Source organism: Ovis canadensis, chromosome 1, assembly GCF_042477335.2.
Source record: "Ovis canadensis isolate MfBH-ARS-UI-01 breed Bighorn chromosome 1, ARS-UI_OviCan_v2, whole genome shotgun sequence".
NCBI classification, from domain to species: Eukaryota; Metazoa; Chordata; class Mammalia; order Artiodactyla; family Bovidae; genus Ovis; species Ovis canadensis.
Genome location: NC_091245.1, coordinates 281103862 through 281175950, shown reverse-complemented (window position 1 = coordinate 281175950; position 72089 = coordinate 281103862). Strand labels below are relative to the sequence as shown.

The 72089-nt window shown below is 46.4% G+C and overlaps 1 protein-coding gene across 1 annotated transcript; it reads left to right on the top strand.

Annotated features, from left to right (window-relative positions):
- The first annotated feature begins 22663 nt into the window (after positions 1-22663).
- Positions 22664-36021, top strand: LOC138436687 (histone-lysine N-methyltransferase PRDM9-like). Its single transcript, XM_069582639.1, has 11 exons — positions 22664-22738; positions 23145-23268; positions 23575-23682; positions 27873-27922; positions 29711-29867; positions 30684-30785; positions 31002-31273; positions 31854-31921; positions 33047-33240; positions 34910-35453; positions 35532-36021. The coding sequence occupies exons 1-11, from the start codon at positions 22664-22666 to the stop codon at positions 36019-36021; spliced, it is 2184 nt and encodes a 727-aa protein (XP_069438740.1).
- Positions 36022-72089: the final 36068 nt, after the last annotated feature.

Here is a 72089-nt window from a genome sequence, read left to right as displayed (position 1 = left end):
GCACCAATCACATTAAAGGTCAAATCATAATATGCCATAGTTTCACCAATCACGTTAAAGGTCAAGTCGTCATGCGCCTTCATTGTAACAGGAGTCTATGGTGATCACGCACTGTCCACATGCACGGAAATCAAGAGAGCCAATCAAAAGTTTTAACAAACAACTTAGGCCGTGCCCTCATCTCTGCCGCCAGGCGCCATCTTAGCTCTAAACTGGAAAGCTAGCCCTTCTTTTTCAAGGTTTCCCATTTAGGGGCCCACAGGGAACCTGTTGGGCAAACTAGAGAGCTATCAGAGGGGTTTTAACTGAAACATCCCTTTCAAATGCAGAAGCCTAAAGCCCTGATTTGACTTTTTCCAGAGAATATTAGAAGAGCGGAAAAGCAGGAAGATTCTTATTTTTGGGGGGGTGGATGCTCAGGAAATTCCAGGGGGAAAACCTGAGGTCTGATTAGCCTTGCCATCAGAGCTCTGCCGCATGACCTTGTCACATGTGGAATTCCTCACGCTGGCTCCCGGCAGGGAAAAACAATGTAGTATTGATACATGTTACAAAATGAATAAACATAAAAAACATCTTTAGTGAAAAAATACATATAGAAAAGACCACCCAGATCCCATATTCACCATGTCTGCTTTACATCCACCAAGTTTGTCCAAATGTCTGAAAATCTCAGTAATGGTCTAAAAAAAAATTGGATGAGGATGGGAAAAAAGATATGTTCATACAACTGGACAATTGCTGAAAGTGGAAGTGGGGCTGTGGATTACATTATAATATAGAAACCATATGATTTCCTGATTTTGGAGAATATGTGCTGGCTCCACAGGAGAATGCACCCATTTTGGATAAAACTCATGGAGTATTTTAGGTGATGTGCCAAATGTGAGTATTTTCTAACCATTATTAAGAGTTTCCTGCACATTTTAAGTTACTGAAAAGTAAATTATTTTTCAAAACAACTATGTCAATACCACAAAAGAAAATCAGATCAGACAGGCTTGAAACTTTCTTATAGAGGCCAAGACTTACCCAGACGAAGTTCAAGGGAAGTTGTGATGCTCATTGCCCAGCTCCCTGCTGGCAGGCACTGAGGCAACCGCGCTCCTCTCAGCCTGGACGCAGCCCCGTTACCCAGGAGCCAGAGCGCCGACGGCCCTGAGGAGACAAAGCTCCCGCCAGCTGCTCACCGAGTGGAGTCTGAAGGCAAAGGTCAGAGGTGGGGTTGGCGCCCCCTGCGGGCCGCCAGAGAAGAGCAGGCAGCCCCGCGCTCACAGACCCCAGAGGGCTCACCCAGAAGCAGCTCTGCTGTGAGGGCTCAGACTGGAAGCCCAAACTGAAACGGAGCCAAAAATCTCCATGACACTGCTCAACACACGGCCAGGGAACAATTGATTAAAAACCATATGAAAGAATGAAAAGAACATAAACACAAACTTTGCAACTGACACCACATTTCAATTAAAAACTATAAACATTTTAGAAAACAACTAAAGATCTACATGGCCTTGAGTCTGGTGATGAGTTCTAAAACACAACAAAAAAGCCAATATACAAAATGTTTTAAATTAAATTAAAACACGGACTTTTAAAAATTTATACATTCACTCCCTTGCTCAAGAAAACCAAAGGACAAAGTGTTAGGGGAACCATTAACCAAAATCACCCACCCATCCTTGCCAGGCACCAGAGAAACCACTTGCAGGAGTCATCTTACAACAGGAGGTCCTGGGTAAGGAACAAGGAACTAACAAGCTACCACCAACCAGAAGAATTCAGGAAAAGTCAAAGGAGATAGGAGACTCCAATCCATAGGTCTTACCAACCTCCCAGGATCCTCCTTGCCAGAAAACACCTTGAATGAGTGATGCATATGCCACCAGGAAGGACCCCAATTCAGAAAGACTGGCCAGAGACAAACCAGAAACTAATCCAATGCCCATAAAACCTGAGACTGTGAGCCACGTGGCAGAGCAGTTCTCTCAGCTTCCCTCACCCTCCCGCCCTCCACCCAGGCAGCCCTTCCCAAAAAAATCTCTTGCTCTGACAGCACACGTCTCCTCGGACAATTCATTTCCAAGTGTCAGACAAGAGCCTGCTCTCAGGCCATGGAAGGGGTCCCCCCTTCCTGCATCAAAACCACAAACCAGGAGAAAATATCTTCCAAATGTGTATCTGTGCAGAAGGAAATGGCACCCACTCCAGTATTCTTGTCTGGGCAATCACATGGACAGAGGAGCCTGGCAGACTACAGTCCAACAGCAGGGCATTTTTGAAGAGAGGAAACAGTCCCAGGAAAGTTGAGGTGCTCACCAAAGGCCCCAAAGCTTTCAACTGCACAGCCAGAACTGTGGCTGAGCACCCCCAGCTCCCAGACCTCTTGATACAGGCCTCTCTCACCAGAGAGGGGTATGGCAAACTAGAATCTAAAACATGGCTGAGGGCTTCCCTGGTGGCTGAGTATTAAAGAATCTTCATGTCAATGCAGGAGACGCAGGTTGGATCCCTGTCCATGCTGTGGGGCAGCTAAGCCCACACACTGCAACTACTGAGCCTGTGTTCTAGATCCCAGAAGTTGCAACTACTGAGCCCATGAGCCCCAGAGCCTGTGACCCACAACAGGAGCCACCCGTGAGAAGCCCACACCACAACTAGCGCAGCCCCTGCTCAACACAACTAGACAAAAGCCACACAATGAAGACCCAGCACAGCCAAACATTAATAATTTTTATAACAACGCATATCTGATAAAGAATTTGTATTCAAATTATACCAAGAACTCTAGAGCAAACAAACCTGTCAATAATTAGTAAAGACTGAAACAGACACCTGGCCACAGAGGGTACACTGAGAGGAAACAACCATGAGAAATATACTCAAGATCCTGGTGGGATGCGTGCACGGCCACCTTTGGAAGACAGTCTGACAGTTTTTTCCAAAGCTAAACAGACTCATCTAGGATGCAATACTACACTTCTTGTATTTAGACAACAGCTTTGAAAAACTGTGTTCAAACAAAAACTAGCATAAAATAATGCACAGTAGCTTTATTCTGGGTTAAAAATTGGTTAAAAACTGAAAGACATCAGAATGTTCTTCTGTAAATGAATTAATAAGCAAATTATGGCACATATACATCAAGGGGAGCAGAATATGCCACCCCAAGTTGTGTCTTTTTGACATCAGCATAATTCTGGACTGACATTTAAAAAAACAGCAGATCCAGAAGAATGTTTGAAAGTGACCTTTTAGGAATTAAATTTACATTTATTAGGGAAATCTCCACTTGTAAGGCTGTCTCCACCTGTGTACCAGAAATGGAAGGATAACTAAGTCTTCAGAGAAGCTAGTCCATGGAGATGGCCTGGATGTAATTCTGCATAATATCCAGACCCTTGTTTACTGTGCTTTGCCTCCAAACCTCCAAAATCATTCCACCCCCCCGCCCCCCCCCCCACCATATCTTTCTTTTGTTCTTAGCTAAAGATAGCACATAAGTTACAGGCTTGGGCCATTTCAGGTTTTCCTAGGTACCTTACAAGCATATAGGGGGTATGAATGGTAATAAGCTTCTGTTTTCCTCCAGTTCATCTGCCTTTCATTGCAGGGGAAAGTCTCAATGAGGAAAACAGAAATATAAAGAGAACATTGTTTTTCCTCCAATACACATGCAATGGAATAGTATTCAGAAATATAACGGAATGAACCATCAAACCAAGCAAAAACCATGGATGAATCTTACATGTATATTGCTAAGTGAAAGAATCCAGTCTACACACTAGTGACCCCATTTATACGACATTCTGAAAAAGGCAAAACAGACTTAGAAAAAGATTATGAGGTAGGAGGTTCAATATTCCATCTGATACATTACAGATGAAATGGTTGGATGGCATCACCGACTCGACGGACGTGAGTTTGAGTAAGCTCCGGGAGTTGGTGATGGACAGGGAAGCTTGGCGGGCTGCAGTCCATGGGGTCACACAGAGTCAGACACAACTGAGGGACTGAACTGACATTACAGATGAATATCTACCACTGTGCATTTGAATAAACCCACAGATCTTTAGACCTCACTTAGTAAATCATAATCTATTCAAATGAAGTTATTTAGGACATGAGAGTGTTACAGAATGAAACAGAATGCGGCAGAGTCTAAATGACTTAGAAATGCATGGGAAAAAAAAACTCACTCTTTGTTGGTGGCAGGGACGGCATAGGCTGACGAGAGCTGAAGCACCAGCAGGTCCTGAGGATCTTAGCGCAAAGAAAGCCAGAGCAGGGAAGATAAAGGGCGCAGCAGGGCCCCCACCCTGCTCCAGTCCTCTTGCTTCCCAGCCCGCTCTCTGGGCCTGGAGGAGGGTCCTCTCCGACTGGTCTGGTGTGGACCCATGGGCAGCGTCACTGCGCGGTGACAGCCGGGCACACGAGGCCCCTGGCCACATGCAGCCGCCCGGGGCTTCCAGGAGCCCATGTGCAAGCGCAGGGACAGACATCTGACAGACAGACTCACCACCTAAAGTGGAAACACCTGGTTCCTGGGAAGCTGGAACTTAGCTTTTTTAAGGCCCTTTCCTTGGCCCTCGTCCTTCCGGGCTGTTGTGTCTCCTGACTCCTCCCCCTGAGACGTGTGGCTCACAGGAGCCTCCCCAGGACCTGAGCTGCTCAGCAGCTCCCACCAAGGTCCAGCCTCTCAGAGGGGCTGCTCCACCGCCCGTTGTAAACAGGGGAACTGGCCGTGGAAAGGCCCCCTGCGCGACGGTCAGGAGACAGCTGCGCGGGGACGGCCACGGACTCTGGTCTCCTAGTAAGGGCCTCGGAGATCCCCTCGGTCCTTCTGGAAGTGTTCTGGAACGCGAGTGCAGGAAGCTAGCACACACTTTCCGTATTCCGGTCCTGCAATGCCGCTCAAGCCTTTCCCCTTCACGACCGCACTGTCAATGTCGGGAGTCACTTAGATCGTTTTTCCGTTTTGTTGCTCTGAATAACTCCAAGGACCACATGCCTACACGCGTCTCTAACTGGAGCCTGCATGGCCCCAGTTCCAGGCACGGGGACGCAAAACAGAGTGCCTGTGATACAGCTTCCTGGGGCATCATGTTTATTCCGGGTGCTTTAGAAGGACACCCATTCAGCCTGAAGTAACCCCACAATGTCCCAAAGCCGAAACACCAATGGGTCCTGAGGAGGTCCATCTCCTGTCAGCCTGAAGTGAACCCCACAACGTCCCAAGGCCAAAACCTGAGCAGGTCCTGAGGAGACCAGACTCCCTGTCTTCCTGAACTGAGTCCCACAACGTCCCAAAGCTGAAGCCCCAACGGGTCCTGAGGAGACCAGACTCCCTTCAGCCTGAACTGAACCCCACAACGTCCCAAAGCTGAAGCCCCAAAGGGTCCTGAGGAGACCAGACTCCCGGCAGCAGCCGCAGGCAGCCAGGCGCTCCGGCGGAGCAGGAATTCCGCGTGGGGTGGGGGTGGGTCGGGGAGGCGGGCTCTCGCTCCCTGCCAGCCAATGGGAACTGCAGCTCAAGCCTCCCTCACTGGCGCAGGCACAGCTCAGTGGAGACTCCGCCCCTCAGGGCAGTTCTGCTAGGTCCATTAAACTATGGAAATTCAAACTGAAATATTGCCAATATCCAAAACTTCTCCAAAATAGTTAAGGAATAATTAACTTGAAACTGTATAGAATGAAATGTAGTCACCCAATACACTCAAATTTATTAACAGACATTTAAATTTTGAAACTATCAAAATTGTGGACGTAAACATAGGAAATCTACATGACCCTGGGTTTGGCCTGTATATCATGCGCTCTGAGTTTTAACATACAATCTGTCAGTCCACAAAAGAAAAATACTGTGGACTTTATAGAAATAAAGATGTCTATTCTGAAAGACCTCATTCAGAAAATAAAAATACAAGCCACAAACTGGGAGAAAATATTTGCAAAATTCATATTTGATACAGGATTTGGACACAAAATAGACAAAGACCACTTGAACAACCCTATAAACAATAAGTAAAGATCTGAACAGACACCCAGCCAAAAAAAGTTACACAGATAATACAAAACAGAAACACAGTCAACATCATACACCATTAGGGAATTACACATTAAAGTCACAAGCTACCACACTACACATATTAGGGCTGCTAAGCCCTAAATATATGACAATACCAACTGCTGGAGGCTGAGGAATAGCAGGGACGCTCCCTCACTGCTCGTGGGACACACACACAGCCACCTTGTAACACAGTTGGGCAGTTTTCTCCAAAGCTAAACACACCCCACCTTGGAATCCAACAATCGTACTTCCAGTATTTAGGAAACTGCTTTGAAAAATCCATGCCCAAAGGCAAACAAAGATGAACGTAGGCACAGCAGCACTATCCACAATAGTTAAAAGCTTGAAGTAATCAGGGTATCCTTCAATGGTAAGTCGCTTCAGTCGTGTCCGACTCTGTGCGACCCCATAGACGGCAGCCCAACAGGCTCCCCCGTCCCTGGGATTCTCCAGGCAAGAACACTGGAGTGGGTTGCCATTTCCCTCAATAGATGAATGCATAATCAAATTGGGGTATATCCATGTCAAAGCAAGTAGAACATGTCCCCCCAAAATATGCCTCTCTGCTGTGAGGATTGCTTAAGTCCACTTACATGAAAAAAAAAAAAAAGGACTCTCAGTAAACTAAGTAGCAATTGCCATTTTGTGATGGACATTTACAACAGAGAAATCTCTGCATTTAAGGGTTGTCCCTGTTTGCACCAGAAATAAAAGGATAATTAAAAACTCAAGTAACTTATCAATGGAGAGGTCCCGACTTAAATCTATAAACAATCATATCCTTCTTTACCCTGTTTTGTTTAATTACCTTCCATAATGGGCTTCTCCCATTCTTCAGGGTCTTGCTTTTAGCTGAAGACAGCATTTAAGGTGATGACTTTGGGCATTTCAGGGAGTGACTCAGGTTTCTTTGGTAGTTCCCCTGTATACAGAAGCTGTTTGTTGTTTCAGTCACTAAGTCATGTTCGCCTCTTTGTGATCCCATGGACTGTAGCCAGCCAGGTTCCTCTGTCCATGGGATTCCTCAGGCAAGAATACTGGAGTGGGTTGCCATTTCCTTCTCCAGGGGATCTTCCCAACCCAGGGATCCAACCCAAGTCTCCTGTATTACAGGCAGATTCTTTACCACAAAGCCACTAGGGAAGCATAAAGAATGTATGCTTCTGTTTTTTCTCCTGGTGATTTGTCTCTTATTATGGAAGAGCAGAGTGAAAATTGTTTTTCCTCCCATACACATGCAATGGAGTATTACTCATCAGTAGTAAGGAATGAACCACCAAACCTCGAAAAGCACGGTTGACTCTCATGTGCATATCACTCAGTGAAAGAATACAGTCTGGAGTATGACCTCATCTATGACATTCTAGGAAAAGCAAAGCTACATAGATGATAAGCAGGTCATCTGCTGAAGGGGGTTGAAGTGTTCCCTGTGATGCCTCAGGATGGACACCTGTCACTAGGCATTTGTCTATACTCATCAATTTGTACAGCCCAAGGGATCAAACAATCTATTCAAGTATAGTTATTTAGAGTGTAGGAGAGCCGCAGGACAGAATACACAATGCAACAAAACCTAACCACGTTAGAAATGCACTGAAAGGATATCTCACTGTAGGAGATGGGGCAAAATGTGTTGACTTTGGAAATGAGTGAATAGATACACAAAAGGCAAATGGCCTGCACATAAACACTGGGCTTCATTTTACAGAGATCTTTCCAGAGCACAGTAGCTAGCAATTCTGAGACCGCTGTACACGTAATCTGAAGAGTAGAAAAGAGCTGACAGATGCAGATGGTGGGGGCCCAGCTCCTCGCTTCAGGAGTGGGAAGTCACAGATAAGCAGAGAAAAAGAGGACGGAGCTGGGCCCCTGACCACCACTCCTTACGGCTCTGAGCTGTGTCCAACAGGACCACCATCTCCTACATGTAGGTGCTATAACCCACCTGCCCACTTCTGGTCTTTCCCCTTCCTCCCTGCGATGATTCCAGTGACATTTCCAGCCTGCAGCCCTCTCCCAGGCCAGGTGTATCTGTCCATCCATGGCCTCCCCATCTCATCCTGGGGACTAACAGGCCCCTGGAGGACTGCGGTCCTGCTGTTCCCCACGCCCAGGAGGCAGCCCCGACTTCTCCAGCTGCTGAGCCCAGACACCTGGTGAAACTGAGCAGGAGCCTAGGGGCCTCCCAGGAGAGACCCCGTCCCGTATCCCCTGCCGTAGCCCCTCTCTGAAGTATGGAGATGACAGTAGCTGAGGCACACTCAGGGAGGTGTTTTGCCACTGCTGAAAGCCCCACTGAGTGGAAGAAGTTAACTACTTGATGAGCATGAACCTGTCTCCCCCAGAGTGCCCAGTGCCTGAGGATTTGTGAGGTTAGCCGCCTGTTACCTCACCAGCCAGAGAACCGTGCACCAGTGAATCACATACTCTGTGACCCTCCCTCCCTCATGTGGCCCGTAAAACTGCTTTCCTGAAGCCCTTCAGGGATCTCAGGGTGTAGAGCATGAGCTCCCTGTCTCCACGCACTGGTGCCTTTACAATTAATGCTGCCCTTTCCTTTACTGCACCCGGTGTCAGGCGACTGGCTTTACTGCACTCAGGCGTGTGGACTTGGTTCAGTAACACAGACGCCTCCCAGGTTCCCAGCTCCTTGTGCCCCAGGGACTGTCCGCTCCTTCTCCAGGGCATATGGCCAACCCCCACACTCATTCCCCTCTACACCCACGGCCCTGGCCCAAGCCTAAACCCTCCATCAAAGCTCCCTGCCCTCACAGTGTGTCTCACATCCCACACAACATGGTCTTTTTGACCATGCCCGGCTCCTCCCTGTGATTCCCCTCACCCGATGAAGCCAGGCCTGATCCGTTCCAGGTGACTCCAGGATCCTCATTCTCCAGACCCCACGTGTGTGGCCGCTGTCTGTGACCGTCCATATAGGCCTGTGGTGATCTCCTAAAATAAAAGTTATTTTATATACAGATAATGTGGTGAATGGTGGCCCCCAAAGATGTGTCTGCCCAGAACACAGGAACAGGGCCGCCTCTGGGAAAAGGGTCTTTGCAGATGGAGTTAGGGTCTCAAGGTCAGGGCATCCGGGGTGGGGGTGACCTTCAGTCCAACTGACAGAGCCTTATAGGAGACGGACGAGGACGCGGATGAGAAGCCCCGTGGAGATGGAGGCAGAGGTGGGAGGGAGGGAGCCCCAAGCCCCAGGACCCCTGGAGCCCCAAGGCTGGAATCCTTGTAAGAGATGGAAGGGGATGCAGATGAGAAGCCCCATGAAGATGGAGGCAGAGGTGGGAGGGAGGGGCCCCAAGCCCCGGGACCCTGGAGCCCCAAGGCTGGAGAAGGCAGGAAGGACCCCATCCTGGAACCTCTGGAGGGACCTCAGCCCTGTGCCACCTTGGTCTTAGGTGTCTGGTCTCCAGGACTGGGGGAGGATGAACTCCTGTTGTTTTAAATCACCCAACATGTGGTCGTTTGTTAGAGAAGCCCCAGAGAACTCACACAGGCCATGCTCTGTAAGATCCTGGAAGTGCGGGTCTCACTAAAGGAGGCTGGAGGCTGGATTACAGAGCCCTTAGAGTTAGCACTGGGCCCTCAGAAATGCTAAAGCAGTGGCTGGACCCCTAAATGTTGAGGGGTCAAGTCTGAACCCTGTCCCTAGGGGTACTGGCTACACATGCCTCCCCAGGTTCTTACACCTTTTCACGTGGTGTAGTAAGTATCTAGTCCTGACTGAGGACATTTAATGTCACTGTTCACATTGCTCATTAATAACCCACCAGTTACACAGGTGAAAACCCAATTAGGATGCTTGCTACACCAATGAGCAATTCTGAAGATGGTCGGGGGTGGGGACTTAAGTGCAGACAGCAGCCCTTCCACTTCCCCACGCCTCCTCCACACTCCTGACCCCCTCCTCCACACTTCCAACCCCCTCCTCTACCCTCCTAACCCCCCACCCCCACTCCCACAAGGAGGGTCCTCAGTGGGAAGCTGGGGGACCACGCAGAGGCATCTTGAAGTAAATGCTGCCTGATACCTAGGCTAGCTGCTCCTGAACATTCTCCACCTATCCCAGTTAAAATACTCGAATATGTGTAAAGAATTAGAGATACATTCTAACATTTCACGCAAAGATGGGCTCAATAAAGGAAAGAAATGGTATGGACCTAATGGAAGCAGAAGATATTAAGAAGAGGTGGCAAGAATACACAGAACTATATAAAAAAGATCTTAATGACCCAGATAACCATGATGATTTGATCACTCGCCTACAGCCAGACAGCCTAGAGTGTGAAGTCAACTGGGCCTTAGGAAGCATCTCTATGAACAAAGCTAGTGAAGGTGATGGAATTCCAGTTGAGCTATTGGAAATCCTGAAAGATGATGCTGTTAAAGTGCTGCACTCAATATTCCAGGAAATTTGGAAAACTCAGCAGTGGCCACAGGACTGGAAAAGGTCAGTTTTCATTCCAATCCCAAACAAGGGCAATGCCAAAGGATGTTCAAACTACCACACAGCTGCACTGATTTCACATGCTAGCAAAGTAATGCTCGAAATTCTCCAAGCGAGGCTTCAACAGTCCATGAACCAAGAACTTCCAGATATTCAAGCTGGATTTAGAAAAGGCAGAGGTACCAGAGATCAAATTGCCAACATCCACTGGATTATAAAAAAGCAAAAGAATTCCAGAAAAACGTCTACTTCTGCTTCATTGACTATGCTAAAGCCTTTGACTGTGTGAATCACAACAAACTGTGGGAAATTCTTAAGCAGATGGGAATATGAGACCATCTTATCTGCCTCCTGCAAAACTTTATCCCACTCAAGAAGCAACATTTAGAACCGGACATGGATCACTGGACTGATTCCAAATTTGGAAAGAAGTATATCAAGACTGTTTAGTGCCACCCTGCTTATCTACCTTACATTCAGAGTACATTGCAAGAAATGCTGGGCTGGATGAAGCACAAGCTGGAATCAAGATTGCTGGGAGAAATATCAATAAACAGAGAGGCAGATGACACCACCCTTATAGCAGAAAGTGAAGAGGAACTGAAGAGCCTCTTGATGAAAGTGAAAAAGGAGAGTGAAAAAGTAGGCTTAAAAGTCAACATTCAAAAAACTAAGATCATGGCATCCAGTCCCATCACTTCATGGCAAATAGATGGGGAAACAATGGAAACAGTGAGAGACTTTATTTTCTTGGGCTCCAAAATCACTGCAGATGGTGACTGCAGCCATGAAATTAAAAGACGTTTGTTCCTTGGGAGAAAAGCTATGACCAACATAGACAGTATATTAAAAAGCAGAGACATTACTTTGCCAACAAAGCTCCATGTAGTCAAAGCTATAGTTTTTCCAGTAGTCATGTACGGATGTGAGAGCTGGGCCATAAAGAAAGCTGACTGCCCAAGAATTGATGCTTTTGAACTGTGGTGTTGGAGATGACTCTTGAGAGTCCCTTGGACTGCAAGGAGATCCAACCAGTCATTCCTAAAGGATATCAGTCCTGAATAGTCATTGGAAGGATTGATGCTGAAGCTGAAGCTCCAAATCTTTGGCCTCCTGATGTGAAGAGCTGACTCATTTGAAAAGACCCTGATGTTGGGAAAGATTGAAGGCGGGAGGAGAAGGGGGCGACAGAGGATGAGATGATTGGATGGCATCACTGACTCGATGGACATGAGTTGAGCATGCTCTGGGAGTTGGTGATGGAAAGGGAATCCTGGCCTGCTGCAGTGCATGGGGTCACAAAGAGTCAGACATGACTGAGCAACTGAACTGAACTGAACTGAACTGAACTAGGGAACACTGAGTGAAAATCATGAAGTATCACACCACACTTCTTAGGACTACTAAACTCCATATACATGACAATATCCACTGCTGGGAGATGAGGAACAAGAAATCTCCCTCACTGCTGGTGGGGTGTATGGACGGCCACTTTATAACACAGCCGGGCAGCATTTTCCAAAGCCAAAACACCGGACCCAATAATCATGTGTTCAGTGTTGTCAACTGCTTTGAAAATTTATCCCAAATTCAAACAAGGATGCAATTATGCACAGCAGCACTATTCATAATAGCTAAAAAATTGAAAAGAAAATCAGGATATCCTTCAATACATGAAAGCATAAGCAAAGTGGGGTACACCCATGATAAGATGAGTAGAATATGCCACCCCAAAATATGCCTCTCTGGTATAAGGATTATTTCAGTCTAACTTTTAAAAAAGAAAAAACAGAAATCTCATAAAACTAAGTAGCAATTGCCTTTTTGTGAAGAACATTTACAACAGAGAACTCTACATATTTAAGGGCTATCCCTCTCTGCACTAGAAGTAGATAATGAGTAACTCTCAAGTAATTCTCATCAGTGGAGAGGTCCTGACTTAAATCTGCAACAATCATACATTTCTTTACTATGTTTGCATGATAACCTGTCACAACAGGCTTCCCCCTTTCCCCAAGGTCTTTCTTTTATTTTTCTCTAAAGATCGTACTTGAGGTGATGGCTTTGGACATTTCAGGGAGTGACTCAGGTTTCCTGGAGTACCCCTATATACAGGAGGTATGCTGCTGCTGCTGCTGCTGCTGCTGCTGCTGCTGCTGCTGCTGCTGCTGCTGCTGCTGCTGCTAAGTTGCTTCAGTCGTGTCCAACTCTGTACGACCCCATAGACGGCAGCCCATTAGTCTCCCCCGTCCCTGGGATTCTCCAGGCAAGAACACTGGAGTGGGTTGCCATTTCCTTCTCCAATGCATGAAAGTGAAAAGTGAAAGTGAAGTTGCTCAGTTGTGTCCGACTCTGTGCGACCCCATGGACTGCAGCCTACCAGACTCCTTCACCCATGGGATTTTCCAGGCAAGAGTGCTGGAGTGGGGTGACATTGCCTTCTCCATGCAAGAGGTATACAAGTTATTAAATGTCTGCTTTTCTCCTGGTGATGTCTCAAACTCACTGCTTTTATACAGGAACTGGAGAATGAGGCTGGGCTCCTGAAGGCCACCCCTTCTCATCTAAGTTGCTTCTATCAGTGTTGCAGTGAAAAAGAAAAGAGAGAAATGGTTTTCTTTTCTTTCCTGAAGACAAAGAAGATAAAGAGAACAGTGAGCAGGCCGGCTCCCTCCTAGCTTTTCCTTCACTGCCCCTAATCTTTACCCGGTAACTAAGTCTGCTTTTCTGCCCCCAACTCTGTGTGAGCTACATCCTGCACCCATTCTCTGCTAACCCCATACTACTCACACCCTGGTGCTTGCCTTTCCCACAGTCCACCCCTTGCAGTTTTCCTTCTTTTTGCATTTCAGAAAGAAAGCAGCAGTGCAATGAACCAGAGATGAACAGACCTAATTACCCACTACCTGATACCAGCTCTGATTTTTGTGTGGTGTATTGCTGTTGTTATTTTATAATTTTATTTATTTATTTATTGTCTATTTTTGGCTGCACTGGGTCTTTGCTGCTGCGTGGACTTTCCTTTAGTTGAGGAGAATGTGGGCTTCTCCTGGTTGCAGTGTGAGGGCTTGTTGGTCAACTACTGAGCCTGTGCTTGAAAGCCTGGGAGCCACCACTGCTGAGCCCATGTGCTGCAACCACAGAAGCCCATGTGCCCTGAGGCCTGTGCTCCACAACAAGAGAAGACACTGCAAGGAGAAGCCCCCCCCAGCACAAGGAAGAGTAGCCCCACTCACTGCAACCAGAGGAAACCCACGCACAGCAAGACAGTTCAGCCAAAACCAGATACATAAAATAAACAGGGAAAATCAACATTTTTAAAAATTAAGGTACAGTAGATAATCAACACGGACCCACTGTATAGCACAGGCACCTACACTCAGCATGCTGTGATGACTTATAAGGGGAAAGACGGCTGAGTAGAAGGACATGTGGTCATCTTCTCCTGCAAGAACTCCAAGACTGCAGCTCTCTGTGAAACGACCATCTACAGGAGAGTGTGGGAACCCACCAAAAAAGATACCCCACGTCCAAGGGCAAAGGAGAGGCCCCAACAAGATGGCAGGAGGGGCAAAATTGCATTTAGAATCAAACCCCATGCCCGCCAGAGACCCTTGGAGGGCTCAAACAAACCTTGTGTGCACCAGGACACAGAGGCCCCACAGAGACTGACCAGACCTGCCTTTGAGTGTTTGAGTGTCTCCTGTGGAAGCAAGGGTCAGCAGTGGGCTGCCACATGGACAAGGGCTGTGGCTGCAGCAGACCTGGGTCACACAGCATGTGGCATAAGCCCTCTTGGAGGAAGTTGCCATTAGACCCATCACAGAGACACCAAGCAGATGACCCACAAACTGCAGAACAATTATACCAAAGAAATTCTCGCACTGTTAAGAAAGTTCTAGCACCCATAATAGATTCCCCAACCTAGGGATCTGACAAAGGGACTGAGAACCTCCAGGAAATTAGATGTTGGAGGCCAGTGGTATTTCATTACAAAACTTCCACAGGACTTGAGAAACAGACTCTTGGCTGTTGGCTCTTGGCTTTTGTGCACACACAAAACCTGTGTGCACCAGGAGCCAGGAAAAAGGAGCAGTCTCCCCGCAAGTGGCTGAGTTAGACTTCCCTGTGAGAGTCCAGGAGTCTCTGGTGGAAGTGTAGGTCAACACTTTGGCCTCAGGCAAAACAACAGGGAGGGAACACAGCCTCCCCCATCAGTAGAAAATTAAAGATTACTGAGCATGGCCCCACCCATCAGAACAAGACCCAGTTTTCCCCACAGTCATTGTCTCCCATCAGGAAGCTTCCATAACTCTCTTACCCTTATTCATAAGAGGGCAGACAGAATGAAAACCACAATCACAGAAAACTAACCAAACTGATCACATGGACTACAGCCTTGTTGAACTCAATGAAACAATGAGCCATGCTGTGTAGGGCCTCCTAAGATGAACGGCTCATGGTGGAGAATTCTGACAACACATGGTCCACTGGAGAAGGGACCACTTCAGTATTGGAAAAACACTTCAGTATTCTTGCCTTGAGAACCCCATGAACAGTATGAAAAGCCAAAAAGATATGACACTGAGAGATGAACTCCCCAGGTCAGTCAGTGACCAATTATGCTACTGGAGAAGAGTGGAGAAATAACTCCAGAAAGAATGAAGAGACGGAGCAAAAGCGAAAATAGTACCCAGTTGTGGATGTGACTGGTGATGGAAGTAAAGTCTGTTGCAGTAAAGAACAATATTTCATAGGAACCTGGAATGTTAGGGATATTGGATGTGGTCCAATAGGACATGGCAAGAGTGAACATTGACATTTTAGGAATCAGTGAACTAAAATGGACTGGAGTGGGAGAATTTAATTCAGATGATCATTACATCTACTGCTATGGGCAAGAATCCCTTAGAAAAAATGGAGTAGCCTTCATAGTCAACAACAGTCCAAAATGCAATATTTGGGTGCAGTGTCAAAAATGACAGAATGATCTCTCTTTGTCTCCAAGGCAAACCATTCAATATCACAGTAATCCAAGTCTATGCCCCAACCACTAATCCCAAAGAAGCTGAAGTTGAATGGTTCTATGAGGACATACAAGACCTTCTAGAACTAATACCAAAAAAAAAGATGTGCTTTTCATCATAGGGAACTGGAATGCAAAAGCAGAAGTCAATCAGACTATACTACAAAGCTACAGGCATCAGGACAGTATGGTACTGGCACAAAGACAAATATAGATCAACAGAACAAAGTAAAAAGCCCAGAGATGAATCCACGCACCTATGGACACCTTATCTTTGACAAAGGAGGCAAAAATATACAATGGAGAAAAGACAATCTCTTTAACAAGTGGTGCTGGGAAAACTGGTCAACTACCTGTAAAAGAATGAAACTAGAACACTTTCTAAGACCATACACAAAAGTAAACTCAAAATGGATTAAAGATCTAAATTTAAGACCAGAAATTATAAAACTCCTAGAGGAAAACAGGCAGAACACTCTCTGATATAAATCACAGCAAGATCCTCTATGACCCACCTCCCAGAGTAATGGAAATAAAAGCAAAAATAAACAAACAGGACCTAATTAAACTTAAAAGCTTTTGCACAATGAAGTAAACTATAAGCAAGGTGAAAAGACAGAATGGGAGAAAATAATAGCAAATGAAACAACTGACAAAGAATCAATCTCTAAAATATACAAGCAGCTCATGCAGCTCAATACCAGAAAAATAAATGATCCAATCAAAAAATGGGCCAAAGAACTAAACAGACATTTTCCCAAAGAAAACATACAGATAGCTAACAAACACATGAAAAGATGCTCAACATGACTCATTATCAGAGAAATGCAAATCAAAACCACCATGACGTACCATCTCATGCCAGTCAGAATGGCTGCCATCTAAAAGTCTACAAACAATAAATGCTGGAGATGGTGTGGAGTAAAGGGAACTCTCTTATACTGTTGGTGGGAATGTAAACTAGTATAGCCACTATGGAGAACAGTGTGGAAATTCCTTAAAAAACTGGAAATAGAACTGCCATATGACCCAGCAATCTCATTGCTGGGCATACACAACAAGGAAACCAGAATTGAAAGAGACACCCTTACCCCAGTGTTCATTACAACACTGTTTACAATGCATAGGACATGGAAGCAACCTAGATGTCCATAGGCAGATGAATGGATAAGAAAGTTGTAATACATATACACAATGGAATATTACTCAGCTATGAAAAAGAACACATTTGAGTCAGTTCCAATGAGGTGGATGAAACTGGAGCCTGTCATTCAGAGTGAAGTAAGTCAGAAAGAAAAACACCAATACACATTAACACATATATATGGAATTTAGAAACATAGTAACGATGACCCTATAGACAAGAGCAAAAGAGACACAGATGTAAACAACAGACTTTTGGACTCTGTGGGAGAAGACGAGGGTGGGATGACATGACAGAATAGCATTGAAACATGTATATTACCATATGTGAAACAGATGAGCAGTCCAAGTTAGACGCATAAAACAGGGCACTCAAAGCTGATGTACTGGGACAACCCAGAGGGATGGGATGGGGAGGGAAGTGGGAGGGGGCTTTGGGACAGGGGGACACATGTATACCCATGGCTGACTCATGTCAAAGTATGGCAAAAAACACCACAATATTGTAAAGTAATCCACCTTCAGTTAAAATAAATTTTTTTTTTTAAGTAGGAAGTCAAGAGATACCTGGAGTAACTGGCAAGTTTGGCCTTGGAGTACAAAATGAAGCAGGGCAAAGGTTAACAGAGTTTTGCAAAGAAAATGCACTAGTCATAGCAAACACAATCTCCCAACAACCCAAAAGAAAACTCTACACATGGATATCACAAGAAGGTCAATACCAAAATCAGATGATTATGTTCTTCGTAGCCAAAGATGAAGCTGTATACAGCCAGCAGAAACAAGACCAGGAGCTGACTGTGGCTCATATCACGATGTCCTTATTGCAAAATTCAGATTTCAGTTGAAGAAAGTATGTCATACCTGCCATTCAGGTATGACATAAATCAAATCCCTTATGATTATGCAGTGGAAATGACAAATAGATTCAAGGGATTAGATCTGATACACAAAGTGCCTGAAGAACTATGGATGGAGGTTCCTAACATTGTACAGGAGGCCATGATCAAAACCATCCACCAAAATGAAATACAGAAAGGCAAAAGGGTTGTCTGAGGAGGCCTTACAAACAGCTGAGAAAAGAAGAGAAGCTAAATGCAAATGAGAAAAGGAAAAAGATATACCCATCTGAATGCAAGGTTCCAAAAAATAGCAAGGAGATATAAGAAAAACCTCTGAAGTGAACAATGAGAAAAAAAAATAGAGGGAAAAAAAGAATGAGAAAGAATAGAGATCTCTTTAAGAAAATTAGAGATACCAATGGAACATTTCATGCAAAGATGGGCAGAGTAAAGGACAGAAAAGGTATGGACCATTTCAGAAGCAAGAGATATTAAGAGGTGGCAAGAATACACTGAACTATACAAAAGAGATCTTAATGACCCAGATAACCACGATGGTGTTTTCACTCACCTAGAGCCAGACATCCTGGAATGTGACATCAAATGGGCCTTAGGAAGCATTACTACGAACAAAGCAAGTGGAGGTGATGGAATTCCAACTGAGCTATTTCAAGTCCTAAAAGATGATGCTCTTAAAATGCTGCACTCAATATGCCAGCAAATTTGGAAAACTCAGCAGTGGCTACAGGACTGGAAAAGGTCAGTTTTCATTCCAATCCCAAAGAAAAGCACTGCCAAAGAATGTTCAAACTATTGCACAATTGTGCTCATCTCACATGCTAGCAAAGTAATGTTCAAAATTCTCCAAGTGAGGTTTCAACATACATGAACCAAGAACTTCCAGATGTTCAAGCTGGATTTAGAAAAGGCAGAGGAACCAGAGATCAAATTGCCAACATTGACTGGGTCATACATAGAATAAGCAAGAAAGCCCAGAAAAACATCTACTTCTGCTTTATTGACCACGCCAAAGCCTTTGGCTGTGTGAATCACAACAAACTGTTGGAAAATTCCCAAAAGATGGGAATAACAGACCACCTAACCTGCCTCCTGAGAAATCTGTATGAAGGTCAAGAAGCAACAGTTATAACTAGACATGGAACAACAGACTGGTTCTAAATTGAGAAAGGAGTACATCAAGGCTGTATATTGTCACCATGTTTACATAACTTATGTGCAGAGTACATCATGGGAAATGCCAGGCTGAATGAAGCACAAGCTGGAATCAAGATTGCCAGGAGAAATATCAATAACCTCAGATATGCAGATGACACCACCTTTATGGCAGAAAGTGAAGCAGACCTAAGAGACTCTCGATGAAAATGAAAGAGGAGAGTTAAAAAGCTGACTTAAAGCTCAACATTCAGAAAACAAAAATCATGGCATTCGGTTCCCTCACTTCATGGATGGGGAAACAATTGAAACAGTAACAGACTTTATTTTCTTGGGCTCCAAAATCACTGCAGATGGTGACTGCAGCCATGAAATTCAAAGATGTTTGCTCCTTGGAAGGAAAGTTATGACCAACCTAGACAGCATATTTAAAAAGCAGAGACGTTACTTTGCCAACAAAGCTCCATCTAGTCAAAGCTGTGGTTTTTCCAGTAGTCATGCATGGTTGTGAGAGTTGGGCCATGAAAGAAGCTGAGCACTGAAGAACTGATGCGTTTGGACTGTGGTGTTGGAGAAGACTCTTGAGAGTCCCTTGGACTGCAAGGAGATCCAACCAGTCAGTCCTAGAGGAAATCAGTCCTGAATATTCATTGGAAGGACTGATGCTGAAGCTGAAGCTCCAATACTTTGGCCACCTGATGTGAAGAACTGACTCATTTGAAAAGACCCTGATGCTGGGAAACACTGAAGGCGGGAGAAGAAGGGGATGACAGAAAATGAGATGGTTGATGGCATCACTGATTCAATGGACACAAGTTGAGCAAGCTCTGGGAGTTAGTGATGGACAGAGAAGGCTGGCATATTGCAGTCCATGGGATCACAGAGTCAGACAAGACTGAGCGACTGAACTGAACTGATGAGCGGAAAGAATGTGACCAGCTGGAATGTAAGGGATGCTGATGGTGACTGGTTCTGACTCTAAACACTTCAATCAATGGAAGCTTGGAGTCTGCCACAGCCCAAGACCCTTAATGAACATGCCTGTAAAGTTAATCTGTTAGTCACTCACTCATGTCTGATGTCTGACTCTTTGCAACCCCATGGACTACCAGGCTCCTCTGTCCGTGGGATTCTCCAGGCAAGAAAACTGGAGTGGGCTTCCATGTCCTCCTGTGAGGATCTTCCTCACTTAGGGATTGAACCCAGGTCTTCTGCTATGGGCAGATTGTTTACCATCTGAGCCTCCATGAGAGCCTGAACATGTCTGCACCCAGAGATTAAAGCTTCCCCAACTTTGTGGTTTAGAGAGCTACTGCTCTGGAAAGCTCCATGGTGTTCTCCATAGTTCTGCAAGTAATACGCTTTTTCTTCCCATGAGCTTTGGCTGGGTTGTATCTTCTGGCTCAACACCCACCAAGAGGTAAACTCTCTTTCCTGGTACCATTTCTCCACCCAGACTCCCAACCACCACTTGATACTAATTCTACAGTCAGTTGTCTTGCTTCCAGTACATGGAAATCACGTTATTTTTCTGTGAACACATCTAGCTAAGGGCCAGAAACAGTGTCCCTGTTTTATCTTGTGAAGCCAGTAGGTGTCAAGTAAACTCAGCTCTGTGGCTCCTTTGTCCTCCAGTTCGATGCCTCATTTTACAGAAAATACTTGCAAGGCTTTGAGGTTTCATTCATGCCTCATTTCTGAAGGCTTTTAATCCCTACATTAGATATACAGATGACTCATCAGTGCCACTGCTACTTTGAGGTTTAAAGTCGTCCAAGTTTTTTCTAACATACTTAGTCCATGCCTTGCATTTAAATCTTTGACCATATGTTGTTTATCCTGTGTCTCATCAGAATTTAATGACACCGTTTTCCCCTGAATAATGCAGTACTCATCATATAGAGTTCTTGCCAAAACTGGATTTGACAAGGTAGGGCACAGGTGGGCCTAGGAGAAAGTCCAGGAGCATGACTAGTCTGGTGGAGCCGAGATTCCAGTTGAGGGCACTGGAAGGAAACATCGAGCCTGAGGACAACCTGCCCACTTGAGGATCCAGGCCTAAGAGGCCATTCCTGAAAACAAGCAAAGAAAACGGCCAAGATGCATCTGCGCGCTGGAGGCTTCCTGACAGACACGCCCCCAGAGCAGCCAATCCCTGAGCAGTAGGGCGGGGCCTCCATCACGCTCTGCACCCTCCCGGCACCTATTGGCCAGACTGCCTCGGTCGCAACGCCGATTGGTCGCTCGTGCCTGACAGGGTACAGGCCGGCTGCTTGCCCTTCACTTCACCTCAGCGCAAGAGGACTGGACGTCGCTGTGGTGCTAGCGGGCCCCAGGCCGGGTTGGGCAGCGCCGCAGGACAGCGGGGAGACTGATGGGAACGCACCCTGCACAACCCTCATAAACCCTTAGCCTGACGGCTTCAAATTCCAAGGTGGGAAGCCCGAAATCCCGTCAGCTTTGAGGAACCTGAGTCCTAATCTGAAGGAAGCTTGCGTCTCGTCAGCTTCAGGGACTACAAGTCCCTTCACCCGCAGAAACACTGGATCCCCTAGTGCTGTGATTTTCAAATACCAGAGTAACCCCAGTTCCCCTCAGCCTGAGGCACCCTAAAAATAGCACCCGCAGGGAGACCAAGTTTCCTTAACCTCAGAGACCCTGAATACCTCAGCCTGGGAGCTCTTAAAACTCTTCATCCTCAAGACCCCAACTGTCCTGCCTGTCTCAGACCTAAAGCGCCTTAATAAGAAACCCCTAATTTCCTGAGCCTCAAAGATCCCAAGTTCTCTCACCCTGCGCATTCTACATCAGCCAAAAGATCCCTTTTTTTTTTTTTTTTTTTGCAAAAGCACAAAGGGGTTTTATTGCTAGCTCGAGCTAGGGCTCATGTCTCATCCAGCGCAGTGGAGTTTTGACAAGAGCTCCAACCTCTGAATCTACTTTTATACAGACAGTTCTTTGTTCCTGTAACAGCATAGCTGATTGGCTAAACGGTACCTGTGTGCAGGACTTTTATTTATTTATTTTTCTTTATTTTTTTTTAATTTCAAAATCTTTAATTCTTACATGCGTTCCCAAACATGAACCCCCCTCCCACCTCCCTCCCCACAACATCTCTCTGGGTCATCCCCATGCACCAGCCCCAAGCATGCTGTGTCCTGCGTCAGACATAGACTGGCGATTCGATTCTTACATGATAGTATACATGTTAGAATGCCATTCTCCCAAATCATCCAACCCTCTCCCTCTCCCTCTGAGTCCAAAAGTCCATTATACACAACTGTGTCTTTTTTGCTGTCTTGCATACAGGGTCGTCATTGCCATCTTTCTAAATTCCATATATATGTGTTAGTATACTGTATTGGTGTTTTTCTTTCTGGCTTACTTCACTCTGTATAATTTGGCTCTCACCCTGCGCATTCTACATCAGCCAAAAGATCCCCAGTCCCCTTTGTCTGAAGACCCCAGTTCCTTCAGCCCGTGTGACCCAGATCTCCTCAAGCCAAGTGACCTATCCTTTAGACGTAGAACCACGTTATGCCCAGATTTTTCTGAGTCCCCAGGCAGAGATCTTCAAAATCCTTCTTGGAGAAATATTCCCTCTCCTGCACTGGAACAGAGTCCTGATTTCAGCCTGACCCCAGTCCAGCAGTTAGGGGCTTCCAGGTCTCCTCAGGAATCGCTCCGTCACCCACAGACATGTCCTTCCCAGTGCCTTTCCTCACGGGGGCTGAATTGTAGGGGAACCAAAGAAACCAAATCTAGTTCACATTAGGCTTGTCTGTCATAGCTAGTTTGGATCTGTCCATCCCACCAATACCCTCACCCCGACTTTCCCCTCACCTTCCTGCCCTGGACACTCCACCCAAGGAAGACAGACCAGGCTCTGGCCAGTGGTCTGGGCTATCTCAGTACCTTCTTCTTCCACAGGTACCTTGGCCTTGAGCGCTCCAATGGCCACGAGGCCGAACAGGTCTCCAGAGGAGAGCACTGAGGGAGATGCTGGGAGAACAGAGTGGAAGCCCACGGTGAGAGGCAGAGGCAGCAAAGCTGGGCTCTAAACCAGCTCTATAGGAAGGACATGGCGCTGGTCCCCGAAGGACCACAGACTACTTGCCTGGTTAGCTGAGTGAACTTCTCTGTGACCATACACAGGATGGGAATGCCTGGTCCTGTCTGAGATGGTGGGGTGGAGTGGGACAAAACGGGACACTAGCATTGTCAACTGCTTTGTGTCCAGGGAGAGTTAGGAAAATGCTCAGTGTTTGTTTAGTTAAGCAGGACACAGTCGGGAAGGAAAGTCTTCATCCCTGCCTCACAGAGACCATCCAGTAGCTTCAGGCTACTCCCTGCACAAAAGGTGGAGGAGAAGACCCAGCTCTAAGGTCTGACTTATATTAGTAAATCACTGATGAAATCTATTATTTTCCTTAGGCAAAAGATGCTTTCAAAGACATCTCTGTATACTTCTCCAAGGAAGAATGGGAAGAGATGGGAGAATGGGAAAAAATTCGATATAGGAATGTGAAAAGGAACTACGAAGCGCTGATTGCTATAGGTAACAGGAAGTGCTGGGTGCCTGTGAGCCTGGGAAACATGAAACAGGTCTTCACCCTCAGTGTTCACTTAGCCCCCTCACAGGTGGCTTCATTTGCTTACAGTTCCCTTTTGTGTGGAGACTAACCTGGAGGAAATGTTTATTGTTTTGTACCAAAGGGAGGTTGACCCTGCAGTGCAGAGCTCACCTCTTGCCTTGTTTAGATTCTCCCAGCCCATCCTACTGATTTCCCTGACTTTGTGACACTTTCCTTTGCTTCTGTGCTTTGTTCCTCCTTCTTAGAACAAATATTTAGCTTCTTTCCAGGTTTCAGAGCCACTCAACCAGCTTTCATGCATCACCGCAGGCAGGTCATCAAACTCCAGGTAGATGACACTGAGGATTCTGATGAAGAATGGACACCAAGGCAGCAAGGTGAGGGGCCAGCAGGATTTAGAGGTGTCTTCCTGAAACCAGTCTGGGCTTAGGTCTCAATTATATCTCAGCCATTAGCAAATAAAACATAATTTTCAGCATTCCAAAGTGGTTGTGGCTGAATATTGACATAAGCCTGAATGAAGATGAATGTATAGGTTTTCCAGTGTAATTCTCAAAAGTTTTATGTTTAAAATTTATCATTCTTTTTAAAAAGAATTATTTTTGCTAAACATTCTTAATGAAAGGCAGTTAAAGAAACCTTAGAAATAAATTCACCAAAGAGATTTAATACTAATCTCATAATTGGTTGTTGGATTAAATCTCTTAGAAGAGGAAATGATTAACATATTATGTCAAGATACATTATTTATGTAGGTATATAAAACAACAATACATGATCTTCTTACCCTAAGGTGAAATTAATTCTTTGTTTTAATTCTGGGAAAGGGTTTGAGAGAACTATTTATTCTCCCTGATCTTTCCCACATTTCACTGACCAGAGACAGCATCAGGTGAATAAAATGAAGTACACTCATTATAAAATAGAAGTGAGCAGCTCACTTCCTCTTCTGCTGCTCAGATAGTTTAGAACAGTTAATCTTCCTAGACTGGAGCAAACAATTTAGATAGTTCTATGATTCTCCATCTATGGATTTCTGTTCTCTGAGATTTTTTAAAATTATTTATTTAGTTTTGGCTGCACTGGGTCTTCGTGGCTACACATGGGCTTTCTCTGGTTGCAGTGAGTGGCTTCTCATTGCAGAGCACATGCAGGCTCAGTAGTTTGTGACACACAGGCTTAGTGGCCCCACAGAAAGTGGGATCTTCCTGGAACAGTGATCGAACCTGTGTCCTCTGCATCAGCAGGCAGATTCTCATCCACTGTGCCACCAGGGAAGTCCCTCTGTTCCCTTAGGTTATTAAAACTAGTGAAAGGGACATGAAAATCAAACATTTGGTTGTCTGCAAAGGTTTTGACAAGAAGAGAGATTCTTCATAGGGAATACATCTGCCACAGTCCACCATGCCTCTGCACATCTTTACTTACCTTAAGAATTTCTGAGTGTGTGGAACTCTCTTGCTAACTATGTACACATTAGTGGCCATAGTGTTAATTGCTCCATCGTGTCTGACTCTTGGCGACCCCATGGACTGTAGCCCACCAGGCTCCTCTGTCCAGGGGATTCTCCAGGCAAGAATACTGGAGTGGGTTGCCATTTCCTGCTTCAGGTGGTCTTCCCAACCCAGGGATCGAACCTGCGTCTGTTGCATCTCCTGCATTGCAGGCGGAATCTTTACCGCTGAGCCACCGGGGATATATATACACATTGCTGTATAACAGATCTGTAGAACTTTTCCATCTTGCGTGATTGAAGCCCTAACCCACTGAGGAACGATTCTCCAATCCTTCCTCCTCATAGCCCTTGGCAACCACGATTATATTTTCTGCTTCCATGGGTTTGATTAATTTAGATAACTCATAGAAGTGGAATCAGGCAATATTTGTCTTTTTTGGATTGGTTCATTTCACTCAGCATATCATCAAGGCCCATCCCTGATGTAGCATATGACAGAATTCTTTTTTAAGGCTTAAAAACATTCCAGTGTGTGCCTGTGTACATAACAGATATAAGATATTTCTTATATATAATCTTTATCTGTTTATCCACCAATGAACATTTAGATTGCTTCCACATCTCGCCAAGTGGGAATAATGCTGCAATGGCCATAGATGTGCGCACTATTTATTCAAGATCTTCCTTTCAGTTTTTAATGGAAATAGACTCTTGGGTTGGATTGCTAGATCATACAGCAGTTCTAATTTTCTGAAGAAACTCCATACTGTTTTCTATGAAGTTTGCGACATTTTACATTTCCAACAATCATGTATAAGGGTTCCAATTTCTCCATATCCTTACCAAACCTGCTATTGTCTTCTTATTCATATTGCCCATCACAGAAGGTTTCAGTTTGTATTTCCTTATTGATTAGTAATGTTGAGCATCTTTTCATATATTTGTTGGCCATTTGTGTGTCTTTGGAGAAATGTCTATTGAATTCCTTCTCCCGCTGTGTTAGTCAGCTCAGACTGCCGTAACAAAACAGAGCACATGCCTTAAACCACAGAAATTTGTTTTCTTACAATGCTGAAGCATGGAAGTTTGATATCAGGGTGCCATCGTGGTCAATCAGGTTCTCTTCCTGGCTTATACATAAGCTTCATATTGGTGTATGCTTATTAACCCCTTATCGGATACATATTTTACAAATGTTTTCTACAGTCCCATAGGTGGCCTTTTCACTCCATTCACTGTGTCCTTTGCTGCACAGAGACTTTAAGATTAATGTAATCTCATTTGTGTATTTTCACTTTGTTACTAATACTTGTGCACTTGGTACCAGATCTAAGAAATCATTGCTGATTCAGTGTCATGAAGCTTCACCCTTGTTTTCCTCTAAGAGTCTTGTCAAGTCTTGCATTTAGGTCTTGAATCCATTCTGAGTTGGTTTTTCTTCATGTTGTTAGATCTTCGTTATTTTGCATATGGATATCTTCTTTCCCCAGCACCATTCGTTATAGGGATTAAACTTTCCCCATTGTCTTGACACCCTTGATGGAGATCATTAGACCGTGTATCCAAGAATGTATTTCTGTTAATTTCTGGTTGTCTGGTCTGTTCCATTGATTGACATGTCTGTCTTTATGCCAACGGGCTTCCTCAGTGGCTCAGCAAGTGAAGAATCTGCCTTCAGTGCAGGAGACACAGGAGATGCAGGTTCAATCCACGGGTTAAGAAGAGCCCCTGGAGAAGAAAATGGCAACCCCATCCAGTATTCTTGCCTGAGAAATCCCCTGGACAGAGAAGCCTGGTGGGCTACAGTCCAAAAGGTCACAAAGAGTCGGTACAGCTGAGCAACTAAGCACACACTTTATGCCAAAACTATACTCTTTTGGTTCCTGTAGCTTTGTAATATGTTCTGAAATCAGAGGCCTCCAGCTTTGCTGTTCTTTCTAAGATTGTTTTGACTATTTGGGGTCCCCTGAGATTCGGTATTAACTGTAGGATGGATTTTCTATATCAGAAAAAAATTCCATTGGGATTTTAATAGGAATTGCATTGAATCTTTAAATTACTTTGGGTAGTATGAACAGCTTAATAATATTAAGTCTCCAGATCCATAAACATAAGACACCTTTCTATTTACTTTTATCAGAGTCCTTTCAGCAATACTTTGTAGTTTTCAATGTATAAGTCTTTCATCTCTTTAAGTTTACTCCCAATTATTTCGTTCTTTTTGATGCTATTACAAATAACATTATTGGGACTTCTCTGGTGGTCCAGATGCTAAGCCTCCACACTCCCAATGCAGACAACTTGGGTTCAGTCCCTGGTCAGGTAACTAGATCCCACATGCTGCAACAAAGACCTGGCACAAATAAAAAATAAAAATAAATATTTTTTAACTTAAATTTAGATCTTGACTATAGTTTTTAAAAAATGAAAAATAGGATTGTTTTCTTTTTTCTTTTTGGAATGGTCATCGTTCATGCATGGAAAGATATTTGAATGTTGATTTTGTACCATGCAACTTTCTGTGTAGGTGTGTGTGTGTGTGTGTGTAATTTTAAAGAGTTTTCTGTACATAAAATAATGTCCTCTGTGAACAGACATAATTTTACTTCTTTCTTTCCAAATAGAAGCCTTATGTTTCCTTTTCTAACCTAATGCCCTGGCTAGGACTTCTAACATTATGGTGAATAGAAATGTTGAAAATGGGTATCCTTGCCTTTTTTTCTAGATCTTAGAGAAGTTTTCAGCTTTTCACTGATGACTATGACGTTAGAGGTAGACTTTTCATATATGACCTTTATTATATTGCAGTCACTTCCTTCTACTCTACTTTTTTGAGTATTTCTACCATGAAAGGCTAGTAAATTTATTAGATACTTTATGGACATCAGATGAGGCACAGATGAAGTTTCATATTTTTTTTTAATTTTAAGAAAATTATGTAATGCTCCCAGTGGAAGCATAGGAGTTGATGATACAGAAATCATTTTCCATTCCTCCTTTGGTAATCCTTGTCCTAGTCACTCTCTGGCTCAGAATTATGTGTCTTTAATTGGAATGCCCAGAGTTTGGAAACATTTACCAACCAAAACACTGATTCCCATCATTTTTTAGGTAAACCTTCTTCGATGGCCTTCAGAGTGGAGCACAATAAACACCAAAAGGTGAGTATTTCCCAAATCCTGTTGCCAAAATATCCTTCTCATGGATCCAGTCACAGGTGAGAATAGGAGAAAACACAGAGGTCCTGGAGACTGCTGCCTTCCTGTCCTGAATCTTTAGCACAATGTCTGATATCATCACCATCTTTATACTCAGTAAGAACAGCAACAATAGTAGGCTGTTCTGTTGTTACATTATTTTCACAATATCTCAGAATTTAAGCATTTTATGTGAATAAACTTACTTAAACCTTAAAACAATCCTACCGTACCTATCAGTAGGTATATAGCTATCACCATTATAGATCACAAAACTGAGGTAAAAAAATGATTAATTATACGCCTGAGATCACAGTATCACTGGTAGTGCAATCTAATCCAAAGCTCTTTTTCTAAACTCCTTACAAAATGACTAAAATTCCCATAGTTCCATGAAGTTTATTCATACATCTTTATATCATTCATCTGAGATGTTTTCAACCTCAATTCTTTTGTGCTGTGCTAGGGAGGGATATGCTAAGTTATCTGACTAAGGGAAGCTTAAGGACATGCTGAGCAGTTTGTAGAGTGGACGGTCAAAGAGGAAGAAGCTGAAGGACATGTTGGACACTTTGTAGAGTGGACGGTCCAGGATGATGAAGGTGACAGGATCCCTACTTCAGAGCCTCCCAGTCCAATAAGAGGAAGCAACTTGCAACCCTGACAAGCCTCGGGTTTATGACTGAAAAGCAACAAATGAGAAAATAACTGAAGGACTTCACATTGATTACCCGCTTTTGAGTAGAAACTCATCTGGGCATCATTTCAAATGCTCATTCTTGCAGGAGGAAGTAACAAGTCCTTCCCCTGAGCTCTGATTAGGCAGCTCTCATGTTTGGATTCATTTGTTTAGCCTGCCCTGTGTTGTGAGCTTTGAGAGCCTAGCCCATACCCATTAATTCTCAGAAGTCCAGGCCCAGCTTAAAGCCCCTGAGTGCCCCCTGAATGTTTTGTGAATGAGTGACTCCACATTTAAACATTCATCTAGGAGTAAGAAGGTCAAAGAATGCTGAACAGTATCTGTGAGCTAGACTTCAAATATAGAGACAGTTGAAAGGATTAATTGATGGCAGGGATATATACTCATGTTCATACTGTATTAAATAGCTCACACCACGATTTGTTGAAATGTTATTAAATTTCATGTCCACTGTAACATTAAGAATGAGCATGTATACCAATTTATGGATCAGAAAACTGAGGAGAACCAGCTAGTCATACAGCCTTGTTCAAGCACAATTGATGAGGCCAGCTACTTTAATTCTAAACATTGTCTCTAAGAGGACATGGCAACCTGCAACTTTCAGCTCACTTTCTTTACTGTCTAAATGTGTTTCTCCGATCATCTTTTCTCTTCTCGATCTCACTGCTTTGTCACCTTATCTTCCAGATGTGTTTTGTCCCCTCTGTAATTTTCCATACGTCCTCGTCCATCAAAGGGCCACTAATTAATAGAAAACCTCCCGGATTTTTCTATGAGCCCTTACCCTCTTCTTTCCCTGACCTCCAGCTATTCTTCTTGCCTTGCTCTCCCTTTTATGCAGAAAGTTGAAGGGAAAGAACCTTAAGATATGAATTCTAGTTTTGATTCACTACCCACTTAGGTCCTTATTTTACACTCCAGTGTTCAGACGCCTCCTCCACCAGATGTTTCCAATTGTCAAAGTATTAGCTAAAGTCGTGCATGTGAAAACACTTCATAAAGTCCTAAAGAACTAAAGAAATGCATGTTGTCTTTTACTCGTGTGGAAGGCAATGTCCAGGGCACCATTAAGTATGGAATCTAGTTTGAAGGAATTGCCGGGAGCAGCAAAATTGCTGAAGACAAGTGGCTCCAAGCAGGCTCAGAAACCGGTGCCCCCTCCCAGAAAAGCAAGGATCCCTGGACAGCACCCCAGGCAAAAAGTCGGTAAGAGAAAATTTGGGGAGTTCCTCTAATTAGTTCCCCTAATCCTTGTAGAAAAGCTAGTAAGTATGGACTAGGTGTGTGGTGTGAATTTTGGGTAGGCTTGGGTTTAAGATGGACTGATCTGAAACATGAAGTTAGCAATGGGGCCTTGGGAAAATCTTATACATTTTCTGAGGTCTTGATTGCTCATCTGTAAAGTGAAGATAAGGATACATAACTCATACAGTGTTTGAAAGCTTTACATTAAATGCAAAAGTGCTGACACCGTTTTGAGCTATAAGTAGTTCAGTAAATCCAGCTGTGACGACAGGGACCATGCCTTGTTAGTGTTTATGCCCAGACCTCTGCTCAGTGCCTTACATGTCATGTGCCTTCAACGTATGTTTTCTGAGTACATGTGTCAGTGAACTATTTCCTAAGTAAGAAGGTGGGAAGTTAAACCTGCTAACGAGAAGTGCGGGAAGCTAACACTGGACTGGGCATCTGTGGTCAGTGAGGAGCCTCAGTCTCCTGAACCAGGAGTTAAAGGGGGAAGAAACAAAGCATAGAAAAGGGACTTCCAGTGGTTAAGTGGTTAAGACTCCTGCTTCCACTGCAGGGGGTGCAGGTTCCATTCCTGATCAGAGAACTAAGATGCATAAATATGTAACATTAAAACATAAAATTACAAAAGTAAAAGTTTAAAAAATACATGTAAACAACTTTTAACAAAGTGTATAAATGAACAGGTAGGACATCTCACACTTTCCGATAAAACAGGGACTACTAACTCTCCAAACCCCACCAGCCTTGTTTAGCTTCTGTTCTCCATCTTAGAACGCAAAAGAACGGAGACTGGAGTGAAGAGGTACAGTCTACGAGAAAGAAAGGGCCATGTGTACCAAGAGGTCAGCGAGCCCCAGGATGACGAGTACCTCTGTGAGTGCCCCCGCTGGCCCACTCATGGAGAAGGGGCTACGAGGCCTTTGTCCAATAACCTCACCTCACCATTTGGTCCCCCAATCATCCCCTTCCTCTGTGACTTGGGGTGCAGGATAGAGGCCACATGCCGTGAGTGCCCCAGTTCTTTCTGAAGGTCTTTACGACCAGCAACATCACTATACCTCCCCTCATCCCTGTTGCTCTCGCCTCCAGATTGTGAGGAGTGTCAGAACTTCTTCATCGACAGCTGTGCTGCCCACGGGCCCCCAACCTTTGTAAAGGACTGTGCAGTGGAAAAGGGGCATGCCAACCGCTCAGCCCTCACTCTGCCCCCTGGGTTAAGTATCAGACTGTCGGGCATCCCTGAGGCTGGGCTTGGAGTGTGGAATGAGGCATCCGATCTGCCACTGGGCCTGCACTTTGGCCCCTATGAGGGCCAGATCACAGACGATGAAGAGGCCGCCAACAGTGGATACTCCTGGCTGGTGAGAAACACCCCTGTTTCCCTGTTCTCTGGCCTCGAATTGCTTGTGTGTAGTGGGGGGTACTTCATGTCTACATGCAAGGATGCAGGTGGTGATGACACGGTCAGCAATGACACAGGCAGTCCTGTGTACCGTGTGCACTGGGCATGAACGTGGGACTTCCATCTAAAGGTCAGAGGAGAGGTGGGAGACACTGGTCCAGGCACACAGGACCTCTCTCTAAAGCTCAGAGGAGGGGTGGGACCACAGTGTACAGACATACAGGACTTCTATCTAAAGCTCAGAGGAGAGGTGGAAGACACTGGTCCAGGCACGCAGGACCTCTCTCTAAAGCTCAGAGGAGAGGTGGGAGACAGGTACAGACACAGAGGTGACTCCTCCTTTGTGGAGCCCTTCCCTTCAGTGAACCAGGAGACTCAGACTTGGAATGATGATTAAGCAGCTTACCATTTGGTCCGACTGGCAGTTGAATCCATGCAGGCTGAAGAGCGCCAATGACTGCAAAGGGAAATAGTTCTTCTATTACTTCCTACCAAAAAAAAATAGAGAGGAAAGCTTGTATCTCTTTTCTGACACTCAGATCACCAAAGGGAGAAACTGCTACGAGTATGTGGATGGAAAGGACACGTCCTTGGCCAACTGGATGAGGTGTGCACAGTGAGTCTGCAGTTTGTAGATGCCGCTCTTCCCTCAAGCCCCCACCCCTTTCCTTCTCAACCTGTCTCCCTCAATAGCTTTCACATCTTCTTTCCTCTTTTCCCTCCATATCATGGTCTTTCATTTCAAAAGACATTTGAAGGGAATAAAAATATAGCATATATAGTGCCCTCAAAATACAAGTCTAGATGCTGAACAAAACTGGGGGACTTGAAAACAACTTGAGGAGTCTAGATTCACCAGGGACACTCTAACTCACTTAACTGACACTTGCCAAGCATTTTATGTTCCAGTTTAGACAGTGAACTTCATTACTGAAGCAGATCACACATCCCATGTCCTTTTGGAGAACAACTGCAGACAGACAGTAGCCAATTGATTTTAGGAACAGTAACCTTAATTTCTCTATCTTTGAGAAACTGCACAGCGCCAGGATAACCTAACACGGGAGACCTTGAGTCCATGTGGGCAACAACCTCCCCAGGCTCGGTTCCAGTGAGAAGTGGGTCCTGAGGCCTTGGAAGGAATGGGGGGCAGGATGGCCGTGAGCAGGGCCACGGCACGAGGGCCGTGCCTTTCATCAGGGCAGGAAGAAAGTGAATAAACTATCACTCTTCTGGGTCTTAAGCTATGTCAGAGCACTCTCCAAGTTTCCATGCGAGGGGGAGGGCAAGTGAATATGACCCTGGATACACGTGGGGAGATTGGAGGGAAGCCTCAGGAGAGAAGGCAGGCTGGGGTGAGTGCTGAGGGCTGCATGCTAGCAGAGGAGCACCCTGTCCTGTGGAATGAAAGAGAACTTAATTCAGAGTTTAGAGGAGCTGGAGGTCACCAGCCCCACAGACAGTCCAGGTGGAGACGAGTCTGGAACTGGGCTCTATAAAGTGGCTAATTAGGAAAGCAGAAAAAAGCATTCCAGCCAGGAAGAGGACTGGAAACAGGATCTGGAAATGGGAATTCACATGGCCTGGTCGAAGGTGTGAACAGAAGGTCCCCATGAGGGGCGGTGGAAGCCATGGCGGCCTCAGGGCCTGAAGGCAAGGAGCTGGGCGTGGCCCGACAGTGGAGGGCACTCATCACCTGAGGTTTCTTTCCCTTTCCTGGCCTCAACCCCAGGTATGTGAACTGTGCCCGGGACGAAGAGGAGCAGAACCTGGTGGCCTTGCAGTATCAAGGGCAGATCTTCTACCGAACCTGCCAGGTGGTCAGGCCGGGCTGTGAGCTGCTGGTCTGGTACGGGGACGAGTATGGCCAGGACCTCGGCATCAAGCGGGACAGCAGCGGGAAGAGCGAGCTCGCGGCCGGGAGAGGTGAGCGCCACCCCTCTTCCAGCACCCCACCCCATCCTGGGGAGCCTCCCTGGTCCGACTCCGAGGCAGAGTACAATCCAGTCCAAAGTCAGTCGGGTCGCAATTAAAATGCCTCAGACTTTGATTCATTTCATATGACTGTTAGGAAAAGTTTTTTATATTATAAATGTTTGTTCTAATTTTTAATATTTCATGCAGAAAACATGTAACATCACCTTCTGCTGAAAGGCTTAGAAGCAAACAGCAAGTTTTCTAGTGCCTACCAGCTCTCTCCCCGTACCTGTTTCTTCCTCATTTCCTCCCATTTCTGAGCGACACGTGTGCAGCGATTTGCATTCAGTTACTGTTCCAGTGTGTTGCCGTGTGAGTTCACACTCTGTGCCAGGCAGGGCTCCATGCACCGAAACAGACGGACCCACTGCCCCGGGGCAGCATGGGCTTCACACCAGACGGGGGCTGGTGCTCTGAGAAGAACCAGTGCAGGGAAAGCACCTCCAATCAGCGTGAGCAGAGGGTGGGGTGCGGCGCAGGGTGGTGGGCAGGGTCTCTGCAGCGATAACACCTGTGGGAAAGGATTCCAGGCAGGGGAGCAGCCAGTGCCGCAGTCCCAGGCCCGGGAAGAGAGGCCATGCCCGTGGTCACAGGAGGAAGCACAGAGGGAGAGGAAGGAGGCTGGACGGGACAGGGACGCCTCAGGGCCCGTGTCCATGTGCAGGCCCCAGGGGTCTTCCTGGATGACACAGAACAACCATGCGGCTTTCAGCTGCAAGCGGCATGTTCTCTGTGCTAAGACGATGCTTTGGTTCATTTTTGGGAAGAGACAGCAGTGGGGAGTCCCCTCAGAGGTCAGTTCACTGCCAGACATGAGGGGAGAGTGGGCTGGCTGAAGATGCTCGGGAGTGAGGGTGTGAGGCGTCTGGCTGGAGATGTATTTTTAAACAGGGCTTCCTAGTGCATGTTAAATGGACTGAGACTGAGTGAAATAAGGGAGGTATGAATACTGGTGAGGCTTGAGAAAGGACATGCCTCTATTTATGATTCATGGGAAACAGAGAGGAGCAATCTGTGAGCCAGTGGGGGCAGCAGGAGCCAGAGGCCGGCAGTCGGTGGGCCCGGGGCCGCCTGGCCTCGTCCAGCCTGCGCCCACCTCCCGCAGAGACCGGCACGGAGCCCGCTCTGTGAGCCAGGAGCCACAGAGTCAGCTTCACTCGCGCCTGCTCTAACCACCCCCTGTGCTGCCGCCCACATGCAGAGAGCTCCGGGCCAGGTGCCCCTGACTTAATAGACCCTTTCCCTCCCAGGGAGCCACTCAGGAGGATTCCCCCTGAGTCGTCAAGTCTTATCTCTCAGTAGGGTAACACTCCTGTGGCCACTGTGACATGACCTTCCAGACACTTACACACAGGGAAAGGCTCCTGCAGAGCCACCTCTATCAGGAGAGACGCTGCCTCTGCGGCTGCTGGAAGGTCCCTAGTCTGGGTAGAAAAGGCCCTTGACACAAGCCTCCTGGATTTCTGTAGATGCAGAGAATAAGAATGGAATGGAAAGTGGACTGTAGAGACGCACCTGATGGGAGACAAACCGTGCACTGCCCACACTAAGATGATTAGTGGGGCGGGCCTCACCACGGCAAACCAGCCACCTGACCAAAAGCTTCCTCTCTCAGCAGAACCAAAGCCCGAGATCCACCCATGTGCCTCCTGCTCTCTGGCCTTCTCCAGTCAGAAATTCCTCAGCCAACACGTCCAACGCAATCACCCCTCTCAGACCCTCCTGAGACCATCTGCAAGAGACCACCTCCAACCAGAGGATCCCTGCCCAGGCAATCAAAATCAGCAGCAGCGATATTCCGATCCACACAGCCCAAGTGACAAACCTGAGGGTCGCGAGGCCAAGGACAGGCCCCAACCTTTGCTGAAAAGCATAAGGCTGAAGAGGATTTCAAGGGCCTCCTCCTATTCACCCAGAGGACAAATGAGGGCTTCTTGGGTGCATGAGAGAATCACAGAAGAGCCCAGCACAAGCCAGAAACTGAATCCAGAGGACACGGGCAAATTACTCATGGGGGCAGGGGTCTCAGGGATTATAAAAGTCAAGTACGGAGAGTGTGGGCAAGGATCCAAGGATAGGTCAAGTCTCATCACAAACCAGAGGACACACACAGGGGAGAAGCCCTATGTTTGCAGGGAGTGTGGGCAAAGCTTCAGTCGGAAGTCCCATCTCATCAGACACCAAAGGACACACACAGGGGAGAAGCCCTATGTTTGCAGGGAGTGTGGGCGAAGCTTCAGTCGGAAGTCAGTCCTCATCACACACCAGAGGACACACACAGGGGAGAAGCCCTATGTTTGCAGGGAGTGTGGGCAAAGCTTCAGTTGGAAGTCAGTCCTCATCACACACCAGAGGACACACACAGGGGAGAAGCCCTATGTTTGCAGGGAGTGTGGGCGAAGCTTCAGTGATAAGTCAGTCCTCATCAGACACCAGAGGACACACACAGGGGAGAAGCCCTATGTTTGCAGGGAGTGTGGGCGAAGCTTCAGTCGGAAGTCAGTCCTCATCACGCACCAGAGGACACACACAGGGGAGAAGCCCTATGTTTGCAGGGAGTGTGGGCGAAGCTTCAGTTGGAAGTCAGTCCTCATCAGACACCAGAGGACACACACAGGGGAGAAGCCCTATGTTTGCAGGGAGTGTGGGCAAAGCTTCAGTGTTAAGTCAAATCTTATCACACACCAGAGGACACACACGGGAGAAGCCCTATGTGTGCAGGGAGTGTGAGTGAATCATGACCAACAAACCACATTTTAGCCACAGGAGGATTACTGCAGCCACCCCATGCCTCAGCTCTAAGGGGGCCTGAGAGGAGGCCTGTGACCCATTACAGTCCCCAAGAGTATGAGGAGAGACTTCCCAGGTGGTCCAGGGGCCAAGACTCCAATGCAGAGACCCATGTTCAGTACCTGATTGGGGAACTAGCTCCCACATGCTGCAACTAAGACACAGCGCAGCTGACTAAATAAATACATAAATAAATATTTTAAAGAAAGAGTGTTATCAGCACAGAATTACTTGATTAGATAGACCTTCCACTTTCATGACAGGAGAGGAGGTAGGAAAACAGCAGAGGGTTTCTTAAGTGTTCTGGAGATAGTCTTGCCAACTGCCCTCGTGGTTATTTGTACTCCTAATAAACTTTGTCTCCAAACAAATCTGAAGCCCAGACTATGTACTCATTTCCCCCTTATTACTGACAGCAGTGGGGTCCAGTGGTAGCTGAAGCCCTGGGAAGGCATAATTCTGGAGCCAACTCAGTTAGGTCACTGGACAGTCTGTTCCTGGGTCCAGGGAGAGGAATCTAGGGTTTGAGACAGACTCACCAGGGAGGAGAATCCCCAGCCTCCTGGAAAGTGTGGCCTCTCCTCCTCACAGACCTCGACTCTCCTCTGGCCCCCCCTGGCTGCCCTCTGACTTCCTCTGACGTCTGTCGCCTCAGAGTGAAGGCCTCGTGCACACGAGTGTGTGTGCGAGTGCGTGCCTGGCTCAGCGTGGGCCGTCTGGTCTTTGCCGCTCCCTCAGGGTCATCACAGCATCTGGACTCCAGATTCGACCACAGGGGTCCAGTTCTCAGCCCTGCACTCAGCAGCTGTGTGACCTGGGGCAAGATGCTCAACCTGTCTGTGTCTCGATTCTCATCTGTGATACAGGGTGGGAGCACCAGCATCTTGGTCTGACGCGTAAGCACAGGCAGAATTCGGCAGAGGCTGGCTGAGAATGCAAGCCCCGCCTTTGCTGGTCTCTGTGTTTTTTTCTTTGATCTTTTTTTATTTTTTAATAGAAGGATAATTGCTTTACAGAATTTTGTTTCCTGTGTGTCCTTCAGCCCCCACACCGTCCAGGTCTTCAGAGCTAGACAGGGAAGGGGCCGTTTAGGCACTCGGCTGCCCTGATGAGGGGGTGTGAGGTCAGGGGTGCTAAGGGAGGGCGACCTCCTTTCCCACCACTGTCATTCCTGCTGAGCTGGGCAGCTCCAGAGCCCCTCCACAGACAGACAGGGTCGACAGTCGTCCACCCTGCCGAGAATAGAGCCTGGAGCCATGTGTGCAGGAAATCCTTGTCCGGCCCCCATCCCACCCCCACATGGAGGGTCCTCGAAGCCCACGCCACAGCTTCTCTATGCACGGGCCTCATGCCTGTGCCCACGTGCTCTGCTCAATGCTGCTGTGACCTTGAAATTCTTAACTAGGGAATACTTCATCCATACACTGCCGGCGACGGAATGAAACACCAACAGTGCAGAGTGGTTTAAATCTTTATATTTTAACACTTGCTTCTTACAGCTGCTTTATTTTATATCCCTTGCACAACAACCTACAGGGCAAGCTGCCAAGCACTACGATTCAGAGACTATACAGTGCGCAGGCGCAGGGCGAGATAACCTTTACCTTGGCTTATTTACTGCAGCTAAGACTTTGTTTTGGGGAACTTCCTTATCAACTTAGAATCCGTTTTGTCCCTGGGCCTGTTCCTTTTGAGGAATCATAGAAACATCCTTGTGTGCAAGATATGTTCTTTTCCCACGGGAACAAATAGGATTCTTAGCTGAACATCTCGTTTGCAAGAATGTTCAGCCCTGGTTGAGAGTCTCGTTTGCAAGCACTTCTCAACCTTCCTTATACCTAGTTCCCTACAGCCCAAATAATGTAAATATCTACATATAAGGGTGCATACTATGAAATGCTTGCGTAAAATATAGGAAGGGCATGCTATGACATGAATCATAGGAAGACCTTTTGGATCCACCTCTTAGAATAAGGACAAATAAAAATAAACAAGTGGGACCTAACTCAACTTAAAAGCATTGGCACAGCAGAGGAAACCATAAAAATAACGAAAAGAGAAACCCCAGAATGAAACTAATATTTGTGAACAGAAACACCCCTGAGGAATTCATTTCTGAAACATGCAAACAGCCCATACACCTTGAAACAAACAAACAACCCAATCAAATAGGGTTGAAACATTTAAAGGAACATTTCCCCAAAGAAGACATAGAGATGGGCAGGAAGGACATGAAAAGATGCTCACCAGCTTAATTATTGTTGTTGCTGTTAACAGTAAATTTTATTTATTTTTAAAACTTCAATTAAAAATAAATTAAAAAATAATAATAAAAGACAGCTGCACCCCAATGTTTAGGGCAACACGCTGCACAGTAGCCAGGGCATGGAAGCAGGCTAAGTGGACGAGGGCAGATGAAGGGGCAACCAAGGCGGGGCACATACGCGCAGAGGGCATCACTCAGCCGCCAGAGGACGCCACGCGCCACGCCCAGCAACAAGAAGGGAATAGAGGTGATCATGCTGAGTGAAGTCAAGTGAGGCAAGGAAAGACAAACATCATAGGACATCACTTAGAGGTAAATTCTAAAAAAGGATACAGGCAAACTTCTTTAGCAAACAGAAATGGTTTCACAGGAAAAGCACTTTACGGTCACTAAAAGGGAAAGATCGTAGGTGGATCTTAGAAATAAGCAGGTGGATATGAACATATACACACTACTCTTTAGGAAATAACCAACAAGAACCCACTGTACGATGAGGACCCCGACTCAATGCTGTATAATAAATTACATGGGAAGATAACCTGGAAAAGAGCACATATACTGGTGCAATGGACATGAACTTGAGCAAACTTTGGGAGATGGTGAGGGACAGGGAGGCCTGGCATGCTTCAGTCACTGGGGTTGCAAAGAGTCAGACACAACCAGGTGACTGAACAACATACGTTTATGCATAAGTGAATCACGTTGCTATACACTCTTAAACAGAAAAACAAACACACGTGCCAGACCACGCTGTAAGTCACCTCTGTGCTGTGCTGTGCTTAATTGCTCAGTCGTGTCCAACTCTTTGTGACCCAGGGACTGTAGGCCCCAAGGCCCCTCTGTCCATGGGGTTCTCCAGGCAAAAATACTGGAGTGGGCTGCCATGCCCTCCTCCAGGGAATGTTCCCAACCCAGGGATTGAACCCATATCTCCTGCATTGCAGGCAGATTCTTTACCAGCTGAGCTACCAGGGAAATCCAAGTCATCTCTACACCAATATAAAATAAAAAATTTTTAAAAAGGAAATCCTGACTCTATTTCCCTCAGGCCATTGTGACCTGGAGCCTGGGCAAGCCTGGGTCCCACAGATGGACTGTCTTGGCCTGATGGAGCTGGGGAGGATGCACTAGCCAACAAAACCTCCTTTGGGACCTGAAATGCCCATTCCCCTCTGCACGGACCCACAGCCTCCAGATGCAAGTGGGTCCTTCTGAAGTAAAAAAGTGCAAGCCTATTGCACCCAAAGGACAAGCTAAGAGATTTGAAAAGTCCCCTGGTCTCCATGTGCTCTGTGCTGGGTTCCCACCTCCAGCCTCCTTCTTTGGGTCACCACACCTACATATGACACCAGCCTCTGCAGAGTGCTTTTGCAAGAACTGAGATTTGTCCAGGGCATAGGGGCAAGGAAGGAGTAAGGAATGGGACACAAACCCTGGGCATTTCTTCTGGCACTTTCCACTCTAGTTGACAATCCAGGAACAGGACTTTCCCTATGGATCTGGTTGCTCCTGTACACATGGACATCACCAGATGGTCAAGACCAAAATCAGATTGATTGTAATTTTTGCAGCCAAAATTGGAGAAGCTGTATACAGTAAGCAAAAACATGACAGGAAGCTGACTGTGGCTCAGCTCACGAACTCCTTATTGCAAGACAGACTAAAAATGAAGAAAGTATGGAAAACCACAGTGAAACGCAAGGCCTTCCCTGTTTGCTCAACTTACCCTAAGGCTCTGGTTGACCCAAGGAACCAAAGGTGGGCATGAAAAAGTGCTGCCGCCTGTGGACGTTTCCTGTAACTACAACTTGACCACCACAGCTTACTGAAGTGAAGTGAAGTTGCTCAGACGCTCCTACTCTTTGAGACCCCATGGACTGAAGCCTACCAGGTTCCTCCGTCCATGGGATTTTCAAAGCAAGAGTACTGGAGTGGGTAGCCATTTCTTTCTCCAGGGGATCTTCCCTACCCAGGGATCGAACCCAGGTCTCCCTTATTGTTCAGTTCAGTTCAGTAGAGTCGCTCAGTCGTGTCCGACTCTTTGCGACCAATGAATTGCAGCACACCAGGCCTCCCTGTCCATCACCACCTCCCGGAGTTCACTCAGACTCGCGTCCCTTGAGTCCGTGATGCCATCCAGCCATCTCACGCTCTGTCGTCCCCTTCACCTCCTGCCCCCAATCCCTCCCAGCATCAGAGTCTTTTCCAATGAGCCAACTCTTCGCATGAGGTGGCCAAAGTACTGGAGTTTCAGCTTTAGCATCATTCCTTCCAAAGAAATCCCAGGGCTGATCTCCTTCACAATGGACTGGTTGGATCTCCTTGCAGTCCAAGGGACTCTCAAGAGTCTTCTCCAACACCACAGTTCAAAAGCATCAATTCTTCGGCACTCAACCTTCTTCACAGTCCAACTCTCACATCCATACATGACCACAGGAAAAACTATAGCCTTGACTAGACGGACCTTAGTCGGCAAAGTTATGTTTCTGCTTTTGAATATACTATCTAGGTTGGTTATAACTTTTCTTCCAAGGAGAAAGCGTCTTTTAATTTCATGGCCGCAGTCACCATCCGCAGTGATTTTGGAGCCAAAAAAATTATAGTCTGACACTGTTTCCACGGTTTCCCCATCTATTTCCCATGAAGTGATGGGACCAGATGCCCTGATCTTCGTTTTCTGAATGTTGAGCTTTAAACCAACTTTTTCGCTCTCCTCTTTCACTTTCATCAAGAGGCTTTTTAGTTCCTCTTCACTTTCTGCCATAAGGGTGGTATCATCTGCATATCTGAGGTTATTGATATTTCTCCCAGCAATCTTGATTCCAGCTTGTGTTTCTTCCAGTCCAGCGTTTCTCATGATGTACTCTGCATAGAAGTTAAATAAGCAGGGACACAATATACAGCCTTGATGTACTCCTTTTCCTATTTGGAACCAGTCTGTTGTTCCATGTCCAGTTCAAACTGTTGCCTCCTGACCTGCATACAGATTTCTCAAGAGGCAGGTTAGGTGGTCTGGTATTCCCATCTCTTCAAGAATTTTCCATAGCTTATTCTGATCCACATAGTCAAAGGCTTTGGCATAGTCAATAAAGCAGAAATAGATGTTTTTCTGGAACTCTCTTGCTTTTTCCATGATCCAGCAGATGTTGGCAATTGAATCTCTGGTTCCTCTGCTTTTTCTAAAACCAGCTTGATCAGGGAGTTCATGGTTCACGTATTGCTGAAGCCTGGCTTGGAGAATTTTGAGCATTACTTTACTAGCATGTGAGATGAGTGCAATTGTGTAGTAGTTTGAGCATTCTTTGGCATTGCCTCTCTTTGCGAGTGGAATGAAAACTGACCTTTTTCAGTCTTGTGGCCACTGCTGAGTTTTCCAGATTTGCTGGCATATTGAGTGCAGCACTTTCACAGCATCATCTTTCAGGATTTGAAACAGCTCAACTGGAATGCCATCACCTCCACTAGCTTTGTTCATAGTGATGCTTTCCAAGGTCCACTTGACTTCACTTTCCAAGATGTCTGGCTCTAGATTAGTGATCATATCATCATGATTATCCGGGTCGTGAAGATCTTTTTTGCACAGTTCTTGTGTGTATTCTCACCACCTCTTCTTAATATCTTCTGCTTCTGTTAGGTCCAGACCATTTCTGTCCTTGATTGAGCCCATCTTTGCATAAAATGTTCCCTTGGTATCTCTAATTTTCTTGAAGAGATCTCTAGTCTTTCCCATTCTGTTGTTTTCCTCTATTTCTTTGCATTGATCGCTGAAGAAGGCTTTCTTATCTCTTCTTGCTATTCTTTGGAACTCTGCATTCAGATGCTTATATCTTTCCTTTTCTCCTTTGCTTTTTGCCTCTCTTCTTTTCACAGCTATTTTTAAGGCCTCCCCAGACAGCCATTTTGCTTTTTTGCATTTCTTTTCCATGGGGATGGTCTATGTCACGAACCTCATTCCATAGTTCATCAGGCACTCTATCTATCAGATCTAGGCCCTTAAATCTATTTCTCACTTCCACTGTATAATCATAAAGGATTTTATTTAAGTCGTATCTGAATGGTCTAGCGGTTTTCCCTACTTTCTTCAGTTTAAGTCTGAATCTGGTAATAAGGAGTTCATGATCTGAGCCACAGTCAGCTCCAGGTCTCGTTTTTGTTGACTGTATAGAGCTTCTCCATCTTTGGCTGCAAAGAATATAATCAGTCTGATTTCGGCATTGACCATCTGGTGATATCCATGTGTAGAGTCTTCTCTTGTGTTGTTGGAAGAGGGTGTTTGCTATGACCAGTGCGTTCTCTTGGCAAAACTCTATTAGCCTTTCTCCTGCATCATTCCGTATTCCAAGGCCAAATTTTCCTGTTACTCCAGGTGTTTCTTGACTTCCTACTTTAGCATTCCAGTCCCCTATAATGAAAAGGACATCTTTTGGGGGTGTTAGTTCTATAAAGTCTTGTAGGTCTTGATAAAATCGTTCAACTTCAGCTTCTACAGCATTACTGGTTGAGGTATAGACTTGATTACTGTGATATTGAATGGTTTGCCTTGGAGATGAACAGAGATCATTCTGTCATTTTTGAGATTGCATCCAAGTACTGCATTTCAGACTCTTTTGTTGACCATGATGGCTACTCCATTTCTCCTAAGGGATTTCTGCCCACAGTAGTAGATATAATGGTCATCTGAGTTAAATTCACCCATTCCAGTCCATTTTAGTTCGCTGATTCATAGAATGTCGACTTTCACTCTTTCCATCTCCTGTTTGACCACTTTCAATTTGCCTTGATTCATGGACCTGACATTCCAGGTTCCTATGCAATATAGCTCTTTACAGCATTGGACCTTGCTTCTATCACCAATCACATCCACGACTGGGTATTGTTTTTGCTTTGGCTCCATCCCTTCATTCTTTCTGGAGTTATTTCTCCATTGATCTCCAGAAGCATATTGGGCACCTACGGACCTGGGGAGTTTCTCTTTCAGTGTCCTGTCTTTTTGCCTTTTCATACTGTTCATGGGGTTCTCAAGGCAAGAATACTGAAGTGGTTTGCCATTCTCTTCTCCAGTGGACCACATTCTGTCTGACCTCTCTACCATGACCCACCCATCTTGGGTGGCCCCACAGGGCATGGCTTAGTTTCACTGAGTTAGACAAGGCTATGGTCCGTGTGATTAGATTGACTAGTTATCTGGGATTATGGTTTCAGTATGGCTGCCCTCTGATGCCCTCTCGCAACACCTACCATCTCACTTGGATTTCTCTTACCTTGGACGTGGGGTATCTCTTCATGACTGCCCCAGCAAAGTGCAACCACTGCTCCTTACCCTGGATGAAAGATATCTCCTCACCGCCACCCCTCCTGACCTTGAACATGGAGTAGCTCCTCTCAGCCTAATCATGTGTTACCCTTTGCCTGTATTAATCACACCAAAAAGCTTAAACCACTTTTAATACCAGATACCAGTTTGCTGTGAATATTTTTCAGCTAACATGAGGCTGAAATTCATTCTGGCCTAATTATTTTATATTTTTTAGTATTTATATGAGTATTTAATCTCCTTTAAGTCAAATAGAGCTCTTTTATGAATTATTTTTGGCAATATCATACATATATAACACACATATAGACACATACAAGCACACACACACAGAGGCCTCAGTTTCTGTTCCAGAATTTCAGCCATGATCTTGGGAACCCAAACCATTTTCCCAAAATAATTCCTAAATCTGGAAGAGGTTCATTATCATTTTGTATATACTGAGGTAAACTGAAAGGTGGGGTTATCTTTTTAATCAAGTTATTTGTTACTCCTAACACCTTTCCTTTCCAAATGGGAAAAGTCTTCACCCATCCAGTGAATGTGTCTTCCTTTACCAATAAATATTTGTATCCTCTAGTCTTGGGCATCTGAGTAAAACCGATTGGCCAGTTCTCCATGCCATTTCCTCAGCATTGAATGGGTCTGAATCATGGAGGAGGGGATGGCACTGTTCTAGGATCATTTTGTAAACATGTGGCACATGATTTGGTAATCTGGGCCACCACCACTTCCACTCCTTTACCCACAATCTTCATAGTAATTTCCAAAGAGCTTCACATCCATAGTGGGTAGTCTCATATAAACCCTTGATTACTTTCCATTGCTGAGCTTGTGGAGTCATAATCTTTGCATCTAATATATACCATCCACTTTGGTCAACACTGAAATCAGATTGATTATATTCTTTGCAGCCAAAGATGGAGAAGCTCTATACAGTCAACAAAAACAAGACCAGGAGCTGACTGTGGCTCAGATCATGAACTCCTTATTGCCAAATTCAGACTTAAATTGAAGAAAGTAGGGAAAACCTCATTCAGGTATGACCTAAATCAAATCCCTTATGATTATACAGTGGAGGTGAGAAATAGATTTAAGGGCCTAGATCTGATAGATAGAGTGCCTCATGAACTATGGAATGAGGTTCATGACATTTTACAAGAGACAGGGATCAAGACCATCCCCATGGAAAAGAAATGAAAAAAAGCAAAATGGCTGTCTGGGGAGGCCTTAAAAATAGCTGTGAAAAGAAGAGAGGCAAAAAGCAAAGGAGAAAAGGAAAGATATAAGCATCTGAATGCAGAGTTCCAAAGAATAGCAAGAAGAGATAAGAAAGCCTTCTTCAGCGATCAATGCAAAGAAATAGAGGAAAACAGAATGGGAAAGACTAGAGAGCTCTTCAAGAAAATTAGAGATACCAAGGGAACATTTCATGCAAAGATGGGCTCGATCAAGGACAGAAATGGTATGGACCTAACGGAAGCAGAAGATATTAAGAAGAGGTGGTGAGAATACACACAAGAACTGTACAAAAAAGATCTTCACGACCCAGATAATGATGATGGTATGATCACTCATCTAGAGCCAGACATCCTGGAATGTGAAGTCAAGTGGGCCTTGGAAAGCATCACTACGAACAAAGCTAGTGGAGGTGATGGCATTCCAGTTGAGCTGTTTCAAATCCTGAAAGATGATGCTGTGAAAGTACTGCACTCAATATGCCAGCAAATTTGGAAAACTCAGCAGTGGCCACAGGACTGGAAAAGGTCAGTTTTCATTCCAATCCCAAAGAAAGGCAATGCAAAAGAATGCTCAAACTACTACACAATTGCACTCATCTCACATGCTAGTAAAGTAATGCTCAAAATTCTCCAAGCCAGGCTTCAGCAATACCTGAACCACGAACTTCCTGATGTTCAAGCTGGTTTTAAAAAAGGCAGAGGAACCAGAGCTCAAATTGCCAACATCTGCTGGATCATGGAAAAAGCAAGAGAGTTCCAGAAAAACATCTATTTCTGCTTTATTGACTATGCCAAAGCCTTTGACTGTGTGGATCACAATCAACTGGAAAATTCTGAAAGAGATGGGAATACCAGACCACCTAACCTGCCTCTTGAGAAATCTGTATGCAGGTCAGGAAGCAACAGTTAGAACTGGACATGGAACAACAGACTGGTTCCAAATAGGAAAAGGAGTAAGTCAAGGCTGTATCTTGTCACCCTGCTTATTTAACTTCTATGCAGAGTACATCATGAGAAACGCTGGACTGGAAGAAACACAAGCTGGAATCAAGATTGCCAGGAGAAATATCAATAACCTCAGATATTTTTGTAGATCCCATGACAAACTTTGCCCAAATAGGTGGGGGTTGTTACAAAATCCCTGGGGCAAAGCTGGCTGGGTGGGGTCTTCAAAGGCAAATAAAAATTGGCTTTCCTCCTCCAACAGTATAGAATAGAAAGTGAAAGGGAAGTCACTCAGTCGTGTCCGACTCTTTGCGACCCCGTGGACTACAGCCCACCAGGCTTCTCTGTCCATAGGATTCTCCAGACAAGAATACTGGAGTGATTTACCATTTCCTTCTCCAGGGGATCTTCCCTACCCAGGGATCAAACCCAGGTCTCCCACATTGGAGGCAGATGCTTTAACCTCTGAGCCAGAGGGTATCTCTTAAATCAATTGGTCTTCCTTCATAGCTCAGTTGGTAAAGAATCCACCTGCAATGCAGGAGCTCCCAGTTCAGTTCCTGGGTCAAGAAGATCCCCTGGAGAAGGGATAGGCTACCCACTCTTGTATTCTTGGGCTTCTCTTGTAGCTCAGCTGGTAAAGAATCTCCCTTCAATGCGGGAGACCTGGGTTCGATCCCTGGGTTGGGAAGATCCCCTGGAGAAGGGAAAGGCTACCCACTCCAGTATTCTGGCCTGCAGAAGTCCATGGACTGTATAGGTTGCAAAGATTCGGACACCACTGAGTGACTTTCACTTTCACTTCCTTTAAATCAATTACTGAAAAATATTTGGCTTATTCAGGAATTTCAGACAATAGAGTTAGGCGCCACTGGGTGTAAATGAATTACAGCCTCATTTATTATTCATAAATCTTGAACTAGTCTTAATTTATCATTTGACTTCTTTACAACCTAAATAGGAGTGTTGCCTGGACTGTTACAGGGAATTAATAGCCCCTGCTCCTTTAAATTCTCATTGATGGATTTTAACCTTTCCTCAACCTCGAGTTTCAGTGGATACTGCTTTTGATGTGGAAATAGGTGCGAGTCTTTGAGCTTGATAACTACAGGAATAGCATTTTGTGCTCAACCCACAGTTTTTCCATCAGGCCACACGCTAGGATTTATATTTTGTTAAATTAATGGGGGAGAGATGAAGGGCTCCGTGTTCATGAAAAGAGAGGCAAGGGCCTTTCTCAACATATCCCTCCCCAGAAGGGGTGAGGGAGACTCTGGCAGGACCAGAAACTCGCGTGAAAAAGCATAGAGTCGCAGTTGCAGCTTAGAGGGCAACTGAAATAATGCGGTTTGGGTTGTCCACACAGTCCCATCATGGAAGAGGACTGGGGAGAGCGTGGGCCAGGGGCTTCAGGAAGCAAAAATTAAGTTGCCCCAGTGTCCAAAAGGAAATTGGTGGGTTGGCCCCCCACAGTTATTAATACCCGAGGTTCCTCAGGTGTAATTAGGACAGGAGCTTGTGTGGGGACCCCCGGGCACCTTCAGTCCTGATTGTCTTGAGAGTCAGACCCCTGGGACCTACGCCTCTGGGGACAGTCTCTCCTCTCATGTGGTCCCATGCAGACCGGACATGGAGCCGGGAGGCCTAGATGCCTGAGGGCTATTACGCTTGAGGTGCCCCTCCTGTCCACAGTAATGGCAAGCCCGCCCCTTTTCCCTGGGTCCCTCTGGGCATTTTTCTCTGGCTGTTTAAGAACAGTTCTGGCAGATATCACAAGGGCTTCTGCCTGTTCCTCAGTCTTCCTCTCCCTTTCTTTCTTCGCATATACCCTGCTATAATAGACTGTCTGAGACAGCTGCAACAGATTATCTAAAGACTGATTTGGTCCATACACCTGTTTCAGTAGCTATCTGGAGCCAACTGAGTGAGAAATTGATCTTTTAAGATCACTCTCCCATCTTCAGTTGTAGGACCAATCTCAGTGAATCTGCAAAGGGCTTCCCTCAGTCTATCTAGGAATTTACCAGGAGCTTCCTTCTCCTCCTGTTCTATGTTTGCCAGTTTGGCATAGTTTAAAGTCTTAGCAGGCACTCGCCCAGGTCCTTCCAGAACACATCTGACAAAATGACTCTGATCCCATCTTCCTTTAGCTGTGTTATAGTCCCAGTCTGGTTCTATAGTTGGCACCACCTGATTCCCAGTGGGGAGGGCTGCTCTCTCCTCCTCCCTCTTCCCTACTGATTCATCACCAAGCCATTCATCTCCATAGGCAACAGTTTTCCCCAAAACTCAAGGTTTTGATTCAGGGGTTAGTGTCTACCCCAGGATATACATCACATTCTTCCAAGTAAGGTCATAAAGCAGAGAAACACCCTTAAAGGCTCTAATATATTTTTCTGGGTCCTCCAAATAGTCTCTCAGGTCCTCCTTGATTCTTTGCATTTCTTGATAAGAAAAGGGCTCACTAACTCTCATAAATTGATCGTTTCTCCCCGTGGGCGCTTCATGAAGAGGCAACAGCTTGTGTGGCTGTTCCTCAGCCTCTCTGGATGCCCTTCGCATATGATCCCAGGGAGAGATTGGAGAAGCCTGTTTTCCTTTGTCTCTTTGTCTCCTGTCCTCCGTCTCATCCTGTATTTCACCCTTAGTTTTAGCTGTCTAAGTGTCTCTTACTTCGATTGTCTGAGTTTCTATTGAAACCAGAGTAGTCTGAGGTCATATTGAGACAGGGGTCGTTTGGGCAGTTTGAATCTCAATTTGGATTTTTATTGAGACCAAGACAACTTAAAGTTTGGTTTGAGTTTCTACTGAGACCAAGGTAACCCTTTCTGGAGGGGTTCCCTGACTTTCAGTTTGTTTAGTTTGGAGCCCCAGGTATGGGGGTAAAGTAGGAGGACAGGAGGCAGCGGAAGGTTTCATACCCAAATCTACACCCTTAGAAACCTATGTCATGTCTCACAGAGAAAAAGAAAAGGCAATTTGCTACTTCTTCCCTTGTTCTCTACAGAACCTGTCTAATTGTGAAACAGATTACACTTAAGTGACCCTCTAACCAGCACTGCTTGCTGTCCTCCAGGGGATACTGTGGCCATGCAGGACCACATAGGAAGATCAGGCATGTCTGCTTTCAGCTCTGGGGATCAGATCTATCCCAGTTTTTCAGGATACAGTTCAAAGGAGTGAGGCTGGAATTGTTAGCTCCCATCTGTAAGAGAGAAAAGCAGCAACCAGTGACATTTTTCTACTGAGGCATCCTTCCCTGTTCTAGATAGGGGTGGAGACATCTAGCTTCTACCTAAGCCTCCTTCCCTGGCAGGAGTTAACCTGCCTCTTACATACACAGGCATCCCACTTCCGCCCCTCCTCATCCTACCATCAGCGTGGGGTGGAGATGCATCAGGGGCAGACCTAATGGCATCCCAGACTGATGTCCCGTTCCTCAGCATGAAAACCTCTGCCTGCCTCTGATGCCACCTGAAGTGCCATCAGAATAATCCTCCAGAGCGCCTCCCAAGTTAAGACCACTAGGGGAAACATCTGTCTCCTGGGTGCCTGTGCACAACCCTGAGTATATTCCTGACCACAGTAAGACTGGTAACTCATAAAGGGACAAACATAAACCAAGACGGTCCTTCCAAGCATCACCACACCAGTACAAGTGATAGCAAAAGAGATGGTGCAGGGCCGGCCAGTGAGCAAAAAGTTATCTTTTTCCTCGAGTTATTAGGGCCAGTTCTTCCAGTTCATTCCCACAGATTCCGCAGAAAGAATATCTAAGGAGTTTGGACAAAAGCCACTGGGGAGCCTACTCTGGTCCATTAAGACCTAGCATTACCAAAGGAAGAAGCCAGCTGTACTTCCTATCTGAGTAACATTTAACCTGAGAGATGCTCTTGAAACTAGAGCTCCACCTAGCTTCTGAATATGCTTCTGTTGTAACTTTTGACTCCTAGAAAGGTTAGGCACTTCCTGACTACCAATCCAAGTTTGGGATCCAAGTAACAGTACACAGTAACAGCATAGAACACAAGTCTCTTGAAAGTCTATGATCCGACAGATTGGGTTAGTAGTCCTAATTTCCAGGAAGTTATGAAACGGTCAAAGAGACCAGAGAGTTTTGACAGAGAAAGGAGAGTTCAGACTGCACGCTCCGTCCACCTCTGGCCACTCCCCCAGAGGAGACTCTGGGTGCCTCTCGACATTAGCGGGTCAGTATCAGCCCCCACTGTAGGTTTCTTCCATAAGCCCTGTGAGGTCACCACGGAACTGCAGATTAGGACACGGCTCTCATTTCACACGCACACCTCTTAGAACCAGTCACAACCACAGGCACATAGTAGAGTCAGTGAAGCACAGCAGGAAACATGTTTGCTAAGAGAGCAAAGAACTAGAGCTCCAGGTGTCCTTCCCTTGTCCTGAAAAATGCTGGACAGGCTCCGAAGATGAAAGGTTGCTGCCACCAGCCATGAACGACGCCCAGATTCTAGGTCATAAATGAAAGTTATTCAAGGAGGCCAGACCTGATGCACACTCCCTTCCAGAGCCCAGAACTGGAGCAGTTTCATCCAGGATGTACAATGCAAGGCAGGCTATGCAATAACGGCAACAGACGAGATGGTTACACAAGGGTGGTCAGCACAACAGGCTGAGCTGTGGGCACTCAACCAGGCGCTAAGGGACGCCAAAGGAAAGTGAATTAACATCTACACTGACTCAAGGTACGCCTTTGCTACTTTACATGATCACGGAGCCATTTATAAAGATAGGGGACTACTGAGAGCAGGGGGAAAGGAGAGCAAAAACAAAGCAGAAATCCTTCAGCTGCTAGTGCCAGTCTGGAAGCCTTCCAAAATGGCAGTCATCCATCGCAAAGGCCATCAAAGAGAAGCCTTCCAAAACAGCAGTCATCCACCACAAAGGCCATCAAAGAGAAGCCAACCAAAACGGCAGCCATCCATCGCAAAGGCCATCAAAGAGAAGCTGATCCAGTCAGCAGACGCAGTCAGTTTGCCAACCACGCAGCAAAGGGGGTGGCAACCCAACTGAGTCCCACAGTGGGCCCTGAGCCAATCTCTAAGGTCCTCTTGGCATCAGAATTGCCTCCATCCCTGAGATGTACCAAGGAAGAAGATCAATGGGCTTTAGATGAGGGAGGAACAAAAGGAAAAAAGGGCTGGTGGAAGCTTCCAGACCAAAGACTCTTTGTCCCCAGCAACACAGCAGTCCAACTGGTGAACAGCACCATGAGACAACTCACTTAGGGAAAACTGCGCTGGAAAGCTTACCGAGCCATTACTATTTTGTTCCTAAGCTCCCAACCCTGCGCCCAGATCAGTGCTAGGTGAGTGACTCGTGCACAAAACAACGCCAGCCAAGGAGCAAGACCCAGCCCAGAGGTGCAGACAGCTGGGACACTGCCCTGTGAAGATCTGGAAGACCCAGCCCTGGGGTGCAGACAGCTGGGACACTGCCTGTGAAGGTCTGGGAGTGGACTTCACTGAAGCCAAGCCCTGCAGGGACCATAAGCATTTCCTTGTGGTAGTCTGCACCTGCTCAGGAGGGGCTGAAGCCTGCCCCACGTGCACTGAACGAGAGGTGGCCAAGGCCCTGCTAAGAGACACGATCCTGAGATATGGGCTGCCTGTCTCCATAGGGTCTGACAAGGGCCAGGCTTTGCGTCAGAAATAATCCAGACTTTGTCCAAGACACTGGGAGTCAAATGGAAGCTCCACACTGCTTACAGGCCACAAAGCTCTGGGCAAGTTGAGCACATGAATTGGATCCTCAAGACTACATTAGCTAAGCTCTGTCAGGAGACGTGGGGCCGGCGTGCTACTCCTAGCCTTTCTCCAAGTCTGATGCACCCTGAGGTCTCAGGCTATTCTCCCTTTGAGATCTTATACGGGAGACCAAGCTTCACCAACAACTAGCTGACCTGGAGATGCCCCAATGCCTCCAGGCCCTGGGAGAAGTATAACCCAAGAAACCTTCAAAAGGACTCTCATTCCTTTGGGCAACTGGGTTCATCCCTATCAGCCAGGATATGAAGTATGGGTTAAAGATTGGAAAAAGGAGCCACTTCAGCCAGTTTGGACAGGCCCCCATACGGTCGTCCTTGCAACCCCTACCGCTGTTAAAGTTACAGGTGTCACCCCCTGGATTCACCACACCAGAGTCAAGATAGCAGTGGCTCCCCTCGACAAGGACATCTGGAAAGCAGTTCGAAACCCTAAGAACCCACTCAAGGTCCAGATCCAAAAGTGACAGCCCTCACCCACGAAGGACACCGAGGCCTGCTCTAGTCACTCTGGGGGCTGACCAGTCAAAGCATGGGAGAAGCTGGAGGATTCTTCAGCCCTGCTCCAGCCACATCCCGGCAGCTGGTTGGTCGACACATGGTGGAAGCTTGAGAATCCAGTTATTGGCACATAAATGGGCTTCCGTTGTCACCCCGGCCCCTTTCCCTGATTAGCATTACTGCCGTGCTGTTTGCTATAGGGCTATCTTCAGCCACTCCCCAGGACTGGAATTTGGCTCCGCAGCTGCTATCAGCTGTCTGCTATCTCATCATCCTTATTAGGGACCTCTTGTAATCACTCCCCAGTCAGACACTCCCCTTTTTTTGACTAGAGACATCAGAGAGTTAAGTTATGGCCACGCCCTGCTGAATGGGGACTGATTACTCAACCGGCCTTGATGCTTTCTGTGGGTCAGACACAAGAGCATCCTGGCTACAGCCTACCTAAACACACTGGGATTGTTCAGTAGAATCAGATGTTTTGGGCAATAGTGGTTTATGTCCTGCTGAGCTGAGGTGTATTAGAAAGTAAAACAGACCCCACATGTATTTCATGCATTCGCATGGCTAGATCAGGTCAGAGGGTCGCTTGGACCTTGCTTTACCATACTCACTTCTCTTGCCAAGGAGAGGTCGAAACGTGTGTACATAACAAAACAACCTATTCTATTTGTCAACAATAATGCCAGTACATCAGTTTTGACCCCAGTTCCCCTCCCAGTAAAGACTGGTTAGAGGTTCACCACTTAGAAGGAGGGCTCCGGATGAACCAGACACGAATTACAAATTTAGAAAGCCCATGGTTAGAGGTTCACCACTCAGACGGAGGCTCTGGGTGAGCCCGACACAGATTATGGATTTAGAAAGCCCAGTGCTGGTGCACTTTGATGAGAGTGCTCCTCATGAAAACCCCAGTAACCCCAGTACTCTGAACTGTGGAGGCTTGTCATGGGAACAGGAATAAACGTTCAATGACCAATACATGTGTGACCCAGTACCCCATAATATCAGGTGTCATGAAGGCCCCTTTCTTCACAGATTGACCTGGGCCTGTGTCAGATGAGCAACGTGGGAAAATACAGAGGTGACCTGGGAGAATAAGGACAAAGTAACACTCCTCCAAAAGGGAACTGTTGATCCCAAATGTAGGCTGGGGATGTGTAACCCAGTCAATTTCACTGTTTTCAACCCTGGGGACTCAAGATGGGAAAAGAGTCACCACATCAGCATCTGTATTAATGGGAGGGGTCCTGTATTGATATTCCAGAGCATTTCTGTTCCTCTCTGGGTTTCCACACACAGGCTCTTCCATTCTTTTTAGGGAAAGACTGAAGTGGTCCTCCTCCTGTTCCAGCCAAAACTAAAACTGTCTTTCGCCCTGGCAGAGACCACAGCTACTTCTTGCCACGTGTGTGGGGGAACTAACACGGGAGACCAATGGCCCTGGGAAGCTAAAGAATTAGATCACTAGAGACCCTTCAACAACTCAGGGGAATTCAAGAAGACCAGGGTCAGAATTTGGCATTTAGAGACTTCTTTAATCTACAAAAACTGTCTGGCATGGTGGGGCCCATTATTCAATGTTTCAGTAGGAAAACTCACTTGTCTTGGCCAAAAATATTATAATATTCATACTTCTGGTTGGTGGGGAAGCTCAAACTATACAGAACCTAATCCTCACCCTCTAGCAAGCATCCTCCATTTATGATGGGATGACGTGTCCACTGAAGGCCATTGGCCTGCTCCAGAAGGATCATATTGGATTTGTGGGACTAACGCATATTCAATTTTGCCAGACAACAGGTCAGGAGTATGCATATTGGAGACTATCTGTCCTTCCTTTTTCCTACTCTCCCTAGCCTAAGGTGAATCATTGGGAGTCCCAGTTTATAAAGACAGAGGCCCTACCAAAAAGCGCAGGTCTCTACAGACTGGAGGCTGGAAAGATGATGAGTGGTCTCCTGAATGCATAATCCAATACTACAGGCTAGCTACATGTGCAGAAGATAGGTCTTGGGGCTAACAAACCCCAATTTACATGCTCAACAGAATTATCCAGCTCTGGGCAGTGATTGAAATCATTACTAATGAAATGGCCAGGGGTCTTAATTTATTGGCAGAACAACAAACCAGAATGTGTGATGCTATTTATCAAAATTGCCTGGCCCTGGATTACTTACTAGCTGCAGAAGGGGGCATCTGAGGAAAGTTCAATCTTAGCAACCGTTGCCTACAGATAGATGATAATGGCAAGGTTATAGAAGAAATAACCAGAAAGATGACTAACATAGCTCATGTCCCAGTCCAGACTTGGAAGGGATGGAATCCCGGAGAGCTATTTGGGGGATGGTTTGTTTCCCTGGTGGCTCAGAGGTTAAAGCGTCTGCCTGGAATGCGGGAGACCCGGGTTTGATCCCTGGGTTGAGAAGATCCCCTGGAGAAGGAAATGGCAACCCACTCCAGTACTCTTGCCTGGAGATTCCCATGGAGGGAGGAGCCTGGTAGGCTACAGTCCATGGGGTCACAAAGAGTCAGACACAACTGAGCGACTTTACTTACTTACTTCTTATCTAGGAGAATTCAAAACTGTAGTGGAAATAGTCCTACTCCTCCTTGGGACTTGCCTCCTTGCTGGGGTCCAGCCCCAGTGGATCCAGGGAATTAGAAGGGTGGACAGCGTTGGCGTGGAAAGACTTGTTTATTTATTAATATAAGATTAGATTAAGAAACAATAGTGTAGTAGGAGAATTAAGTGGAGGAAGAGGGCTGAATAGCTTGGATTATGCAGAAAACCAATAAAGTTCCAGACAAGGAGCTTGCACCATCTACGTTAGGCCGTGGCACCCGTTTAAATATCGGAGAGTGCCCCGCCTTGGGCCCTCTCTCTTACAGATCTTAAAAGCCAGGACAAGTAAGTAGACAGAGAGCCTCCACGTTCCAAGGGATCAGCTTGAAATTAGAGTAAAGAGGAGACACGGGGGAAACCAGTCCAGCGACTGGCTCTCCTTCTATTGTCCTTTAAGGCCTTTTATACTTTTGATTATACATAGAGATCAATGGGTAATACAAAATTATGTAGCTCAGACTCTTTCTGCATATTTTCTGTATACAAAAGGTCTCAGGTGATTTACATTATCTTCTGGCCAGGAGGCTTGTTAACACTTTTTTGGCTCTCTTTCTTAATGAATGTTAATTTCATTTCCCCTGAAGTGTTTTTCTTTAATCTGCATCTCCTTAAAGCATTAAAGTTACATCTCTATGTTAGGGACCAAACGAGGGACTCTAGGACCTGAGTCATGTTTACCAGAAAGAGACAGGACATGCGCTCATCCTGCCTGGCCAATCATGTAACGCCAGCTACTCCTGTAACTGAGACAAAGAACTGCCTGTGTATAAGCCGCCATACTCCTTTGTTTGGGGCTCTTGTCAGATTCCGCTGTGCCGGATGAGACTTGGGCCCTAGCGTGCTAGAAATAAACTCCCTTCTTGCCTTTGCATTACTGTGGTGGACTTGCTCTCTCGGTCGGTTTGGAGATACAGGCTCGGTGCATAACATTTGGGGGTTCGTCCGGGATCTCCGTCCTGCTGGGGAGGACAACTCTCCTGGTAGAAGGGAGTAACCTCGTTAGGAGATAAGAGCTCTGAGTACCGATGCTAACGTTGCAGAAGCCCAGATTAAGTCGGGGGCCCAGTATCATACTGGGGAGGCATCTGGGTGTAAAGTGCAGAGGCAAGTCCAGTGTAAGGCCGGGTCCCAGTATTGTGCCAGGGAGGCAGCTGGCTCTGTGAACATCCTGCAGGTAAGATTGACTGCATTGTCAGTGGCCACCTTGCGTTTCTTATCTGTTTGTCTATTCGTGGTGTCTGCGTTGCTCTTTGTGTGCTCTGTTGGCTCCCAGTGTACTTTTCTGTGATCATGGGACAAACAACTTCTACTCCTTTATCTCTTATGATTAACCACTTCTCTGATTTCAAGTCTAGAGCTCAGAATCTTTCGTTACTGGTGAAGAAGAGCAAACTGGTGACTTTCTGTTCCACCGAGTGGCCCACCTTTGACATCGGATGGCCACAAGAGGGAACCTTCAATCCCCAAATTATCCAGGCAGTTAAAGAGAGGGTGCTTACTCCTAGTCCTGCCGGGCACCCAGATCAGACTCCCTACATTCTGGTCTGGCAGGATCTAGTGAGAAACCCGCCGGAATGGCTTAAACCATTTGTTCTCGCTCCTCCTAAACCTCCTAAACCTCTCCGTCCCTCTTCCCCAACTCCAACCTCACCAAGCCCACAGGTGCTAGTCATGAAGGCTTCTGAAGAAAAAGAAGGAAAAAAGGACGAGAATCGACCAAAGCCGGTCTTCCAGGAATCTTCTCTGTATCCTAATCTGATAGATCTGGAGACCAAATTGTTCCCACCCCCGTATGCGGATCCACATCCGCCCTTGCTTCCACAGGTTTCACAGGTTTCATCGGGAGAAGCCAGGAGGAGAACCGAGCCTTCAGCTCCTCCCAGAGAAGGGGGCCCCGCCCAGGGAACTCGGGGAAGAACAAGGGGAATGGCCAGCGTAGCGGAAGAAGACCCAGAAGTCCCCTCCTCCACCGTTCACACGTTTCCGGTCCGGGCGGGACCAGCCAGAGAGGGTGGAGAGCGGACATATCAGTATTGGCCCTTCTCCACTAGTGATTTGTACAATTGGAAAACCCAGACTCCCTCCTTCTCTGAAAAACCACAGGGTCTTATTGATCTTTTAGAGTCTATCCTTTTTACTCACAATCCCACTTGGGATGATTGTCAGCAACTGTTACAGGTGCTTTTCACTACAGAGGAGCACGAGCGGATCCTGTCAGAAGCTCGGAAGAATGTGCCAGGGGTGGATGGGAGGCCCACAATACACCCTAACCTCATTGAGGAGGGATTCCCCTTGGTGCAACCCAACTGGGAATTCAAACGCGCTGAAGGTAGGGAGCGTCTCCGAGTGTACCTTCAGACTCTTATGGCCAGCCGTAGAGCGGCTGCCAGGAAGCCAACTAATTTGGCCAAAATAAATTCAGTGAGGCAGGAACCAAATGAGAGCCCAGCAGCCTTCCTTGAAAGGATAATGGAAGCTTTTAGACAGTATACCCCTATGGACCCACAGGCAGATGAGTCACAAGCGGCAGTTATGTTAGCATTTGTAAGTCAAGCAGCCCCCGATATTAGAAAAAAGTTACAAAAGATAGGTTAAGTGAACAATCCTTGCAAGAGCTAGTGAGGGCAGCTGAGAGAGTTTTTAATCATAGAGAGACCCCAGAAGAGAGAGAGGACCGCATTAGAAGAGAAGAAAGTGAATTTAGAGCTGAAGAAAACCGTAAAAAAAAACAAAAAGAGCTGGCCCAGATATTTTTTGCTGGGGTTGAAAACAAAAACAGGTTCCAAAAAGGGAAAAAATTGGACTCAAAAACTGAAGAAAAAACGACAAGGCGTAAGCTTGAGAAAAACCAATGTGTGTTTTGTAAAGAGTTTGGACATTGGAAAGATAAATGCCCCAAGAAAAATCTAAAAGAGGGGCCCAAGAACCCCAAGAACTAGACTCCCTCTCCAGACAGTCACATCCTCTACGCGGGTGAGGATAGCGACTAGGGGGGTCAGGGCTTGAAGCCCCTCCCCAAGTCCTGGGTAACTATAAATGTGGAGGGGAAACCGGTTGGCTTCATGGTGGACACAGGAGCCCAATACTCAGTCTTAAACCAAAAAGATGGACCCATGTGTAAGAAAAGTAGCTGGGTGCAGGGAGCAACCGGGACTAAATGATATGGATGGACTACAAAACGGCATGTGAACTTGGGGGCCCACCAGGTGACCCATTCTTTTCTGGTGATACCTGAGTGTCCAGCGCCCTTGTTGGGAAGGGATTTACTGTCTAAAGTGAATGCCCAAATTCATTTCGACCACAGACAAGTGTCGGTTCTAGATGGGACCGGGCATCCTCTTCAGGTCTTATCTCTGGCATTAAAAGATGAATACAGACTCTACTTGCCAGAGGCCCCAGCGACAATAAGCCCCAAAGTACAACCATGGGTTCAAAGATACCCTCAGGCCTGGGCTGATACAGCAGGAATGGGACTAGCCAAACAGAGGCCCCCTATCATTGTGGAACTGAAAGCCAGTGCTTCCCCGGTGAGGGTACGGCAGTATCCCATGAATCAAGAGGCTCAACAAGGAATTACTCCTCACATACAACGCCTCATAGACGCTGGGGTCTTGAGAAAGTGCCGGTCCCCATGGAACACTCCCCTGTGGCCTGTGAAAAAGCCTGGGGGAACTGATTTTAGACCAGTTCAAGATCTACGAGAAGGCAACAAATGGGTGAGTGATATTCATCCTACGGTTCCTAACCCTTATACATTGCTAAGCAACTTGCCTCCAAACTACATTTGGTACACTGTTTTAGATTTTAAAAGATGCCTTTTTCAGTTTGCCTCTTGCCCCCGCAAGCCAAGAGATCTTTGCCTTCGAATGGCAGGAAGACGGTGGTCAGACCCCTGTGCAGCTGACATGGACTCGCTTACCACAGGGTTTCAAAAACTCGCCCACGTTATTTAATGAGGCCCTGGACGAAGACCTCCATGAGTATCGGGTTGAACACCCTACCATTGTTTTATTACAATATGTTGATGACCTTATGCTGGCGGCGGCTACAGAGAAAGAGTGCCAAGAGGCAACAGGTGACCTTCTCCAAACCTTGGGGACTTTAGGTTACCGGGCTAGTGCCAAAAAGGCCCAGATTGCCAAGCAAGAGATTACATACCTCGGTTATAAGATAAAACAGGGCCAGAGGTGGCTAACACAGGCTATGAAAGAAACCATCCTCCAGATCCCTGAGCCGGCTAACCCTAGACAAGTGAGAGAATTTCTGGGAATGGTGGGATATTGCCGGTTATGGATCTTGGGGTTTGCAGAAAAGGCCAGGCCCCTATATGAGGGGACCAAAGAAAACAAGGACTGAAAATGGACTGAGCCAATGAAAGAGGCCTTCCAAGAGCTCAGGCGAGCCTTGCTAGAGGCTCCTGCCCTTGCCCTCCCTGATCCATCTAAGCCTTTCCAATTATTTGTAGATGAAAAGCGGGGGATAGGAAAAGGGGTACTAACACAGAGATGGGGACCATAGAAGCGACCTGTAGCTTACCTTTCCAAGAGACTGGACCCAGTGGCAGCCGGATGGCCACCTTGCCTCCGTATCATTGTGGCCACCGCGCTCTTAGTCCACGATGCTGATAAACTGACTTATGGACAGAGACTCTTGGTCTACACTCCTCATACTATAGAGAGAGTTTTAAAGCAACCCCCAGGTAAATGGATTTCTAATGCCCGCTTGACACACTACCAGGCCTTGCTACTTGACACTCCACGGATTCATTTCCAAACGCCCTGCACTCTAAATCCGGCCACTCTTTTGCCCAATCCGGAGGAAAATAGCCCCCTCCATGATTGTGATGGGATACTGGCCGGGGTAACAACAATGCGAAAGGACTTAACCGATACTCCACTGGATAACAGTGAGCTAAGATGGTTCACAGACGGCAGCAGTTATGTAAAAGATGGACAGAGACGGGCGGGAGCCGCAGTAGTAGATGACTCTGGACGGACGATATGGGCAGAGGCCCTTCCCCCGGATACCTCAGCACAAAAGGCAGAGTTAATTGCCCTGATTCAAGCATTAGAGAGAGCCAAAGGAAAAAGAATAACTATTTTCACTGACAGCCGCTATGCTTTTGGCACGGTACACATCCAGGGCCCGATATATCGGGAACGGGGGTTTTTGACAGCTGAAGGAAAAGAAATTAAAAACTTGCCTGAAATCCATAGACTTTTAGAGGCTGTACAGATGCCTCGGGCTGCGTCAATAGTACACGTATCTGGACATCAGAAGGGTGACAGCCCCACGGCACGAGGGAATCGTGCCGCAGACCTGGCAGCTCGAAAAGTAGCTGATGAAGATTTCATCACCCCTGTGTTGGCGATCGGACTTCCACCTCCAGGTATGGGAACTCTGCCCCCAACCCCTGAGTATTCATCCACAGACTTTGCTTGGATCCAAAAACACACCAACCTTCAAAAAGATAAAGATGGATGGTACTGAGACTCAGACGGCTACTTGATACTCCCTGCTCAGTTGGGACGGCAACTATGTGAGCATTTGCACTTGTCTACTCATCTGGGGAAAAAAAAAGACTCTGATGCTCTTTCAAACTGCGCGCCTGCGATTTCCCCAGCACCAGACAACTGTAAAGAACATAGTGCATGCTTGTAAGGCGTGTCAACAGATGAGGCCAGGAAAAGGACAACATGCAGGACTGAGGTATCGGGGAGAAGGACCAGGGCAACACTGGGAAATAGATTTCACTGAGGTAAGGCCAGGCAAGTATGGTTACCGGTACTTGTTAGTGTTGGTGGATACCTTCTCAGGGTGGGTAGAAGCTTTTCCTACAAAGGGAGAAACCGCGATGATAGTGGCAAAAAAAAGATTAAAAAACAAAATAGTTCCCAGGTTTGGCCTGCCGGTGACCATCGGCTCTGATAATGGACCTGCCTTTGTGAGCCAAATAGTTCAGAGCCTTGCCCTAGCCCTGGGGACTAAATGGAAGTTACATTGTGAATACAGTCCACAGAGCTCAGGGCAAGTAGAAAGAATGAATCGGACTCTAAAAAAAACTTTAACTAAATTGGCTATAGAGACTGGCGGGGACTGGGTGACCCTCCTTCCCTTCGCCCTCTTCCGTGCGCGTAATACTCCTTATCAACTTAATCTGACCCCATTTGAGATTCTGTATGGGAGACCTCCCCCCGTATGTCCAATATTTAAAGGAAAGAAACTACCGCCTCCCACGTTAGGGCAACTCCAAGAGGCCTTGATGGCCTTAAGCAAGGTGCACTCTCGTGTCTGGAAACTGCTCTGGGAAATACATGTGGGTCAAAATAAGGGAACTATTCCCTCACATGACATTGGCCCAGGAGACTGGGTGTGGGTCAAAAGGCACCAAACCAAGGCACTAGAACCCAAATGGAAGGGTCCTTATGTTGTTCTTCTTACCACCCCAACTGCCCTAAAGGTTGACGGTATCAGGCCTTGGGTGCATTGCAACCACGTTCGCCCAGCTGCTTCAGCAGAGCAAAAAGACGCTAAAAAAAAAAATGGGAAGCATCTCTGCACCCGTCCAACCCCTTGAGGCTAAAGCTTCGAAGGCGCCAACAGGACCAGGACAACTCGGCTGGGCCCTCTTGTGGATGACCCAGTTACTCTGCTCCGGAGTTGCCAGCATGAACCCACATCAACCCATCAAAATCACCTGGAAGCTGCAAAATGGACTAACACGAGAGGTGCTAAACTCCACTACCTCAATACATCCACCAAACACATGGTGGCCAGACTTGTACTTTGACCTCAAGCCGATGGTAAATGTGCCTTGGGCTAGGGGTTATCTCCGAGAACAAGGGTTCTGGGCATGCCCAGGCGCACCCAGGCATGACTGGAAGACCTGTGGGGGGGCACAAGACTCTTATTGTAAAACTTGGGATTGTGTTACTTCTAATGATGGACCTCGGCGCTGGGAAGTAGGAAATCGAGATTTACTTAATTTTTCATTCGCCAAGCCCCTCCCTAGGGTCCTCGGAGATCCAACTTTTAACTGTAAAACCTGCAATTATGCACAAGTCAGAATAAGGTTCAATCCAAAAAAAAGCAAAAAAGAGGGGACCTGGATCTCTGGCCTATCTTGGGGACTACAGACGAGGAAATCAGGAGGGTTTGGGGTTGATGGGAAAGGGATTATAGTAGTGAGCCAGGTCTTAGAGCCAATTCTTGTACACAGTATCGGGCCCAACAAAGTAGAAGAGCTGGTTGTAACCCCCCGCCTAACGACTTCCATGCCAACATCTTTGGCAGTGAGTCCCAAAGCAGAAGCGCTCACTGAAATAGATCCCCTATGGAAGCTGATTAGGGCAGCTTATGCCACCCTGAATCAGACCCACCCTGAGGCAACTAAATCTTGTTGGTTATGTTACAACTTAATTCCCCCTTTTTACGAAGCAGTAGGCCTCAACGCCTCTTATGACTTGGCCAACAGCACCGATCCTCCTCAGTGTCATTGGGGGGACCGAAAGGTGGGCCTGACGATGAAAGAGGTACGGGGAAAGGGCTTATGCATGGGCACGGTGTTACCAGCAAAGCCTCCACTTTGTGTGCATGTCGTCGAGCCTGATGATTTGCCTGTAGCTAAATGGTTAATACCTCAAATGGGGGGATGGTGGGTCTGTTCACACACGGGGCTAACTCCATGCCTGCATAGCTCAATCTTTGACCCCAGAGAAGAATTCTGTGTTATGGTGGCTGTCATGCCAAAGATTCTGTACCGACCAGAAAAAGCAATATATGATTATTGGGCCCAGAAATTAACTCTAAATCCTCCAAAAAAGAACTTATAAAGTTAAGAGGGAACCTCTTACTGTCATAACATAGCAACTATGTTCGGTCTTGGAATAGCCGGGGCTGGGACAGGAATAACAGCTCTGTCCCTGCAAGGCCAAGGATTTAACTCCCTGAGAGCGGCCATAGATGAAGACGTTACCCATATAGAGCAATCTATTAGTCATTTAGAATCGTCTCTAACTTCTCTATCTGAAGTAGTTCTGCAAAACAGGAGGGGATTAGATCTGCTCTTTCTGCAACAAGGGGGACTCTGTGCTGCCCTAGGAGAAGAGTGCTGTTTCTATTCAGATCATACAGGAATAGTTAGAAAATCTATGGCCAACGTGAGAGAAGGACTAGCCCAACGTAAACGAGAACGTGAGGCTCAACAGGGATGGTTTGAATCTTGGTTTCAACAATCCCCTTGGCTGACTACCTTAATCTCCACCTTGCTAGGACCCCTGCTAGTACTTTTACTAATGCTTACCTTTGGCCCATGCATTATCAATAGACTTGTAGCCTTTGTAAAGGAATGCATAAATACCGTACAGCTGTTTGTGCTTCGACAACAATATCAAACTGTGTCTCAGGACCGAGAGGAAGATTCCTCTATATGATCTAAGGACAGGGGGAAATGTTAGGGACCAAATGACGGTCTCTAGGACCTGAGTCATGTTTACCAGAAAGAGACAGGATATGCGCTCATCCTGCCTGGCCAATCATGTAACGCCAGCTACTCCTGTAACTGTGACAAAGAACTGCCTGTATATAAGCCGCCATACTTCTTTGTTCGAGGCTCTTGTCAGATTCCCTTGTGTGGGATGAGACTTGAGCCCTAGTGTGCTAGAGATAAACTCCCTTCTTGTTTTTGCATTACTGTGGTGGACTTGCTCTCTCGGTCGGTTTGGAGATACGGGCTCGGAGCACAACAACACCGAAGTTAGGGAACTACCACACTAGGAGACCCTGGGATGTACCTTGAAGGCTGATAGGTGAAGTGAAGTCAGTCAGGCAGAGGAAAATCCTGATATATGAGGTCTCATCCATGAGGGCCTCCCTCATAGCTCAGTTGGTAAAGAATCTGCCTGCAGTGCAGGAGACCCCAGTTCAATTCCTGGGTCAGGAAGATCTGCTGGAGAAGGGATAAGCTGCCCACTCCACTATTCTTGGACTTCCCTTGTGGCTCAGCTGGTAAAGAATCTGCCTGTAATGCAGGAGACCTGGGTTCAATTCCTGGGTTGGGAAGATCCCCTGGAGAAGGGAAAGGCTACCCACTCCAGTATTCTGGCCTGGAGAATTCCATGGACTGTGTAGTCCATGGGTTGCAAAGAATTGGACATGACTGAGTGACTTTCACTTTTTTTTCACTAGGTCAAATGAGCACAGATGTAAAAATCAACAAATTCACATCCCAGAGACTCTGAGAATCCAAAGTCAAACCATTTCAGAATAAATAAATAAGGTGAAAGGCCTGGAAAAATTAAGGGGGAAGTACCTAAAGCAACAACAAATCTGTACCTGTAAAAAGCCATGCACATGCATTGTCTTCCTCTTTCCTTCCTTTCATCCAAATAGACTTAGAAATCTGTAGCTCTAAGAGATAGCCCACAATAATTATCTCCTATCTTCCTGCTTTCTATTCACAGAAAAGTGTTTCTGAGGTAGAAACTGCACGAAGACTTGATGCTCCCCACTCTGCTCGACCTCCTGAGGCAAAAAGTCCCAAAAAACCTATGAAATACTCCATAGATGACTTAATACCTGAGTCAGGTGGTTGTTCTATGGTTATATGGTTCTATGGTTATACAATAACCATAGTATAGCAAATGGGATTCTGTGCTGCAGGAAGTATTGGCAAGATACTAAAGAAAAGCAGGGTCGACTGCATTAGGTCCGACCTCCCTGACTTGGGATGTTATCCTATCCTTGGAAGGTGAACAGGCTGGGATCCCACTGTTGAACGGGGGTGGGGTTGACACAGCCTGGCAGGGTGACCTATGTTGAACACTTTTTAAAGGTCTAGTGAGTGCTACGTCTGGCTGGGACAAGAGTTTCCCATGGCATCAAGGGCCTGAGAAATTTCAAGGCAAAATTCAGCTAGCCTCAACCTCTCCTGGTACTTGGAATCCCAGCACACGCCTCCTTCCTGAGAGCGCAGCCTCCGAGCACCTTAGCGCCCTCCGCAGTGTACTGTGGACCCTGAAGGGATTAGTCTGGACCGGCTGTTTGTGAGATGTGGCTCAGCTGGTAGAGAATCCGCCCGCAATGCGGGAGACCTGGGTTCGATCCCTGGGTTGGGAAGATCACCTGGAGAAGGGAAAGGCCACCCACTCCAGTGTTCTGGCCTGGAGAATTCCATGGACCGAAAAGTCCATGGGGTCTCAAAGAGTCGGACACGACTGGGCGACTTTCCCTTTCGCTTATATGGTGGGTAAAACTAGCGAGATTGAGCCCTCGGCTGTCCCCTCAGGATATCCCACTCTTTTTAAGCTCAGGAAGCCAGCTGCCCCTAAGGCTACGGTTGCCCCCAGGAACCAAAAGTGTGCATGAAGAGTGCTGCCGCCTTGAGGACATTCTCTGTAACTACAACATGATCACCCTTGCTAACAGGCAATTCACAAGGTCTAGGGTTCCCTTAATGACAGTTGCCCTCAGGAAATGTCCTGCGGGCTGATTCCAGAGAAATAAATTCCAAACACAGCCGATTTTCAGGAAGCCGACTGCCAAAGGTAAATTGTCCTCCCACCATTTAAGGGAAAAAAAAGAAGGTATAATCACAACAAAGCTGCCCCACCAAACAAGATGTTCGGCGTCCCTAATTGCTGCTGGAATGCCAATGAAACGGAGAACAGGAAATCAAATCCCGACACTCACAATGCCGGCGTCACAAGTCTACAGGCAATAAATGCAGGAGAAGGTCTAGAGGAAAGAGTCCCCTAGACTGCCAGTGGGAATATACATCGGTAGCAGGCACGAGAATGGACAGTCTGTGAATGCCTGGGAAAAGCCATCACGTCGGGCTAAGCCTAGGGTCTGACATCCCCTCACCTTGCCTATATCCTGAGAACACTACCGACCAAAAGGCATGGGCACCCCATCATACACCTCCAGCACCGCTTCCTTCCAGTAGCCAAGACACACATCTGCAAAGTCCCCGGTGAGAGATTAAAGCTTAAACAAGATGTGGTACATGTATCTGGCAGACTGTCTTTTTACTCATAAAAAACAGACACTGAAATTAGGGAATCATAACACTGTGAGACACAAGTATGGACCCTGAGGGGTCACAGGCGCAGGGAAGTCATCAGGCAGAGGAAGATCCCGGTATACGAGGTCTCACCTAGGTCAAATGAGAGCAGACAGACAAGTCAACAAATCGACCACCCAAGAGAGACTCTCAGAATTCAAAACCAAACAAATGGTATCGGGAAAAAAATAAATCAAGTGAAGGGTCTGGATGAATTAGCGCATAAGTACCTAAAGCAGCAATGAATCTGTGCCTTTAATAAATAATCCACATAAACTATCCTCCTCCTTCCTTCCTTCCTTCCTTCCTTCCTTCCTTCCTTCCATCCACAAATGCACAGAAATCTGTAGTCCTAAGAAATGATCCTTAAAAATTTTCTCCTCTCATCCTGCTTTCTAGCACAGAAAAGTGTGTCTGAGGTAGAAAAGGCATGAGGATCTGATGCTCAACACTCTGCTCCACCTTCAAAGGCAAAAAGCACCCACGCCAAAACCGTAGGGTGCCCCACCGATGACTTAATGCCTGGATTCGGCAGTGGTCTGGTGACAATATCAGTCTGGCAAATGGACTATGCTGCAGGGAGTATTGGCGAGATGCTAAACAAGAGGGAAGGAAAGCAGGGCCTACTGTTCTATGTCCAACCTCCCTGACTCAGAGTGCGGCCCCATCCCTAGAGACTGAGCAGGCTTGGGTCCCACTGTCGAACTGGGGTGGCGTCGAGACAGCCTAGCAGGGTGTCCCTCGTTGAACGCTATTTAAAGGCCTACTGTGTGCTACTTCTGGCTGGGACAAGTGTCCTGCGTAGCATCAAGGCCCTGAGGAATTTCAAGTCAAAATTCAGCTAGCCTCAACCTCTCCTGGAGCTGGGGATCCCAGCTCAAGCCTCCTTCCTGAGAGTGCAGCCTCTGAGCACCTAAGCACCCTTAGCAGTGTACCGTCAACCCTGAAGGGATTAGTTTGGACAGGCTGTTGGTGAGATGCTTTAGGGGGAAGAAGTAGTGAGACTCAAGCCCTTTCCTGCCTATTTAGGCACATTCCACTCTATTTCATAGCCCAGGAAGCCAACTTGTCCTAAGGCTCCGCTTGCTCCCAGGGACCTAAGGTGGGCATGAAAAACTGCTGCTGCCTGTGGACAATTTCTGCAATCACAACATGGGCACCATTGCTAATAGGCGCCTCAATTCACGTGGCCTGGGGTTCCATTCATGCCAGCTGCCCTCAGAAAATGACATGTGGCCAGCACGGGAGGAAATTGCTCCAAAAAATCAACAATCAGGAAGTCAACAGTCTCCAAATGTTTGAAAAAATCTCTCAAGGGAGGCTAAGCCTAGAAACAGACATCCCCACAGCTGAGTTTATATCCCAAAAGCATTATCAATAAAAGGTACATGAACCCAGACGAGTACTGCAGCACTAGTCTCAACAGCTAAGACAGAGAACCCGCAAAAATTCTGGCAGATGAATTGCAAAACAGGTTGTGGGACATATACATGACAGAGAGTTACACAGCCACGAAAATCCGACACCAAAATTAAGAACCTGTGACGCTGGGAGCCGCAGGGATGGACTTCAAACAATCAGGCACTAAGGAGGTCCAGTCAGACAGAGGGAGCAATGATATATCAGGGCCTTTCCAGGCAATATTTTAAAAAGAGAGAGAGAGAGAGATGCAAAAGACTGAATGTGCAATCAATAAGAGACTCAGAGTTCAAAGTCAAACAAAAGGATCCATGAAAAGAAAATTAAACACAGTGACCGGCTGGGAATAAATTAGGAGTTTGGGACTAACATAGACAGAGAACCCTGTATCTGCAGTTTATCGTCAATAAGTCATGTCCGACTCTTGCGACCCCACGGACCTGCCAGGCCCCTCTGTCCGTGGGATCCTTCAGGCAAGAATACTGGAGTAGGTTGCCATTTACAAGGATTACACACTTGGGTCCCTCCTGCCTCCCTGCTTGCCTGCCTTTCTCATATACACAGATACCTGTATCTCTAAGAAATTAAGCACAAGGGTTATCCCCCCCCCTTCCTTCCTCGCTTCCTGGTACACGCAGAAAACTGTGTCTGAGATTAGATAATCCAAGAAGGCCAGATGCGCAACACTCTGGCTCCACCTTCTACGGGAAACCACCCCCTCCCCCCAAAAACCAAAAGCCTAGAGACGCCTCATGGACATGTGGCACCTGAGCTGGGTGGCCACACAGCGAGGACAAGAGCAGCGGTACTCCAACACAGCCCCGGCCTGGCGCGGAAGGGGAGGACTGGAAGGCAGCTCCGACTTGACTCCCTCTGGCCTCCCTGACTGGGGCTGCGATCCCATCCCTGGAGCCCAAACAGGCTTGGGGCCCACTGCCGGCCTGGGGTGGGGTCCAGACTGCCTGGCAGGGTGCCCTTCATTGAGCCCTTTTGAAACCTCTGCTGTCTGCTTGGTACTTCTGGGACCAGAGTCCAGAGGTGGATCACGTCCTCGAGGACATGCAGGCAGTGGTCGCCAAGCTTCCATCTTTCCTGGTGCTGGCATCCGCAGCTCAAGCCCCCTCACTCACAATGTAATGTCCTAGGCACCTTAGCCCCCTCAGCTGGGAGCCGTGGTCCCCACTAGGCTTAATCTGGGGGTTAAGGGTGTGAAGCTTTAGAGGGAAGAAGTGCTGGGACAGAAGCCTTTCACGTTTGCCCAGGCACGTTCCACTCTACTTCACAGTCCAGGAAGCCAGCTTTCTTCAGGCTCCTTTCGCTGCAGGAACCAAAGGCAGGTGTGGAGACGTGCAGCTCTTGTGGACACTTCCTGTGACTGCAGCGTGACCACTGGTGCTTCCTGGCTCCTCTAACTCCCAAGGCCTGGGGCACAGCTGTGACCGCTGCCCTCAGCAAATATCCTGCGGCAGGGATTGCCGAAATAAATTCCAAACATGCCTGACTGTCTAAAAGTCACTTGCCACTGGTGTCAGGGACATTCGACTCTAAGGGATCCAATATGTTCTTCTTTTGTGTGCTGTTTCTCAAGGACACTCGATCCCTTATCAGTTCCTGCAAAACAGGAGCCAGCAGAGCTGCACGCAGTCTCAGGACTGAGATCATGAGAAGGGGCGCCTGCTTGGATTCCTTTCAGTGACCCTTCAGTGACCCTTCAGTGACCCTTTGGTGACTCCCTTCACTGACCTTACTTAAATGTAACCTATTCAGTTATGCCCCTCTTACTCAAGATATTGAATGCTTTCTGGCCCTTTGAAGATTGTTATTTGCTTGGTTTTCTTTTTGCTCAATTTTTTTTTTACTGCCTAAAGCTGTCTTGTATGAAGATATATAAACATGCATTTCTGCAAATAAACCACCCTTGTTTCACTCGAGACTTGGGTCCTCTGCGTCCCTCTTCTCATCAACTCCAGTCTCTAGGTCCTGGTCTACAAAGACTGTGACACACTGGTAATTTTTCTCACACTCTTTAAAAAGAAATTTAAGTAAAATGCCACACAGCCTCATGGGACGTGATGGTCAGCATCCTAACTGCTGCAGGGATGCCGAACAAAATGACAACTAGAAATCAGACCCCACCATTCAGAATGTGTATCCTCACAAGCTCACAAACAATAAAGGCAGGAAAGAGCCTGGAGGAAAGGGAACACACGTACACTGTCCGTGGGAATGTACATTGGTAACAGCCTCTATCAGGGACAGAATCTGCAGGAGAGAAAAAAAAACTATCAAGAGAGCTAAACTAAAATCTGAACTCCTATTTTCATAAAGGAAATATAGAAAATAAGATTTTCACATACGGAAATACACACCCATATTTCACACAAAAAAATACAAAAATCTGATTTTCTTAAATGGAAATATACACCCATATTTTCATATAGGAAACATAGAAAATTTGATTTTCATATATGGAAATAGTTCAGTTAATCAGTCGTGTCCGACTCTTTGTGACCCCATGGACTGCAGCACCCCAGTCGTTCCTGGCCATCACCATCTCCCAGAGCTTGCTCAAAGTCATGTCCATTGAGTCAGTGATGCCATCCAACCATCTCATCCTCTATCATCCCCTTCTCCTCCCACCTTCAATCTTTCCCAGCATCGGAGTCTTTTCAAATGAGTCAGCTCTTCACATCAGGTGGCCAAAGCACTGGAGTTTCAGCTTCAGCATCAGTCCTTCCAATGAATATTTCATGACTGATTTCCTTTAGGATTGGTTGGATCTCTTTGCAGTCCAAGGGACTCTCAAGAGTCTTCACCAACACCACGATTCAAAAGCATCAATTCTTTGGCGCTCAGCTTTCTTTATAGTTCAACACTCATATCCATACATGACCACTGGAAAAACCATAGCCTTGACTAGACGAACTTTTGTTGGCTAAGTAATGTCTCTTCTTTTTAACATGCTGTCTAGGTTGGTCATAAACTATCTTCCAAGGAGTAAGTGTCTTTTTATTTCATGGCTGCAGTCACCATCTGCTGTGATTCTGGAACCCGCAGAAATAAAGTCTGCCACTGTTTCCACTGTTTCTCCATCTATGTGCCATGAAGTATTGGGACCAGATGCCATGATCTTCGTTTTCTGAATGTTGAGCTTTAAGCCAACTTTTTCACTCTCCTCTTTCACTTTCATCAAGAGGTTCTTTAGTTCTTCCTCACTTTCTGCCATAAGGGTGGTGTCATCTGCATATCTGAGGTGATTGATATTTCTCCCGGCAATCTTGATTCCAGCTTGTGTTTCTTCCAGTCCGGCGTTTCTCATGATGTACTCTACATAGAAGTTAAATAAGCAGGGTGACAAGATACAGCCTTGACGTACTCCTTTTCCTATTTGGAACCAGTCTGTTGTTCCATGTCCAGTTCTAACTGTTGCTTCCTGACCTGCATACAGATTTCTCAAGAGGCAGGTCAGGTGGTCTGGTATTCTCATCTCTTTCAGAATTTTCCACAGTTGATTGTGATCCACATAGTCAAAGGCTTTGGCATAGTCAATAAAGCAGAAATAGATGTTTTTCTGGAACTCTCTTGCTTTTTTGATGATCAGTGGATGTTGGCAATTTGCTTTCTGGCTCCTCTGCCTTTTCTAAAACCAGCTTGAACATCTGGAAGTTCATGGTTCCTGTATTGTTGAAGCCTGCCTTAGAGAATTTTGAGCATTACTTTGCTAGCATGTAAGATGAGTGCAATTGTGCAGTAGTTTGAGCATTCTTTGGCATTGCCTTTCTTTGGGATTGGAATGGAAACTGACATTTTCCAGTCCTGTGGCCACTGCTGAGTTTTCCAAATTTGCTGGCATATTGAGTGCAGCACTTTCACAGCATCATCTTTCAGGATTTGAAACAGCTCAACTGGAATTCTACCACCTCCACTAGCTTTATTCATAGTGATGCTCCCTAAGGCCCACTTGACTTCACATCCAGGATGTGTGGCTCTAGATGAGTGATCACACCGTCATGATTATCTGGGTCATGAAGCTCTTTTTTTGTACAGTTCTTCTGTATATTCTTGCCACCTTTTCTTAATATTTTCTGCTTCTGTTAGGTCCACACCATTTCTGTTCTTTATTGTGCCTACCTTTGCGTGAAATGTTTCCTTGGTATCTCTAATTTTCTTGCAGAGATCTATAATCTTTCCCATTCTGTTGTTTTCCTCTATTTCTTTGCATTGATCACTGAGGAAGGCTTTCTTATCTCTCCTTGCTATTCTTTGGAACTCTGCATTTAAATGGGTATATCTTTCCTTTGCCTTTTGCTTCTCTTCTTTTCACAGCTATTTGTAAGGCCTCCTCATATAACCATTTCGCCTTTTTGCATTTCTTTTTCTTGGGGATGTTCTTGATCCCTGCCTCCTGTACAAAGTCACAAACCTCCATCCATAGTTCTTCAGGCACTTACTCTATCAGATCTAATCCCTAGAATTTATTTGTCACTTCCACTGTATAATTGTAAGGGATTTTATTTAGGTCATACCTGAATGGTCTAGTGGTTTTCCCTACTTTCTTCAATTTGAGTCTGAATCTTGCAATAAGGAGTCATGATCTGAGCCCCAGGCAGCTCCCGGTCTTTCCTGTTCTATTCTGCCCAATCTCTCTCACCCAATACGAAATCCCACTTTACTGGTTCCTTTACCAGTGTTGACACAGCCCACCCCAGAATAAAATCTTCTTTACTGCGCTTTGTTAAGGAAAATTCAATTAAGAATTAAGAAGAAAAGAGGGAATTTTTATTGGAGTCATACTGAAGATTATAAACTGGGAAGCAGATTCTCAGAAAGCTCTGAG

Excerpts from the sequence above, each read along its gene's own strand:
- LOC138436687 (XM_069582639.1), top strand. The coding sequence starts at position 22,664 with ATGGCCACGAGGCCGAACAGGTCTCCAGAGGAGAGCACTGAGGGAGAT. Across the intron at positions 23,269-23,574 it reads CGAAGCGCTGATTGCTATAG|GTTTCAGAGCCACTCAACCA; the intron begins GTAACAGGAAGT and ends GCTTCTTTCCAG. Across the intron at positions 30,786-31,001 it reads CCAGGATGACGAGTACCTCT|ATTGTGAGGAGTGTCAGAAC; the intron begins GTGAGTGCCCCC and ends TCTCGCCTCCAG.